Source organism: Chenopodium quinoa, unplaced genomic scaffold, assembly GCF_001683475.1.
Source record: "Chenopodium quinoa cultivar QQ74 unplaced genomic scaffold, ASM168347v1, whole genome shotgun sequence".
NCBI classification, from domain to species: Eukaryota; Viridiplantae; Streptophyta; class Magnoliopsida; order Caryophyllales; family Amaranthaceae; genus Chenopodium; species Chenopodium quinoa.
The window spans coordinates 3,561,130-3,633,218 of NW_018743122.1; the positions used below are offsets into that span (position 1 = coordinate 3,561,130).

The window sequence follows — 72,089 nt, forward strand, 5'->3', positions numbered from 1 at the left end:
TGTTAAATATTTAGACGTTGGAAATTCGAGCTTAGAGCGTCGAAACCGAGCGTCGGAAGTCGAGTCAAAAATAATAAAAAGATGAGACGACAAATTAGTAATAAATCAACAATGACCAAAATACCCCTAGCATCGGAATCCCAAATGCTAGAGGATTAGCCGAGCTAGCAGCCCGCACCATGTGCGAGACATGCTAGCAAGGCGTGGCTAGCAGCCCGCACCATGTGCGAGGCATGCTAGCACAGCACGGCCAGCAGCCCGTAAGCAGTGCGTGGCGTGCTGACGTGCGCTGCTGCTAGCAGCCCGCACATGTGCGTGGCTAGCTAGTAGCGCCCTCGGCATCAGCCGCCCGCACTGATGTGCGTGGGCTTGCTAGGCCGAGCTGGCAGCAGCTAGCAGCCCGCACGGTGTGAGGCTAGCTGGGCCGTGGGCCTAGGTCGGGTAGAAAGGGGAAGCTAGTAAGTATGCTTACTTTTTGGTGTGGACAAGTGTCACAAGGAGAGGAAGGAGTGGGGAGAAAGTATGGTCCCCTCCTCTCCAAGTGGTCCATACTCCTCTTTACATATGACTAGGACACTTGTTGATTTATTACTTGCTTATATATTTAATTTAATTTAGCTTTAAATTAATTTGTGGAGTTTCATGAATCCCACATTGATGGGATAGAAATTCCCACTCATACTTTCCTCTATAAATACCAACCTTGGGATTTGGAGTAAAGTATTTGAGTGGGAGTTAGAAAGAGCATTCCATATTTTGGAAAAACTCTTAACTCCATTAACACTAGGGTTTTGTTCGGACCTTGCTAACTCCAAGGTAGAGGACCTAAAAAGTCGTGTTCGTCCTTTGTGGGTGGATACCGTTGGAGGCACGGCATTTGCGGTGCTCAAGGCTTTCAAGTAAGAGCCCGTTTTGAGAGGGCGAAGCTCGCTTCAAGGGTATGATTCGTTCTTCCTTTTCTTGTGTTTATTTATTTATGCTTTATGGTTTTATTAATTACGAGTGGTTCCTTGGGTCGGCGTTGTTTCCGCGGTGAGTCGGACTCACCAAACCCCAACAATTTATCCATGCACTTGGGTATTTTTACCCTAAACACTTTCCATTCAACCTGATCAAACACTCATACACAATCACTACAAAAAAAATGAGAATAGACAACACTTAGTATTGCAACACTTACAGAAATGTTACTCTTAATAATCTAACGCAACAATATTTATTTGTTACCTTGAACTAAATTAATAGAAAAAAAAGTGTTATTCGAGACTATATTAGGCAACATTTACTTAAAGTGTTACCTTTTTCTTGTCTAAGACAACAAACATAATAATTGTTGCATGAAAATATAACAATAACAAAACTATTGTTTGAAAATGTAACATTAATATCTATGTTGCCATCTATGGAAACATTTATAATAAAAAAGACAACATAATTTAAGATGTTGCTTTTATGGCCATCTATGGCAACATAAATGTCACTCATCAATAACTACCCTAGATACATGACCCACTAAAAATGGTACACGTATTCCCTAAGTCAGTGCTCAAAAAGAGCAAACCAGGGCATGACACATGACATCCATCATTAGTGGGGAAATGAGGACTTTAGGCCCAAATCCCAAGAAGATGTAAAAACAGCACCATCTATTTATTAGGTTAAAATGACCTTATGGACACACATTCCTACACTTCTATAAATATTGTACATTTATGACAGTGGGATTAGGTTTCATTATTTATCAATTATTTCAACATTTATTGCTCCTATCTCATAAAGTGAGAAAACTACTTCCTACTTTTACTTTACTTCCTCATTCTGGTACTAACTTGAGCATTGGAGGTAGAACTCCGAACAACCAGAACTTATGTTTGTTTATGTAAGGGTATCCGATGCGTCAGTCTTGGTGTTGTAACTCTCTCGGAGGACATTGCAAATAAAAAATACCCCAAAACACAAATAACCCTTTAAATTAGATGATTTTCTTGAATTTTATTACTAAAAAAACTTAATACTACAAAGGAGCAACACAATGATTGTTTACACAAAGTACTATTTTTCTTTTACCATGCGAGCATCGAGAGCTCCGCCGCAGTAAGTGTCGGTGTGGTTAAAGAGATGTCGTTATTGTTGTAGTTTAGAGAGAGAAAATGAAATGAAGAGAGAGAAAGTGAAGGAACTACATTGTTAATGGTTATAGGCGTCGCTCGAAGTGCGCCTACGTTAAAGCATGTTGTGAATATGCTTGGCACTCATAGGAAGTGGGAATTGACATAATACGATTAGGGACAAGGAAAGTAGGGAGCCGCCAACAAGTTTTTAAGGAACTTGTAAACCGTTCACGGATCATAAAAGGCAGCCACGAATAAAGGGACAACGAAGGCAACAACGATTGACCCGTGAAGGTTACACCCCATTCATAATCCATGAGATTACTAACTCCATATGGTTCGGAACCACGACAGGAGGATCACAGATGATGGTACGAAGTGAGTCATGGAGTCACATTCGCCCGTATTGGCCTCTACTCGATTCTTATAGTGAAAAGTGATTCCTGCGATCTCAAAGGCATGCAAACAAAGATTCAATTTGCTCCATTTTATTATTAAGCTAATTTGGTTGAATATTAATGCAACACATAATTCTAGAATATTAGTGACCACTTGATTTATAACAAGATTAAAAAGGAACCTAAACCGGTCGTCCAAATTATCTTATTAAGCGTGATTTTCAATTACATATTCCCTTTAAACATGCAATATAGTGATCATAATAACAATAGAACAAACATTAATATTAGAAGCAATTTAACAATAATTCCAACAATATAAAATCTTTAGAAAAATAATAGAAATAAAAGGAACATAATTCTTACTTTGATTCTGTTTCCTTGCAACTACAAAATAATAAACGAGTTAGTAACTTCAAGGAAATAATAATAAAACAATAATTAAATGAAGTAGAGTTGATTTGGGGCCAAACCCTCAAACAATTCTACCTTTCACGCCTTGGCTTAAGGACAGAACCACGAGTAAAGTATGGACTCCTTGGAGCACTTGAAGAAGGAATTTTGAAAGAAAAAGGGTAGGCTAGTGTTTATGCTAGAGCATAGAGGAGAGAAAAATAGAGAATTAATTGATGCCCCGTACATTAGAAATGAGGGGGTATTTATAGAAAAAATGTGTTGAGGGAACACACGGAACCCTAAAATGATAAAAAACCCTAAAAAAGTAAACCGCGACACGACACTATGTACCGTGACACGGGAATTCCCAACGTCAGACGGGAAAAATTCCCGTGACGCGGTGAACAGTTGCGTGACGCGAGAAATATTTTAGGGTACGGGGAATAAAACGCGTGAAGGGTTTACGCGGAACAGACACGGAAACTCCCGTGTCACAACAAATTTCCCGTGTAACAAGAAATCCCACCGTCAGACGGGGCAGTTTCCCGTGACACGGTGGACTATTGCCGTGACGCGGGAATTTTTTGTCCGTTTTTCCGTCTAAATTCATTTTTTAACCCTAATTTCGTTCAGCATTTTAAGTGTCGATTGATAATTTCGGGTCATTTCTGATTTATTATTATTTGGGCTAAAATAAGAAAATAAGTAAATAAAAAAAATAAAAGGTTTGGGCCAAAATAAATAATAAAATAATAAAAGGTTTTGGGCTGAAATTAAAAAAACTATGCTTTGACCAAACATCAAGACTAATCCATGGACTATTCAAAATAATAAAAGGTTGTTGGTCTGATTAGATAAAATCGTCAATTTTAACCCGAATCTCACAATGAGCCTTAAACATAAGTAATCAGACTCAAACTGGTAGCAGTAAAACCTAATTAGAGAGTTTACAAATTATGTACATACAATCAGAAATTGGATGATTGATAGAGTAGGAAGCCGCCATTAATGCTGCCATTAAGCAGAGGAGTGAGAATTGTGAAGAAGAAAATTGTGAAGAAGAAGAAGAAGAAGAAGAAGAAGAAGAAGAAGAAGAAGAAGAAGAAGAAGAAGAAGAAGAAGAAGAAGAAGATTAATTGAGAGAAAAAGGAAGCCATTGTTAAAAGATCCGACCATCTTGATCATTCTTGAGAAGGTTCATTGAAACTGTCTCATCAATTATAGGGTGAGACTAATACTTTGTGACAAAAAATAAACACAATAACAATAAATACATTTTAGGGCAAGACTCGAGTCACAAATTAAACTAGTTATCATTCAAAATGACGTACAACATAAGAACAAAAATAAATGACAAAGTAGGTGTACCGCATACATTGCTCCTTAATCCTAGTATCAGTACATATAAGTTGTCGTATTTTATGATGTTATACATAGTAATTCTAAAAACACTTTAATCGATATTAATTGTTACGAGTATTTAGACGATTTATGAGATATCCCTACCTTATAAAAAGTAGAAAGTTGTTCTTATGAATAGTGCACGGACTTTTATACCCTTCAAAATGTTATTTTACCTTTGTACCCTTATTTACCCTTCAAAATGTATTTTACCTTTGTACCCTTATTTGTAATTTTATACTCCAACAGTCCAACTTCAAATTGTTCTTACCCGTCTACATTTCCTTACAGAGTTTAGTCTCTCCATTTTTTACAAAATATGTGATTACATGATGACTTGTTTAATTTATTTAATTAGTCTCATAAATAAGTACTTAAAAATTACTATGCAAATAGATATAATAAAATATATACTATGCAAATATGCATAAGGCATAAAGACTACCAATAATAATTCTCCTTAAAGGGCTCGCCACCTGCGCGCATCGCGCGCGTAAGGTTAGTGAGCTTATAAAAAGTAGAAAGTTGTTCTTATGAATAGTGCACGGACTTTTATACCCTTCAAAATGTTTTTTTTTTACAAGCAAAGACGAAATTATATTACAGGATGATTATGGGCATCCTTGAAAACCCAAAAACAAAACAACAAAAGAGGGAGGCAGGCTGCAGAAGAAAAATTAGCAAGCCCACAACCCAGTAGTATCTTAGAATCCGATAACCTAGCATAAAAAACTAGGACAAAGAGCAAGAAAGAAAACTGAAATAAAATTCAAGAAAATAACTTCCTTAAAGTGATCAGAGGGCCAAGGAGTAGCTCAAAGGCTGCTGAAAACGCATCAAGGGTCAGCAGTAATTGCCAAAGCATTGGAAAGTTCTTCCATGTAAATCTTGGACAGGTTAGGGGGAGAGAAAAATTGATAAGCAATGTCATCATCAGTCTTCATTCTTCCTATCTCAGCAAGACCGTGAGCAATCCTGTTAGCTTTGCGCTTAACGTGCAAAATGGTAACACTCCAATCCCTTTGCAGAAGCTTGACAACATCATTAATAATATTAGATAAGGCATGATCAATGTAATATATCGGGTTTTCAATCATATATTTCAGAGCTTGAGCATCAGTTTTGAGCTCAAGGAAACGGATTCCTCTAGCCTAGCAGGTAGTAAGATCCTCCTTTATGGCTAGGAGTTCAGCAGAGGTCGGGCCAAGAGTTTTGATGCTAGCAGCATAGCGAATCTGCCACTTCCCTTGGTGGCAACGAATAATACCACCAATACCCGCAACTCCCAAGCTAATCCAAGAGGCGTCAGTGTTGAGTTTGTAGTATCCTCTTTGAGGAGGAGACCACACTTTTGGAGAGGCAACAGAAGAGGAAGCATGATAATATGTCAAGGCCTGAGAGATAGACAAGGTAAACCCGTAATCAAGCTAAAATTTGTTAAAAGAAGTTAAGATGGAGTCCATTTTTTGCTCGAAAACCATTTTATTTCTCATAGACCATAAATGCCAAAGGGCAATACAAAAAAGAATTTTCCAAGAGTTGTCCAAACTAAGATTAAAAGAAATCCAAATTTCAAAAGAAGAGTTGTAGAAATCAGCATACTTGAAATCAGTTTTGGAAAAATATTCAAATGTGAGGGCCCAAAAGGATGAAGTGTTAGGACAATCTCGAAAAAAGTGGATGAAATCTTCATTAGGGGAGCTACACCGAGTACAAATGGGGTTAAAAGAAGGGATTTTCTTTGCAAGAACAGACCCTATAGGAAGGATCATTCTAATAATGTTCCAAAGAAGCATTCGATATTTAAAGGGGGTTTTGATTTTCCACATGGAAAACCAACTGAAGTTAGCTAGGAAGGGGGTAGGAAAAGAGGGAGGGGGAGGGAGGAGAAGTAGGCAGATTTGATAGTAAAGGTGCCTTTGGAGTGAAGAGACAATCTAAGTTTGTCATTGGGAGAGTGGAGAGAGGGGAGGGGGATGGCAAGGATATTGGTGAGGATGTCATTCGGGATAAGGTGAGCAATAGGTTGCAGAAACCACTTGTTATTCCTAATGATGTTCGAAACTCTCCAATGACCTTTGTTATTGGGGATATTGATGTTGTCATAAAGGTAAAGGGGTTTTTCTCCTATCCAATGGTGAAACCAAAGGGAGGTATCCTCTCCATTTCCAATAGTGATGGTTAAACCTTTTTTAAGAATTTCCCTTCCACGAATAATGTCTTTCCAAATGGAAGAGCTATTGTTGTTAACCGAGCAATCCATGAAATTAGAGTATTTTAAGTATCTTTTAGTAAGAATTTGAACCCATAATTTTTTAGGTTGGGTAAGGATTTTCCATCTTAGTTTAGCCATGAAACAAAGGTTCCAAATTTTAAGGTTCCTAATTCCTAATCCCCCCCCCCCCCCCATTACTAGGATCACAAACAATAGGCTAAGAGGTCCTAGGGATGTACCTAGTTTTATCAACACGATTCCAAAGAAACTTTTTAATACGTTTTTGAAGCTCATTAGTGATGGCTATAGGAAGAACATTAGTTTGCATGACATACATGGGAAAGGAGTTAAGGACCGATTTAATCATAGTGGTGCGGCCTGCCATATTAAGAAGCTTGGATTGCCAACTTTTTATCCTAGAGGAAGTTTTATCAAGGAGGTCATAAAAGTCACCTATTTTTAGCTTATTAGGGCTAATCATAATTCCCAAGTATTTGCCAAAAGAAGTAGAGCTTTTGATATACAAAAATCAAAAATGGATTTTCTTATATTAAAGTCCATCTTTTTAGGAAAAATGATAGAAGACTTTTGAATGTTAATAGACAAACCAGAGATGTTTTTTAAAATCATCTAAAACTCCCATCATTACTGAAATATTATCAAGATTTGCTTTTCCAAAAAGAAAAACGTCATCCGCATAAAAGAGATGGGAAATTTCAAGATCCTTAGCTATTTTCATGGGTTTCCAAGTTTTGTTAGTAACCCTCTCTTGTATCATACAAGACAAACGGTCAAGACAAAGGAAAAAAAAATATAGGGGGAAAGGGGGCATCCTTGCCTAATACCACGAGTAGGTTGAAAAGAACTAGTGACCTGGCCATTCCAAAGAACGGACATAGAGGGAGAACAAACACAGCTTAGGATAAGAGAGACAAAATTCTCAGGGAGGTTAATAGCCCTAAGGGTGTTCTGAATGAAGCTCCATTCAATGCTATCAAAAGCTTTAGCTAAATCAATTTTAAGGGCCATGATATTATCTTTTTCGAAGATTTATTAAAAAAGTGAGCGACTTCTTTTATAATAATGATATTTTCATCAATAGATATATTAGGAATAAAGCTAGATTGGAAAGGGCTAATGAGGTCATTCATTAAAGGTTTTAACCTAGAGGCAATACATTTGGTGATGAGTTTATAAATCGTATTACAAAGACCTATAGGTCTAAAATCAGCCATGGTAATAGGATTTTCCTTTTTAGGGATAAGACAAAGGTAAGAGTCATTTATAGCATTAGTAATACAACCATTGCGGAAACAAGATTGGATAAATTCACATATGCTAGAACCAACATCATAACAATTTTTTTGAAAGAAAATAGCTTGGATACCATCCGGCCCCAGGGAGTTGATAGCATTCATAGCTAAAAGGTTAGATTTAATTTCAACAGGAAGGGGGATATTACCTAAACTATGAGCAAGGACAGGCTCAATAGTTTTAGGGTAGGAGTATTTTGCCAAAAGCTGATGATCAATGTGAGAAAAGGAGGATGAAAAAATTTTAATAAAATAATTTCTTGCCATATCCTTTAAAACAGTTTGATCAAGAATCCAAGGATCATTATCATCATTAATATTTTTAAGACAAAGAATACAGCCTTTTGATTTTTTTATTTTAGCAGAAATATGAAAAAACTTGGTATTACAATCTGCATATTTGCGCCAATTCATACCGGCTTTTTGAGCCCAAGAGATACGTTCAGAGTTGTAAATTAAATTCAATTGGTGAATTAGGTCTTTTTCAAGTTGAAACAGGAAGGTGGAGAAGCGTTTAGACAGACTACGTTGAATACCATCAATCCTCTTAATTAGGTTTTGCTTAATTCTAGTAGTATTACCAAAAACATTAAGGTTCCAGTTTTTAATAGTGCGAAGAAACTCATCTCTCCCCTTAATAAAATCATTATTATTAGCAGACCAATTATTAGCAAAATAAGAATTGAAAGAGTCATGTTCAAGCCAAGCAGTTTTGCAATGAAAAGGATAACTACCAAGCAGATTATTATTGAACAAAGTAATAAGAAGCGGATTATGATCGAAAAAAGTCTTAGGTAAGTGTAGTACTTGAGTGTTAGGAAAGGTATTGAGCCAGCTCGGGTTTGCCATAGCTCAGTTTAACCTCTCCCTGATAATAGCAGCACCCTCTCTGGCATTGTGCCAAGTGAAGGGGTTTCCATTAAACCCAAGATCAACAAGACACGCAGCATCCGCAAGCAAGTTTAGGTCACGGCATTGAGACATTCTGAAACTCCTGCCTCCCATTTTTTCTGCCGAAGAGGTAACCTCATTGAGGTCACCAAAGAGAATCCACGGGGTATCATCAGGAGGGAGAGAATTTTTGAGCTCATTCCAAAGACGGTGTCTATCAGCAGTAATAGACGGAGCATGAATGGCAGTGAGGAGAACCTCATTGTTGTTCGGCTTAAATTTGAAAAGGGCATGGAAATAGTTCATGGTAAGAGCATTATATAGGATGAGCTCAACATTGGAGTTGAACATAAGCCAAATACCACCCCGAGTACCATTTGGTTCGATGAAACGAAGCCCATCAAAACCTAAAAGTTTACTGACTTCAAGAGCACACACACCATTACTCTTTGCTTCTAAAATAATAAAAATAGAGGGTTTATGAGTGGCAATAATATCCCAAGCATGTGGGATAAAGTCATTTCTTGTCGCTCCACGTACATTCTAAAGAACAACTTTCATGTTCAAATTTGGGAAAGAGGGGAGACAGAGGGAATCTGATTTGATTTAAGATGGAGGGATTGGCGGAAGTACAGTCTTCCAATCCTCCCAAAGATGAGCTTGTTCCGTCGGGTAGATGTCGATCATTGATTGGGGAAATAGGCTGACTTGAACCTCCCGAGTCATCAACGCTGTCTCCCAGAAATTGACTTCTAGTCTGAGACCCACCACAACCTTTTGGGTCTGGGTTAATATCATAAGGTTTTCCGGTAGTTCGACGTCTTTCTCTATGGGATCGAATGATAGAGGGAGAGTGGTTAGATTTCTTTAGTGAGGAGGAGGAATAAGAGGGTTGAGGTGGAGGAGGTGAGCACGATCGCTGGACCAACGTGGCTTGGGTGAGAACGGTGGGCGATTGAGAGTAGAATTGGGGCGAAATTGATTGAGTCTGAGAAGTGAGTTGTGCATCAGGGAGATTTTTTCCGGAGTTGGAGGGGTGTCGATCGACGCCCAAAGGAGAAGCTGCGACGGCCGGTAACTGTTCTGGGCAGGGGATGAGCGGATTATCTCCTGAATTTCCGCTATCGTTTTGGGTCGGATGAAGGTGGTGTTTGATGGGTGGCGCAGAGTCAGAGATGAGCGGAAAGGAGGCGGAAGGGGGGACGGTGGTGGTGGAATTGCAGTTGGAATTCCTTAAAGGGGTGGAGAGAGGGTAAGTTCTGTCGATGGAAGGTTGAGGTTTGGGATCGGAGCAGGAGAAGGTGGCGAAGAGGAAGGTGGAGGATGTTGACGGCGGTTTGCCAAGGATGGAGGGTTTCTCCGCCGCCGGAGACGCGGTGGCCGGGCAAGAACCCGCTTCGAACGGCGAGGAGGGGGGTTTCGTGAATTGCTTTCCATGGTTGGGTTTCTTTGAAGAATTTTCAGTGTTTGAGTAAATTAAAGGGGGGAATAAATCTGTGGTAGAATTTCATTCACTGTTGGGGTTTATATTGGGGAGATGAAGGGATTGTGAGTGGGTTTCCATGGCAATGGTTGGTTCCTCCACCTCCATTGCCAAGTGTCAAAAGGTTCTATGGGAGTTTCTACAATAAATGGGGATAGCACGCAAGCTTCTTCAGTTACCTGGAGTATAGAATTCTCTTTACAGAGAATTTCGGCTGATTTATTTTTAGCTTGTGATAGATTTTCTTGTAGAGCTCCATTATTGGCTAAAATGGAAAAGGAGTTTTCTTGGGAAGGAGAAGGAGTGTTAGACTTTTGGGATAAAGGAATTTTTGTAGTTAATTTATTCTTATTGCTAAGAGATTTTGGAAGCTGGCTATTTGTATTCTTGTTGTTTGGTTTTTTATTAACATTTCTTTAAATAGTGACAATTAACCAAGGACCATACTCATCTAATGGGTGGTGACTTGGATTATCAGTAATAATAGGCACATGGGTTGGGCTTGGCGTGGGAGATTGGGTAACAGCTGGAAGCCCACTATTAAGGTGAGTATGGGTGAGATCGGTGTTGGGCTTAGAAGTAGAAGGAGAAGTGACTTGTTTACCTTTGTCTAATAATTGACACTTATCTCTTGGATGACCAATGATGCCACAATTAAAACAAAGAGAGTGGATATTTTCATATTCAATTAATTGCCTTCTGTTACTAACCCAAACCGACGTTACAAGAGGTATAGTAAGATCAATGTCGATACAAACTCTAGCATAGCGAGCTCTAGTAAGATGATCAGTAGCATAATCAACTCTAATGGGATTCCCGGCAAGTTTAGCAATTTCAAAAAGAGATTCCTCATCATAATATTCGACTGGTAATTCAGGAAAACGTATCCAAACTGTCATTCTATTGAAGGGGTTTGTAGAAGGGCGAAAGTTTGGTTTCCATTTAGTGATCATAAGGTAGTGATCGAGGATAAACCATGAACCTCCAAGGAGGGCACGTTCATAATCATCAGGGATGGAAAAGCGAAACAAATAGACGTCTTTACCCAGATCTATGACTTCCAGTGTCCCTTTAGGTCTCCACATAGCTCTAACTCTTTGCGTGATGAAAGAAGGACAAACAGAAATACCTAAAAATTTACCCATAAGGGTAAGTTTCCAGGGATGACGAAGTTTTTCAAGAGTTTCTTTAGGAAAAGAGACAGTGTGGTTGGACTCAGGAGCGATAATATCCTAATCCTCCCATTGGAGAGAAGAGACCGCTATCGTCCTAGCTTCTAAGAACCATTGGGATGAGCCTTTAATAGCTTCTCTAAAGGACATGGTAGAGGGTTGGTTAAGAAGGGGGGGGGGGGAGGGGGTTAAAAGTAGGAGATAGTTCACTACAAGGGGAGATTTCACCTAGGAGGGGATTGATAAGATGATCACTATTGTGATCGGAGGAGTGGGTTTCTTCCATGGTGGTGTCCACAGTAGGAGATCCTTCCATGGGGAAAAAAGAAGAAGAAAAGGAGAGAAGTTAGAACAAGACTTGACAAACTTGAGCGAGCTTTAATACTGATATGTCCATTTTATATAGTAATTTACCCCCGTCCCTTGGTCATAATTAGTAGTGTTTTTGGCTCTTTCGAGCCACTTTTATTACTAATTTGTGTTTTCTAGTGTTTTCGTAGTCTTTGTTGAGTTTTGTAGGAAATTGCGCCTTTGGAGCATTTTCTCAGGATTTTCATGAAGCGACTACGGGAATTAAAAGTGCACGACCATCTTTGAATCTCAAGGCCGGTTAGAGTCATCAAGATGGTGATTAAGGGCTTGGTAATTGGGATTCCGAGGTATTTGGACCGAGTATTCAAGACCCGAAGAGGAAATACGGATTGGGCCGAGAAATCAAGCCCAATCGAAGTCCGAGCCTCAAAGTGGAGCAAGGGCCTGATCGGGCAAGGAGTGGCACGATCGGGCGCGGCGTTGCTTGGTGTTGTGCGTGGCCTATAGCGCGCCCGATCGTGCGAGCGTCTAGCACGATTGGGCGATGCTGCTGAGAAGGAAAGCGAAGAAAAAGGCGGGCCCGATCGGCGGCCCTTCGCCCGATCGGGCGCGTGTTTTTATGGAGCCTGATTGGTTTAGTTTTAATTTTTGTTTTAGGAAATGTTTAAGTACTAGATTTGTACGGAATTTTGATTACCTTCTTTCTTAGACTTTCTCTCTCTACTTAGAATATTTCTCTCTCTTAAATTCTCTCTCAACTTTTGTTCTTAATTATTTCCATTAATCCAGATTTCTTTTTGGTAACAATTTCTTCTCTTTTAATTTCAACTATTTTACTTACCTCTTTGATTATGCTTTTATTTATTTATTTGATTAGTTTAGTTATGATGATGCGTGAGTAGTTTTATTTCTAGGGTTTATGGGGATCTAATAAATGATATGAAGGGGTAATTTTGTGATTGTCAATTATCAATGCTTGGTTGATTTCCTATTGATTGATTTAATGCTATGCAATTAGGTTTGGCCAGATTTAATTGTATGAGTTTAGAAATATTAATTCGAGATTCGACAGATGAGAATTGATGTTTAGGCTTAGTTTCAATAGGCGAATTAATTTATAAATGGTTAAGTCGAGATTCGACAGATGAGATTTAATACCGGTAAATTAACTCTGTGATTATAATACGTAGCGAAAGCCCTTTATAATCTGATTAACCAATGCTTGATGATTGCTTATTATGATTTGCCCTGGAATATTGGTTATTAGTGAACCTATGCCCTAGGACTTTTAATATTTGATTTTCCCCCTACTTTATTTCTTTCAACCTTATTCTCCGTAGTTTAGATTTTATTCACAAAAATATTGGTTACTTAGATAATTTAGACTATAATAATTAATTAGGAATAGAAAGACTTGTTTCCCTGTGGAATTCGACCCTACTTCCCTATCTACTTTAGTTAGAGGACTTAGGTAATATTTTTTATTAGGGGATACGACTTTACCCTGTCAAAATTTGGCGTTGTTGCCGGGGAAACGGTTTTATTTTTGTTTTCTGATTATATTTTTGTAGTCTAGATTATCCCCTTTTGCCTCAGAGAACGTTAGTTCTTTGAGGCAATTCTCATATTTGTCTTTTAGTTCTTTGTTTATGCCCAGGTGTTCCAGATCAGGTTACATCCCATTCGACCCTGAGATCGAGCGCTCTTTTCATAGGCAAAGGAAACTCTATAGACAAATTTTGGCGGGTTCTGAGGAGGACAACAGTCGAAGAGATCCTCCCTCTGATTCTAGTGACATAGATATTCCTTCAGATTCAGAATCAGAGATGACGGCCCAGAAGAAACTCAGTGACTACTCGCAACCGAAGCTCACAGATTTCCTGCACCTTACTCCCACTCCGGCTCTAGATGGAGTTCAATTTGAGATCAAGCCCCAATTTATCACTATGATAGAGAGGAAGCAATTCAGTGGAGCTAAGGGTGAAGATCCTAATCTTCATATCGCAGATTTCTGCCAATATTGTAACACCATTAGACAAGCCGGGGTCATGCAAGACCAAATCAGGGAGATTCTTTTTCCTTTTTCATTATGTGGGAAAGCTAAATTATGGTTTAATGGTTTGAATAGAACTGCACTTGGTATTACTGATTGGGAAACTCTTGCTTTGAATTTCTATAATAAATATTATCCTGCAGAGAGAACAGCGATGCTAAGGAGTGTTATTCAGAACTTCGCTCAAGAGGCCGATGAAACGTTATATGAGGCTTGGGAGAGGTTCAAGGATCTACAGAGAGAATGCCCTCACCACAATCTAGCACAATGGCAATTGATCCAAGCATTCTATAATGGACTTGGAAATTCTTCTAGATCAGTGCTAGATTCGGCAGCTAGTGGGAGGTTCATGAATTTAAATGTGGACGATGCAGGACAGGTTATCGAAGATATGGCAATACACAATTCCCAATATGGGAATCCGAGAGGGTTTGCAAATAAAGGAAAACATAATGTCGATTTTGTATCCTTTTTGCAAGCTCAATTAACGTCTATTTGTCAAAAACTAGATAATCTTATTGCTGCTCCTAACTCTGTAGCTAATGTTTCTGCTGTTTCTAACAATGAAGCTTTTTGTGAAAATTGCGGAATTGTAGGTCATTGGGAGCAAGATTGTAGGAGCTCTATGGAACAAGTTAATGCCTTTCAAACCTATAGGCAGAATAACCCATATTCCAATTCCTACAATGCCGGGTATAAGAACCATCCATATCTTTCGTACCGGAGCACAAATGTTAAAAATCCTCCACCTCCGCAACAACCACAATAGCAAACCCCACCACAACAAAAATAATATCATCCTAATTCCGGCCAGAAAAGCCAAGCATCACCCTCATCATCTTCCGACCCTGCCAGACAGAAATTAGAGCAATACTTGCCAATATGCAAAAGCACATGGAGAGTAGGGACGCGCAAATTGATTCTATCCTAGCCCATAATAAAATCATGGACAATCAAATTGCACAACTTTCATCTACCCTACAATCCCGTTAGCAGGGAGCTCTACCATCACAACCTATCCATCCTACAGATCATGCCAATGCAATCACTATAAGGAGTGGTTCACATTATGATGGACCTCCTATGCCAAAGGAAGATAGACCAGTTCCTGATCTGGATTCCTCTATACCAAACGCTAATCCTGCTAGCCCTGCAGGGCTACAAATAGATACTAACTCTACTAATGTTTCTGTGCAGGGTAAATCGCAAGATAAGGGAGGAGATGTGCAGAGCCCGGTTATCATACTTCCATTCCCTAACAGACAACTGAAGAGTAAGTTTGATAAACAATTCGGTAAGTTTTTAGAGGTTCTGAAAAACCTGCAGGTAACAGTTCCTTTTATTGACGTAATCGCTCAAGTTCCTGCTTATGCTAAATTTATGAAAGACATTCTGACTAGGAAAAGGGCCTTTAATGAAGTAGAAATTGTAGCTTTCATAGAGGAGTGTAGCGCTTTATTGCAAAACAAATCCCCTCCTAAATTAAAGGATCCCAGTAGTTTTTCTATCCCTTGTCATATTGGGAATGTTTTTATTGATAAAGCTTTGTGTGATTTGGGTGCTAGTGTCAGTGTCATGCCATCGTCTGTCTGCGCTAAACTTAATATGGGAGAATTAAAAGTTACTAATATAACTTTGCAAATGGCAGATCGTTCGGTAAAATACCCCTTAGGTATTTTAGAAGACGTACCTGTCAGAGTTGGTAAATTTTTTATTCCTGTTGATTTTGTTGTTTTAGACATGGAAGAGGACACACAAATACCCATTATATTAGGTAGGCCTTTTCTCCATACTGCAGGAGCAATCATTGATGTTAAAAATGGTAAACTAACCCTTTCTGTAGGTGACGATAATGTTACTTTTAATTTAGGGAAGGTTTTGAAAGGACCTATGTTAGAGGAAAATTGTTGCTACATTGATATAATTGATATAATGGATGATATTTGTGATGATAGCTTGCCACAGGTTCTTGCGAAAGATCCCCCAGAGGAAGTTCTCTGCGGGAATTTATCTAGAGACAATGCAAGCGTTTGGGGTAATGAGGTACAAGATATTGAAAAGGCTCTTTCCTTAAAAGAGTTAAGCCCCAAGGAAACAATGAAGGTAGTAAATTTAGTTCACATCCTTTCAACGTTGTATGAGGAGCATTTTTTCTGATTTCATAGATTCTATTATGGAGGTCTTTATGGATGATTTTAGCGTATATGGCTCTTCATTTGATTCATGCTTAACTAATCTCGCTAAAATTCTGAAAAGATGTGAAGAGTGCAACTTAGTTCTTAATTGGGAAAAATGTCACTTTATGGTGACAGAGGGAGTAGTCCTAGGTCATATTGTATCTGATAAGGGCATACAAGTAGACAAAGCTAAAATATCAGTGATTAAGCAATTACCTCCCCCAGTTAATGTTAAGGGAGTTAGAAGTTTCTTGGGTCATGCGGGGTTTTATCGCCGCTTTATCAAAGATTTTTCTAAAATTGCTAAACCACTGACGCAACTTTTGCTCAAGGATGCCCCTTTTATTTTTACTGACGAGTGTCTTGAGGCTTTCAACAGGATTAAGCAGGCTTTGATATCGACACCCATCATATGTGCTCCCGATTGGAACCTTCCTTTTGAGATCATGTGTGATGCAAGTGACTTTGCGCTAGGAGCCGTGCTCGGACAGAGGAAGAACAAGGTTTTGCATGCTATTTATTATGCTATCAAAACTTTGGATGAAGCTCAAGTCAACTATGCCAATACGGAAAAGGAGTTTCTTGCTGTTATTTATGCTTTAGAAAAATTTAGATCATATCTTGTTGGTTCTAAAGTTATTATTTTTACTGATCATGCAGCATTGAAGTATTTGATAGCTAAGGCGGAATCAAAGCCAAGGATACTCCGATGGGTTCTTTTGCTCCAAGATTTCAACATAGAAATAAAAGATAAAAAGGGAGCAGAGAACGTAGTGGCAGACCACTTGTCACGTATCAGGTATGATGAGGGTAAGGATTCTCTACCTATAGATGATTCTTTCCCTGATGACAACCTTTATGCAGTTGTAGAGCAACATCCATGGTATGCGGATTTTGCTAATTATTTAGTGGGTGGTACTCTACCTCTTGACTTGTCCTACCAACAAAAAAAGAAATTCCTTTCTGAAGTTAAACATTATTTTTGGGATGATCCTTTTTTGTTTCGTGAGTGTGCAGATGGATTATTTCGTAGGTGTGTTCCCGAATGGGAAGTCCACAGTGTGCTTACTAGTTGCCACACCTTACCATATGGAGGACATCATGGCCCCACTAAAACGGTGGCCAAGATTAATGAGTCAGGTTTTTATTGGCCTACGATGTTTAAGGATGCTAACATTTTTGTGCAGGCTTGCGACTCTTGCCAGAGGACTGACAACATCTTGCGGAGGCATGAGATGCCCCAAACAGGAATTTTAGAAGTTGAAATTTTTTACGTTTGGGGTGTTGATTACATGGGACCGTTCCCTTCTTCAAAAGGGAACCGTTATATTCTTATTGCCGTAGATTATGTATCCAAGTGGGTTGAGGCCATCGCCACTCCTACCAATGACGCAAAGGTCGTCCACAAGCTTTTCAAGAAGACCATCTTTCCAAGATTTGGTGTACCCAGAGCTATAAAAAGTGACGGAGAATCTCACTTTCATGAACGGAAGTTGGACACCCTCCTCAAAAAGTATGGTGTCTACCATAGGACAGGTTTAGCCTACCACCCCCAAACTAGTGGCCAAGTTGAGGTTTCCAACCGTGAGATCAAGGACATTCTAGAGAAGGTGGTGGCAAATTCAAGGAAAGATTGGAGCGACAAGTTGGACGACACTCTTTGGGCATACAAAACTGCATTTAAGACCCCTATAGGTACTACTCCGTACAGACTCGTGTAGGGAAAAGCATGTCATCTCCCGGTCGAATTGGAATATAAGGCATATTGGGCTATTAAGGAGCTCAATCTAGATGCAAAACTAGCGGGAGAAAAGAGGTTACTCAACTTAATCAACTCGATGAGTTTAGGTTGACGGCCTATGATAGTGCTCGAGTCTACAAAGAGAAGACGAAGAAGTGGCACGACAAGATAATCCTTCCAAGAGAATTCAAGGAGGGTGATAAAGTGTTACTATTCAACTCACGACTTAAACTTTTCCCAAGAAAGTTAAGGTCAAGGTGGTCAGGTCCTTTTATCGTAAAAAAGGCCAACAAATTCGGTTCTGTGGAGGTTTTCGACGAACATGGTAACGAGTTCAAGGTTAATGGCCAAAGACTCAAGCTATATCATGAGGGGGCTACAATTGGTGCAGTTGATATACTTCACCTAAGTGGTTCCGATTCACTCTGAGTTTCACTGTGGTAAGAGGGTCGTGCATGACCTAGATAAACTAGCGATTTGCGGGAGGCAACCCATATTTCTTGCTTTCTAGACTAGTTTTTCTTTTTCTCTATTTTTATTTTTTATTTTAGAGAGGCGAGGAGAGTAAAATTTTACCGTTTATAAGTGTTTTTGTACAGGTATAGGTTTAAGAGGTCAAAAGACTTAGAAAAATTTGAAGACGAAGAAAAAGCTAAGGACATCTAACTGGGCACGGGCCCGATCGGGCGCGCAAGCAGGGAAAATTTCAGCTTTAATTTCGCCCGATCGGGCGTGGTTGCCCGATCGGGCGCACAAGTAGAGTTGAAAATCGAAGCTAAATTAGCCCGATGGGGCGAAGTTGCCCGATCGGGCGCGCAAGAGCAGTTAGAATCTCAAGCTTATTTCGCCCGATCGGGCGAGGTTGCCCGATCGAGCGCAAATTGAGTGAAGGAAAAGAAATGTCGGGCGAAGCTCGCCTGACCGGGCGAGTAAAAGGGCGAAATTTTCGTTCGTATTCGCGCCCGATCGGGCAGAGCTCACCCAATCGGGCGCGCAACTAAGGTTCTGGATCTCAGCATTATCCGCCTGATCGGGCGCGCCTTATTTGGCCGTCCTCTATATCCTTTCCCCTTCTTTCTTTCCTCACTTTCTTCTTCTTTCATCTTCTTCACCGTTACTTTCTCTCTCTAAAACCTCCATTTTTACACCCCCAAACTCACTTATTTTCAAGATCTTCTCCAATCCTTCCATCAAAACTCAAAAAAATTTGCATATTTTTAATCCTTTCATCTTTCTCTATAATCTACACCTAATTTCTACCACTTTCTCTCAGTTTTCTCAAACCCTAAGAGAGAGAAATTCCTCAATTCCTATCTTTTCTAATCACAAATGGCTCTCAAGAGATCAAGAACTGTAAGGGGGGAAAGCTCAAGGCAACAAGAAGCCAGAATTGACCCAGATTTGCAAGTTCCGGGATGGGAGAGGGTGGTCATCACCACCCAAGAGCAAAAACAAAGGATGATCAACCTCACTTCGAGGCAGGTAATTCCCACTCGTTTTGTTCATCACCCCACCCTTATTAGATTAGGAATTGATAAGCATGTAGAAAAGTTGTTCAAGGGATTTGGCATGAGTGGTTTCTTTAACATGCATTAAGATACTTATGATTACTTAACCTTAGAATTCGTTTATAGTTTTAATGTCATAAAATCTAATGCTTTAATTTCTCATGTTCAATTTAGATTACTTAATAATGATGTTAGATTGACATTGAAAGAATTTAGCAATTTGAGTTAAAATCGGATAGGCCAATTGAACCTCCCCAAGACAACATTGTCGTTGTCTATCAATCCTTTACGGGGGATCCTAATTTGAACCTCCAACATGCCAAGGGCACTTGGATACAACATCCCGTGCCTAAGCTTTAGCAACGGTTTGTTGGCCTTACCATTTTTGGAAGGCATGAACCCGCCAATGTTAGGCGGGATGAGCTTGAATTTCTAGGGTCATACATGATCCCTAGGAGTGAAAAGCTCAACATAGTCCACAAAATGGCCAACCATTTCCAACGGGTGGCCAATGCGGCCGAGGCGGGTAGGTCTAAGGTACCCATTTATTTTGGTGGCCTAGTAACACACATAGCGGTCAAACACCTTAACTTTGTCCCTAACGATGACGGTAAGGTAGCCGGCCCAACTATTATGGACCTACCCTATTTAGGTGGCCTTAATTGGATTAATGTCATGGGAGGTGAGACTTGGTGGGTGATCCAACGGGAATCGGGTAGGAGGGATAATGCTTTCACTTTACCCGACCCCACCTTGACCAAATTTGAGAAGGGGAAGCCTTCTTACACTTTCGAGATTAACGGTCAAGGTGAGGTTCAACCACCTCACCCTTCACCTCAACCCCACCAATCTCCCATAGACCACTCACCTCATCACCATTCACCACACTACCCACTACCTCCACCCTTTACATATGATATTCCCACTTCCTCAACCAACTACAACATTGACCCCAACGCCCCTTATGACTTCTCGGCTTTTAGGAGCCAATTAGATAGGATTGAGATGGGGCAAGGGGAGTTGAGGGTATGGTTAGGGACTTGGACACTAGAGTAGGGTCTCTAGATAGAAGGGTGGGGTATGTGGAAAGGAACCTAGGGAAGGGTTTATACCTGTAGGGAATAGTTTCAAGCCTTTAAAATCCCACTAGCTTGAACCCCACTGTGATCATACACTAAAGTACGGTGGCGTCCAAAAGGGAAGAAGATAGAACAAAAGAGTCGCCAACAAGTTTTTAAGGAACTTGTAAACCGTTCACGAGGTGAAGGTTACACCCCTTAACGATCCAAGAGATCGTCAACTCCATAAGGTCATGAACCAAATAAGGGTTCGGGGATGATGGTACAAATCCAACCTAAAAGAGATTGAACCTGCCCTAATAATAGGCCTCTACTTTATTCTGCTCGTATTCATGTGCGCTTTTTAATTAACATACAATCAATAGGTTTAACCCTAAACCTGTTTAATCTATGTTGGTTGAATTTAATGCACATATAAACTATTATTGGCGATCACTTGAATTATAATCACAATTAACCTAACAAGATGATTAATTATCTTATTAAGCGTGGTTGCAAATACCAATTCCCTTTAACCTGTAATAAAAGGTGATCAAGCAATAACAATATATAATAATATGCATATCAAGCAACATAATAAATAATCATAATAAATCATAATCATAAACATTAGAAAGAACACAGGAAGCATCATACTTGATATAAGTTATCCTAGACATGATACTAGGAATCAAAATAATGATCTAAGCATGATATCTACATCATAATATCAATTAAACCATTAAAGCACTTACTTGGATGCCTCGTACCTCTTTCTAATTACAAAATACACACATTAGTAACTTCAAGGAAAAATAGTAATCAAAACAATTAAATTAAATAATTGAGATAGAGATTTGGGACCAAACCCTCAGAAATTAAAACCTTTCACGTCTAGGGCGAAGGCAACTTCGAATATGGCTAGGTGTAGCAAGATCTTGTGAATGCGGAATTTTGTATTAAAGAGAAAAGTTCAGAAAGAATGCTAAAAGATCAATGTTTCACAAAGTAATTGTTGATGATTGACGATTGTAGATGATGAATGAAAACGGAGTTTATTAAAACTAAAGAATAAAAAGAATTGGTGAATGATAGACGTAGATGATTGTTGAAAACGGAGTTTTTGATACGATATTTATAGAGAAAAACATCCAAAAAAGATAATTTATCAAAATAGAGTCTGAAGATCGACAAACTAACTTGGCGCCAGCCCTGGCTCATTGGCGCCAGGACCAGTGGCTAGCGCCAGGCGCCAATGGCTGACGTCTGGCGCCAATCCTGATTCCAGGCGCCAAGGCCTGGGGTTGGACGCCAAACCGGATTTTAACACGTTTTCGAAAATCTGATAATTTTACTGTACTGGAAGATAAAATAATATAATTTCAGTCGAAAATGCTATTTGATCTTGATTAAAACTCTGAAGAATCCTAATTGAATTAAGAATGATAAAACCTTCTAGAATGTTCTAGAAGACCAAAACCATTCCTAATTACATTAGGAATGATAAATCATATTAGGCCCTCCCCTAGATCATTGGGCCGTACTTAAAACTCAAACCAGGCCCAGTTTAGTAAATTGGCCATAAATTCCTCAATATTCATCGGAATTGGGCTTATAATATATCGTTGGAAAGGTCTTTGCAAGCCCCATCCAACTACACCACTATTGGACCCATATCATGGACCAACGAAACTGGATTGGATATTTTCTTAAAATAAAGTTTTCAAAATCAGGGAGAAGAGAAAAGAAAAGATTTAAAACTTTCCGCAACACTAGACCTTTCCACACTTTCGTTTCATTTGATTATGATTCAACGTGAAAGGTACTCATCACTGAGTTTGGTTTTGGGGAGACACAAATGGGTGTCTACAATACCCCATGTATGATGATTATGCCTGTCGAGGGGCTATTCCCCCCGATTCACTTGTCCCCGATTGGTTCCAATATCCGCAAGGTGGATATACGAACCCAAGTGCCTACGGTACCTATGTCGACTACTCATCGGTCCATGGTTATGGGACCGATGTACCTTTTGGTGGGCTTGGGGGGAATGTGGACCCTAACTACTTTGCAGGGGGTTCGGGTTATGGAGGTGGTGGCTCTAGCCATGGAGGAGCCGGTTCTAGCCATGAAGGGGGCTATTCGAGGATGGATGAGGATGAGGAGTAGGCTACACTCCCAAGTCAATGAGGGCATTGCTTGATTTGGCTTGGGGGGGGGTGTTCTTTCGCTTGGTAATTCTCTTCCTTTTCTCTTTTTATTTGCTTTCTAGTATAGTTTTTATTGCTTTCCTAGTGTAGTTTTTATTGCTTTCTTATATATGAAAAATACAAAAAAAAATTAAAAAATAAAAAAAATTCAAAAACACGTTCCAATGAATTGTAAATCATGCTTCCCTGTGCCCCTTACTTGAGAAAATTTATTTTGATTCTTGGTTATTGATAATGAGCATTGTGGATTTGTTGGTCATGATTTGAAGTTTAATTGCTTGGAATCCTAAACATGAGTCAATTTTTCCAACTATTTGTGAATATAGTGCTTAACTAGTTGATTTGGTTAGGAAATGTGTGATAGTTCCATAATTCCTGGTATGTCAATGAATTTGAGTATTGATTTGCAACTATTAGTGTTTCATGACTTATTATTATGCACATGAGGAGGACGAAGGCGTTCATTCTTTTAGGTAGCCTTCAGACTATTAGATACATTTATTCCCTTCTTGTTACCCATGTTGTTGCTTGTGCCCTTTTATTGTTTATTTAGCCACATTACAAGCCTATATGAGACCCATTGGTTACTAGTCCCAAGCTTGGCTTGGGGGAGCTATTAGTTGGTGAGGTGAGGGAGTTGTGGTGTGCACATTATTTGCACAATGTGGGAATAAAAGAAGAGTTATTGTTCTTTGATTTTTGATTGGAAAATATTGATACTGTGTTTCAAAGTTGAAATTTCCAATATGAGTTAAAAAGAAAAAAAAAAAGAGAAAAAGAAAAAAGTTTAATGCTCAAATGTTCTATTTGAAGGTTGTTCAAAGGAAAAAAAAAAAGAAAAAATTCAAGTTGAAAAAGAAAAAAAAGAATGAGTTCAAAGTTTGTTTTTCACTCAAAGTTCTACATTATCATTTTTTTATGAGTGATTTTTGTAAGTGTTGGATTGTTTATGATGATTAGAGTTGTATTTGGTGGTTTTTGTTGGAGTTAGTTATGTTGATGGAGATGTATGATCATCACTTATTTTGATCATGAGTTTATTAGGATTTGGCTCCCTTAATGCATAGCTTTTCTCTCACATAATCCCAAATTTATCCTACCCTTTATCCTAGCCTTACATTACAAGCTTTAAAGACCTTCCAACCTTGTGCATAGAAGTTATGTAAATGTGAAAGTGTTGTTTATCAATGCAAGTTATGACTTGGCATATTTCGAGTCGACTAGTAGGTTGAGCGTTCATTGTTCTTATACACACGAGAGTGTGAGTTGGGAGGGCATTGTTCACATTAAAGGGGTTGGTTGGAGAGCGATCGAGTACATCTTTTACTCGCCACATAAATGAGAGTGAGTGTGTGAGCAATAGTCTTGAATTCTATATGCTCTTGTGGTTTGCTTTACTTGACAATTGTTGGGGAGGAAGGGTGATTAGATGAATAAGATTGATTGATGTTGAAGCATGTTCATTAGATTTGCCTTGAATCGTTGGTACTTGATTTGATTATTGGGGTGAAGTATGTTTTATATGTTCATTGATGAGCTCTTTGCTTAGGGACAAGCAAAGGTTTGGCTTGGGGGAGTTTGATATGTCCATTTTATATAGTAATTTACCCCCGTCCCTTGGTCATAATTAGTAGTGTTTTTGGCTCTTTCGAGCCACTTTTATTACTAATTTGTGTTTTCTAGTGTTTTCGTAGTCTTTGTTGAGTTTTGTAGGAAATTGTGCCTTTGGAGCATTTTATCGGGTTTTTCATGAAGCGACTACGGGAATTAGAAGTGCACGACCATCTTTGAAGCCCAAGGCCGGTTAGAGTCATCAAGCCGGTGATTAAGGGCTTGGTGATTGGGATTTCGAGGTATTTGGACCAAGTATTCAAGACCCGAAGAGGAAATCCGGATTGGACCGAGAAATCAAGTCCAATCGAAGTCCGAGCCTCAAATTGGAGCAAGGGCTCGATCGGGCAAGGAGGGGCGCGGCGTTGCTTGGTGCTGTGCGTGGCCTATAGCGCGCCCGATCGTGCGAGCGTCTAGCACGATCGGGCGATGCTGCTGAGAAGGAACGCGAAGAAAAAGGCGGGCCCGATCGGGCGGCCCTTCGCCCGATCGGGCGCGTGTTTTTATGGAGCCTGATTGGTTTAGTTTTAATTTTTGTTTTAGGAAATGTTTAAGTACTAGATTTGTACGGAATTTTGATTACCTTCTTTCTTAGACTTTCTCTCTCTACTTAGAATATTTCTCTCTCTTAAATTCTCTCTCAACTTTTGTTCTTAATTATTTCCATTAATCCAGATTTCTTTTTGGTAACAATTTCTTCTCTTTTAATTTCAACTATTTTACTTACCTCTTTGATTATGCTTTTATTTATTTATTTGATTAGTTTAGTTATGATGATGCGTGAGTAGTTTTATTTCTAGGGTTTATGGGGATCTAATAAATGATATGAAGGGGTAATTTTGTGATTGTCAATTATCAATGCTTGGTTGATTTCCTATTGATTGATTTAATGCTATACAATTAGGTTTGGCCAGATTTAATTGTATGAGTTTAGCAATATTAATTCGAGATTCGACAGATGAGAATTGATGTTTAGGCTTAGTTTCAATAGGCGAATTAATTTATAAATGGTTAAGTCGAGATTCGACAGATGATATTTAATACCGGTAAATTAACTTTGTGATTATAATACGTAGCGAAAGCCCTTTATAATCTGATTAACCAATGCTTGATGATTTCTTATTATGATTTGCCCTGGAATATTGTTTATTAGTGAACCTATGCCCTAGGACTTTTAATATTTGATTTTCCCCCTACTTTATTTCTTTCAACCTTATTCTCCGTAGTTTAGATTTTATTCACAAAAATATTGGTTACTTAGATAATTTAGACTATAATAATTAATTAGGAATAGAAAGACTTGTTTTCCTGTGGAGTTCGACCCTACTTCCCTATCTACTTTAGTTAGAGGACTTAGATAATATTTTTGATTAGGGGATACGACTTTACCCTGTCAAATACCTACAAAAAACAAAAGCATACAAAAAGGGAAAACCAATTTGAGAAGAAAGAGCTTTAACTCAAACACAAGGAGACTCTCAGAGCCCCCTCGCCCAAGCGAGAAGGAAAATCCCTGATGATCACCCTAGTGGAGAGAAAAAACTAGAGAGAGAAAGAGTAGACATTTTTTTCCCACTGTTTGTTATTACAAATACCCTTCAAAATGTTATTTTACCTTTATACCCTTATTTACCCTTCAAAATGTATTTTACCTTTGTACCCTTATTTGTAATTTTGTACTCCAACAGTCCAACTTCAATTTGTTCTTACCCGTCTACATTTCCTTACACATTTGAGCTTTCTCTCCTCCTCTCCATGGCTCCATCTCTTTAAAGCTTTTAACATTCTCTCTCCACATTATCATTGCCATTTTCAAGTACTAAATTCCACATCTTTGTTCACCACCTTCCCAAAATTCCCAAATCAAATTGTGGCCACAAAAAAAAATGATAATACCAATATATAGTGGTTGTTTAATATTGTTAGCCTATGTGGTGGATTAGGAATTGGTCGTTTCGGTTTCATCATTGGTGATTCTTTCTCTATTTCGTATTGTACCACCACAATTAAGTAATGCTAATATCAACACTGCGAAAATAAACAAACAACAATTCTAACATTTATTCCTTTTCTGCATTATCATTGAAAAATCTAAGAATTATATTCTACAGTGACTCTACATAGTATTTCAACTAAAAGAATCACCATATACAAATAGTAAAATAAATATTTTTTTCAATATACGAGATATTTCACACATAACATTCAACTTAGCACGACTACAAACAAACAATGCCTAAGCAATAAAAATACTACCTCCGGTTCAATGTACTCGCAACAAAGGGGTATTATTGAGACATAAAATATTCTTTTGTTGCGAGTAAACTGGACCAGAGGTAGTATATTCCTTTGCCGATCGTTTATTCCTCCATGTAAAGTGTAGACACAAGACAAGTAAAATTAAGTTGCAAAGGCTAGCCATTCCGCGCGCAACGCGCGCATTGGCTGCCCTAGTTAAATTCAAAATTGAGATTTTTGTTGAAAATCATTCTAATCGCAAACATTGACCCTATTAAGTTAACCCTAAAAATTGAGAATAATCGGTGAAACTAGGGGTGAAAGTTCGGTTTTCGGTTTGGTTTATAGGCCAAACCGAAACCGAACCACCCTAATTCGGTTTTTGGTTTTCGGAAACCAAACCGCACCACTTTACTTTTGAAACCAACCCAAACCAAACCATATAAATTTCGGTTTCAAAAGAAAAAACCGAACCAAACCGAATTTTTTTGGGCCTTGTTTATTTGGGCTTTAATCTGCAATTTTTGTGGGCTTAAATCATATAAATATTATATTCATCAACATATGTAGTAGCATAAATGCTTAATGAGATTTAAACAACATTAACAAGTTCTAAAACTTCAAAGTTATAATTCAAAGTTTTAAAAGTTCAACACTTCATCCAAAAAAAAATAAAATTGTTCAACATTACAACTTTAACAATTGTTTAACAGCAGTAGCAACAAGCAGCATAGACCAAGTTCTAAAAGGCAGTAAAAAAAATTGTTTAACAGCAGTAGCAACAAGCAGCAGGGCAGCAGCAGCATCATAACAGCAGGTCAGCAACAAAAGCAGGTCAGCACTCAGCAGCATAGACTAAGGCAGTAGCAGTGATAGAGCAAGGCAGTAGCAAGTCTGGCAAGTGGCAACAACAAGTCAGCAATGAGCAAAGAGCCACATCAGTCTATTATTTCAAGCACTTCATCAATATCAGCATCACCAACTGCCATATTCTTCAAGTCTATCATAATTCATAACAAAAATAACCAAGTTAAAATATATACACATAATGAAATAAGTAACTTATGATTAGATGTTCTTATATATTACCCTCTTCAAGAAGCTCAGCTTCCTCTAAACATTCTTCAATACTTGGAAATGGTGAAGCACGTAACCAATTTTGAGCACAAACAAGACCTTCTACAACTCGAGGAGTTAATGAGCTCCTAAACTGATCTAGAACCCTGCCCCCAGTGCTGAATGCACTCTCAGGAGCTACTGTCGAAACAGGGACAACAAGAACATCACGGGCAATTCTCCCCACAGTAGGAAACCTTGAACAATTGAACTTCCACCAGCTCAAAATGTCAAATTCATCAATATCCTCCGCTGTATCCTCCTCCAAATATTTGTCTAACTCTATTTTTGCATCTCTATCTCTCTCACACTTGTGTTTCTTATACTTACTCTTTAAGACTTCAATCTTTTTATGTTTGGGACTCAATGGAGTTTTGCCATCCTTACTTGAAGACACTTCCTCCCTATTCACATCATTACCAGAAGAAACACGATACTCCTCATACAAAGCATTCAAAGCTACCTTCACATTATCAACTAACTTTGATGCAACAATAGGGTCATAAATTTCAGTTATCATCCACTCAACATAATCAAGCTTATAACGAGGGACAACGACAATAAAAATCAGGAGGTTTACTTTTTTCTGGATCACCCCAATACTTTTCATATTTTTCTTTCATTCTACAAGCCATAAGACACATATCCACATCATCACTTGAAACCAAATCTTTCATAAGTACAGCAACACTCACCAATTCATGAAAAAACAAATTCAAACTGACATATAAAGAGCCAGAGACATGCAAGGTCAGATCATAAAAGGCTTGTAGAAATTCAGAAAGTCTTCTTACATTATTCCAATCATCAGAATCTGGGCTACCCTTACCATCCCTCTCATTCAAATCAACTACATAGTGAGGGTCTTCCCCAGAATACCTCTCAAAAGCATCTTGAAGCTCAATAGCAACATTCAACATCAAATAGGTGGAGTTCCACCTAGTAGGCACATCAAGGCACAATCCCTTTTTTGTGTTGATTTTTTCATCTAAGACACATTTTTTAAACCTTTGCAACCTAGCAGGAGATTGTTTGATAAACCTAACAGCATGCCTAACACGTTGAACCGACTCATTAACAGTTTTCAACCCATCAGAAACAACCAAATTGACAATGTGTGCAACACAACGCATGTGAAGGAAACGACCCTTAAGAACCCCAGTTTTCCACCCATTTATTTTCCTTCTCATATACCCAATTGCAGTATCATTTGAGCTAGCATTATCAACTGTTATGCACATGACATTTTCAAGCCCCCAATCAAGCAAACACTTTTCAATTTCTTTGCCAATATCATCACCCTTATGACTAGAAATAGGACAAAAATTCAGAATTCTTTTGTGTAATTTCCAATTATTATCAATAAAGTGGACAGTCAAGCACATGTAATTGATTTGTTGTATAGAGGTCCATGTATCAGTGGTTAAAGAAACTCTTGAATTACACCTTTTTAACACATTTTTTAGCTTTCGTTTTTCAGTTAAATATGTTTCAAAACAATCTTTGGCTACTGTAATTCGAGAAGGAACATTAAATCTAGGCTCTATTACACCACAAAAATGACTAAAACCTATACCTTCAACAAACTTAAATGGAAGTTCATCAACAATCACCATAAATGACAAAGCTTTTCTAATACTACCAGCATCAAATTTGGGGTATGTCAACCCACTAGTACCACCACTTGGTTCTTTAGCACTTTTAAATGAAAGCAAACTTTGTTTTGAATCTTTAGGGGTGTTAAAGGGATACTTACGACATCGCGAAATATGAGCCCATAACACACTAGTGCCGTTTTTCTTTGCCCCACACTTGTAGCTCATCCCACAATACTTGCAAATTGCCTGCATTCCAGAAGGTAAGTCTTCTTTATCAAAGTGCTCCCAAACTTCAGAGCGTTCTTTCATCCTCTTCCTTTTTGCTCCCTGTTCTTTTTTCTGATTTTGAGAGACTTGGCCAGTCTCATGTTCGGATTGAGGCTGGTCAGGAACACCACCCACGTTGGTTGTCATTCAATAATTCGTGGTTGAATAACAATCTGTAAGAATACATGCAAACTCATAAATTAAGAATATTGGATCTTTTAAAGGGAATAATAGGTTGGGGCCGTTGTGCATTAGTCATGCAAACTGTTTTCTTGTTTATGAGGCTTGGTGCAAAACTTATTATGATATTATATTAACAATTGTTGTTAGATGAAATTAAGTTAATATTGAGTTTTGTTAGTTTTGTTACATATTTTTGAATTGTAGTTAATTTATTTTAGTAAGAATTACAATGAATTTATAGTCCTATAAAAAAAAAAAGAGACTTACAGTACCAATAATAATAATTATACCCCTAATAAACAAAATCAGTAGTAACTGGCTAACTGCACCAAAGACAATAACAATTTAGCAATAATAATTAGCCCCCTAAGATTCCACCCCACCACCCAAAAACAATCAAATTAAGCACTAACTGACTAACTGTACCCAAAACAAGTAAAATCAAAATTAACAATAATAACAAAGATCAACAATCTAATAAACACTTATCAAGACAATGATAATGCTATTAATCATGCGAACCCTTGAATTAATAACTAACTAATTATCTGAAACAATCTTCAACAGAGTCCAATCGAATAGAGCTTCAAAATACCAGAAAATTCAGAATGTTTTACTAGACCAAAACCCTAATCAGAATGTTTTACTAGACCAAAACCCAAAATACCCTTGAATAGACCAAAACCCCGAAGCATCAAAATACCAGAAAATTCAGAATGTTTTACTAATTTGTACAGAATAGAAAATTCAGAAACAACATCGCAATATGAACATCAAGCATAGATTAAAACCCTAATCAGAATGTTTAACAAATTTGTACATGTAATTTGCAGATTTTCGTAATTAACATTTAACACTAATCATAATTAAAACCCTAAAAAAATATGAACATCAAGCATAATCAAAACTTAAAAGCATACCTTTGGACGGTGGACGGTGTCACAGTGAACGCCTGAACGAGTGCCGGTGAACGATGGAGAGTGAGAATTCTGAGAAACACAAAAGAGATGATTGAGAAACTGAGAAAGTGAGGGTGAGAGACTGAGAAATTCGCAATGAGGGTAGGGTAAGAGGCGAGGAACTGAGGAAGTCAGGAGAGAGAATCAGAGAATGAGGGTTAGGGTTTTTTTTTTTTTTTCCTTATATACTTAGGATAAATCTGGGCCTAAATTTCGGTTTTCGGTTTTTTTCGGTTTTCCATTTCCTCAAACCGAAAACCGAAATATTTTTTTTTAAAAACCGAACCGAACCACTTCAAAAAAAAAAACCGAACCATATTTCTTATTCGGTTCGGTTTTCGGTTCGGTTCGGTTTTAACCCGAATTTGTTTCACCCCTACGTGAAACCCCCTTTCGCAAGTTTCCTTCAATTCTCTCTCATTTCTTTTATAAAAACTTCAGCTCATTCGACTACGTAACTCACCTTCTCTCCTTTCGTATCTTCCGTCTTTTCTTCCTTCTTTCTCCTCCTCGCTCATTTCTGCTCGCAAGCTTCTTCAATGGCGGATTCAGGCAACAATGGCGCCCAAACACTACGAGGTTTTGTGATTTTCTCTTCTCTATTCTCTCTTGCTTCCTACTTTCGAGATTATTGTTGGATTGCTGTTTTCAGTTTGATTTAGGAAGAGTAATCTGCAAGCTTAGGTTTCTTGATATTATCGAATTGTTTCAGCTTGAATAGTTTGTTAACACTATTTGTCAGGGTGTTGCACCAAGAATGAATTGAAAATTTGAGTTTCATTGAATTTTTGGGAAATTGTGTTTTTCGATCGATGCCCAATAACCCTAAAATTTGTATTAATTGTAATTTAAAGGTGACAATTGAAGCAGAGTAAACAACTTTGGAATTTTGAATTAAAAATTTAAATGCCTGGGTCTTAATTGTTTACCAGTTATCTTGTTTTCGTTATTCTCTTATGTTTGATGTAGTATTAAAACTATGAATTGTAAATATGATTTTTGTTCTGGCAATATTTACACATTTAGGATTGTTTTATTTAGCCATTTTAGGATATTTATTGTTTTTATGGTTTAATCCTTTTATTCATTCCAATTTGATTTTGCAGTGAGTGTGAAATGGGGAAAAAAGGTGTTTCCAGAGGTGGAAATTGACACTAGTCAACCCCCTTATGTTTTCAAGGTTCAGTTGTATGATCTAACTGGAGTGCCACCTGAAAGGCAGAAAATTATGGCGAAAGGTGGTTTATTGAAGGTAATGAGATGATGGGGCCACTTCTCACCATGTTTTGCGCTTGATTCAATGTTATGAGATTCCTGTGTTTTGATTGATGATACTATGTTAAAATTCGGTGAAAGCATTGGATGTTCCAAGTCTTTTTTGTTTGTGAGAATAGTCAGCTAACTTGTTTGGCCTGAAATTAGGATGATGCTGAATGGGCAAATGTTGGAGTAAAAGAGGTTGGTCATCTTTCTTTTGTTGCAAACATTTTTTTTAGATTTTTTTTGGATTATCTTGTTGGAATTATTGCTCAATTTCCTTCTCAATTTTTTAGGGTCAAAGATTAATGATGATGGGAACTGCAGATGAGATAGTAAAAGCTCCTGAGAAAGGACCAATTTTTGTAGAGGATTTGCCTGAGGAAGAACAAGTGGCCGCTGTGGTATGTTTTCTTAATTTAATTCTTGAATATGAAACTTGAATTTGAGGTTCTGTATATGGGGCTAATTTGTTGAATGGCTAATAATTGTTGGATGGATTTTATGCCCTTTTTTTTTTTGGATAGTAGTCTCGTACTCTTAAGTAATTTGTTGGATGCCACTCCCAGGCCCACACCCACACCATCCAAATTATGAGCATCTACATTTACCTTTATATATTGTGAAGGGGGAGGATACCACCTTGCTGCCAAATGCTCAGGAATAGAGTGACTGCACCCCAACCTTCTTATTGTGAAAAATGTAGTCCTCATTCAGCTTTGCAAAAGCCACTGCAATTCCTACTGCATCAAGCCCATCAGCATTCTCAAAAAAGGCTTTAATCCGGCAGTACCATGCTGCCAGGCTAATGACGCAAAGAGACGCAGCTGCTCCCTTTCCATCTTTCCAGCCACCTACATGAACAAATCAGTAAAAGCAGTGTATGGCACATCTCTCAATAAGTCGATAAAAGCACTGTGCTGCCATATAGGTTGTGCATATTTGCATTCAAAAATAATATGCAAAATTGATTCACATTCTGCATTAAAATTGAGCTCACTCAATTATCACATATATGACATTGTTAGAAGACATCCATCACTCCTAAGCGTACCTTATATGCTATCCATACAAAATGGCGCAATTTTGGAGGACCACCTAAATTCCGGACAACATTTCAAAGCTCACTTTCTCTGTCACCAAAGTAAAATTCTCAAGCCCATAAATGTCCTAACTTCCCTAGCCAATATCCCGTGCGCACATAATATATACCATTGGAGGTAGGCCACCAATACCTAATATCACAAGCCTAAGCGGTCGACAAAGGGATATTAAGCACATGCCTACTCTCATCTCCAATGAAAATGGATGTGATGATACCGCGACTCCAAATTACTGAACGGAGATGGTGTTAGCAGGAAGTGCGTACCCTCTCCAAGAGTCCACTTATCCTCCCACGCCTTAATGGAAGTACCTTCATTTAAGCCCATCAAGCTACAATGATTTAGTGTACCAAATGCCCAACCAACTATAGCTAGGATCAAAACCCCTATGAGCATTAATAAAATCAGATTGTTTGAAGTAATAGTGAGCTTCCTCATTGCTAGTCTCCACGCATTTGAGGTCTCTAAAGTCTAAACCCATTCCTCCCATTGATTAGGAAGACAAAGGGAAGACCAACTATGTGAATGAATTTTCCTCTCCGAGCCATTCGACCCCTAACAAAAGCGCGCAAAAATCGAATGTATTTCATCATTGAGTTCGTCTTGGATTTTAAAGATGCTCTTCATGTAAGTAGGAATGGCTTGAGCAGCAGCCTTGATAAACACCTCCTTTTCCGCCATCGATATTAATTTTTTCTTTCATCCTTGGAGCTTTTTTCAAATATGTTCTTTCAAGCAAGAGAAAATAGCTTTTTTCGATTTCCCAATAATTGTCGGTCACCTAAAGTACTTTATGTGCTTGTCAACTTCTTTGACCCCTAAAGTTTCCACAATGATCTTCCTCACGGAATTAACACATTTGCTAAGTTTGACCGGATGCTATTGCGTATGTTTAGATTATATCAGCGACCTTAGAACATTCTCGCAATGTTGCTGGTATATGAAAGGTTATTCTTCACAAAATTTTGGGATTATAAAAAGCCCATGAACATGTTGAACTGAAAAGTGGTGTTGTAAGGTTGATTAACATATACCTTGAAATTGAGGTAGAGAATTATAATAAAAAAAGGGAAATGTACTAGTCTGTTGGACAAAGTGGGTTTGTGTAGGGATGATGTATTGTAGAAGCTATCCATCTTATGAACCAAATGACTAGGGGAAAAAAGAAGCATATACTAGTCTTTATTTATTTAGAGAAGGCGTTTGGCTAGGTACCAAAAGAGGTGCTTTGCTATACTACTTAAAGATATATTCTAGTTAAAGGATATGTTTCAAGATTTGAAAACAAGAATTTGGATAAGATTATTTTTATTTTGATTGAATCATATGTTTTTAGTCCTTTTTTCTTTATTGGATAAAGTTTCAAGGTCTATCCAAGATGAGACATCGATGCTTGTTGTTTACAAATGATATTTTGTTAGTTAATGATTATAGAGTTGGATTAGTGCTTTGTTGGATTGGTGGAAACAAAAGTTATACTAAATTAGAATCTTAAAGGTTTAATGTAGGTTAGGTAGGTACGAGTAAACAGAGTACATGGATAGTCATTTAGATATTAGGCGGAACACAAAAGGATGTTTTGAGTTTATGTGGTACAGAGTTTTATGTTAATGAATGTTTTAAGTATTTAAGGTCAATTTTACAAAGAAATAGGGACATCGATCAAGATATAACTTATAGAATTAAATTTGGGTGGCTCAAATTGTGCAATTGGGTGGCTCAAATTGTGCAATCAAAGTGTGGCTATTTGCTAGAAAGGAAAATTCTTTAAAATGACAGATATCAGCATAACTTATTGCCGTAGTTTTAAAAAGGGCGTTGTTGAGGTGCAGGCTAAAATGCCATGGCCTTCCTAGGCAAGGCGCGCACATCCGCCTCCACCAAGGCATAAGGCACGTGCCTCAGGCCGCCTCCACCAAGGCGTAAGGCGCGCCTTTTGTTTAGAAGCGTGAGGGAAGGGGATTTGGATTAATTTTTGTAAAAAAACACATTTTTTTTTTCCAAATTGAAGCTTACATAGTCTTTAGAGTGATGATTCGTTAATTGAATGAAATCCCTTCAATTTGACCCCCAATTTAAAAATTCTAATATTTGAAAAACCCAAATTTATGGGTTGCTTTGCAATTGAAAAATTGGTGGGTTATGCTACGACAGACATTGTCGGAGATTAATTCCCGGTGGTTTCTTGAAGCAGATTACCGGTAGCCGGCACTGGTTAGAAAGGTTTTTTTTTTTTTTTTTTTTTTTTTTTTTTTTTTTTTTCCTATTCTCTCTCTTCGATCTTTGCTCTTCTCTATTCTTTCTTTTTCTGGTACTTTGTAATCTCTCTCCTCTGCGGTCTACAATAACGTAAAGTTTTTATTTTTTATTATTATTTTTTTTAGTAATTGGTACCTGCTCCTTCTTTTGACTTGTTAATCACGTGATTAGTCTGACAAACTTCTCTCTCTCTCTCTCTTTTAATAATTACCAAAAAAAGAAGTAAAATATAAATAAATTAAAGGAAAAATTGACATTTGCTACCACGAAAGTAACTCGTGTTACATTTGCTACCCGTTTAATTTTTTATTTTATTTTACTACCACCCAAATCTCTAAAATATTTATTTCACTACCAACTGACTTATGCCGTTACTATTTTCGTTAGATTGGGTTTAGCCACCTCTCTGCCACCCCCTCCACAACCCCACCCCTCCCCTCAAACCCCTCCCCTGCCGGCGTCGGCTCGAACCCACCTCCCTTTCCCCCACCCCTATGCAGCCCCCCTTTCTCCTTTCCTCGTTCTCGAACTAAAACCCCCCACTGGAATCCCCGCCGCCAGCCCGTACCCCCAACTGAAATCGACCCCCCTCCCCCTTCCCCTACCGTTTTCGGCCTTCCCTAACCCTAAACCACCACGACACCTCCCCAAAACCAACTTAAACGAATTTAGCGTTTTGCTTATGGTGGTTTAGGGTTAGGGAAGGCCAAAAACGGGTAGGGGAAGGGGGAGGGGGGCCGATTTCGGCGGGGGGTACGGGTTGGGGGCGGATTCCGGTGGGGGGTTTTGGTTCGGGGTGGGGGTCGGGGCAGCGAGAACGGGGAAAGGAGAAAGGGGGCTGCGTAGGGGTGGGGGAAAAGGAGGGGGGTGGGTTCGCGCCGGCGCCTGCCGCAGGCTGGGGGGAGGGAAGGGGGTGGCATGGCAGAGGTTATTTTTAAATTATTTATTTATTTATTTATTTTTAATAAACTTAACGGAACCTTAACGGATTCTGATAAGTGGTAGTGAAATTTTAATTATTTGATTTTAGGTGGTAGCAAAATAAAATAAAAAATTAAACGGGAGGCAAATGTAACACGAAGTACTTTCGCTGGTAGTAAATGTCAATTTTTCCTAAATTAAAATTAAAAATTTTTGCGCCTCATATCCTAGAGGCGTGCGCTTTCGCTTTGCGCCTAGGTTCCCTGCTCTCAGTACCCTTTGCGTCTCGATGCGCCTCACGCTTTTTAAGTCTAAGCTTATTGCATTCCTTTGTTGTTGAATCCCCTCCCTACATAGCAAGAGTAGGAAACAAGTTATCACACTCTCACTTTTCACATCAATCTATGATCTTATGGATTTCATACTATTTCTTTTGATATCCTAGTCTCATTGCCTTTTTTTGTTTTTTTTTGTACAAACAAATTGAACTTCTCAAATTTTATTGTATTGTGAATCTGTTTCCATGTGGACTGTAACACGCGGAGTTGGGGACACCATTTGCCACTGTTTTGTGGTTTTATAATTTGTTTATGGATTTGGCATGGATGTGATGTTCAATCAAAAGTATGTTCAATCAAAAGTATCTTAGTCTTGGAATAGTTTGAAACTTTGAAAACTTCTCTATCAAAGCGTTGTAGGTGATAAGTTCTTGAGATGTTATCAATTAACATTAAATCAGATAGTGGATGTGATAGGAGATAATGGGGTGTTACTTTATTTGAAAACGTAGATTTGGAAAAAGATAGTGGGTTATCTATTTATTTATATTTTTAAATATAATTTGTTTTTTTGGTTGAATGTGAGAGATAGTGGACCCGTGACTTTTTTGGTAGTGAAGAGAGAGCTGTATTAAAATAATCGAGGGGTTAGTAGGTCAAATTGAACTGGGAGGGGCGAAAAAAGAAAATTTACGGACGATTATAGGACAAAGGGAGTTTGCTTTTGGGGGCCTTGTAAGGCCATCAACTCTCTGTTTATCGGTTTGTGTAGGACTTTGAGGTTATTTGATAAGTGACAACCAAGGGAGTTAATTATAACGTCAAATGCTGATTTATGCTCTGTATTCGAAATACTGATTTTAAACTATATCATCACCAGTAACCTCCTCGTAATCTCCTCATAACCTGCTCATAGTATGTTTGAGTGGTTTGTTTACTACTTAAGCTAAAATATGGAAGGCCCATAGTCCATAGTTAATATAGTAGCATACTCATATTAGGTTCTAAGCTGTACTTGGTCAATAAATTGCTCTATGGTAGTTTTGACGGCATGTTTTCTCGTATTTACAGTTTTATATTTTTATATTTTTTTACCTTTTGCCCTCTATTGTACATGTGTAACACTACCCATGATGTCTGTTAATTTTCTCATTATTACTTGTTCTAATATATATAAAAAAAAAAAAGTAAACCAATGTTTTAAAAGGAAACTGAATATATTCAGATAACCCATATTAGAGGTCTTATATAAGATCATTGTCCTCTCTAATAATCCCATAATTTATTGCCTGTATTTAATTGATTGTCTTAGAATGATATTGAGTTTAGTCATCATCATTCCGGAAATTGGTTTCTGTGTAACACTATCCTGTTCTCCGAAATAATCTTCCTTTGTTTTTCTCACGTAGGAAGAGTGAAAGGAGGATGTGATGTAAGTAGTTGCGCCTTTCACTTATTTTGCTCCTAATTTTTCCAAGTAGGGATCATATTTTGAATTAGAGCTACTAATATGGAATTATTATGAGATAACTCAAACATTGTATTATTCTTGTAATTTATCCTTTTTTTTAATACAAAATCTCACGTGCATTAGAAAATGTTATTTTATATATGCTGGTATGAACAGCTAGGAATAGTTTCACCTAAAGAATAATCTTGTGAGATTAAGCTTATTGCACTTTTGGGACTTAAGAATTAATGTTTTAATTAAAGGGAAGCATGTGTTGTTGCCACTCCCCCCTCCCCCTTCCCATTCTTCCTATTTTCGTTTGGCCCTGGAACAGTGATATGCAAATACAACTAGCATTCACTCCATATCTTGAAACACTGACCTTATTAGCGAAACCAAACTTTGTGATATTAGGAGTTGTTTATTGGTGTATTTAAGAGGTTTTCTGATGGTCCATTAACAGATAGAATTTTTTTTCCCCCTTATATCCTTAAGTTTTTGCTCATGACATACAACCATAACTTGCCCTAAGTTTTCAATTGGCAATAAAGTTCTCGAGTTCCTTATATACTTGAGCATTCTATGAGTGGGTAGCTTCTCCTATGCAATGTTTATTAAATCAATCTTCATCATGTATTTTGAAATTGCCTTTATTTATCCTTGTACTTCAGATTTGAGGAATTTTAATCTGTCCAGAAATTTGTACTTCCATTTGCTATCACAAAAATAATACTTCCTCCACTCCATTTACTTGCAACATGATGTTGGCACTATTGATACTCTATCTTATTACCATATTATGTCATATTGTGATATATAAAAATATAGTCATGTGGGATCTTTGTTGGATTCGTCTCAATTCAATTTTTTAACAAAACACAACCACAGATATTAACAGTTCTAATTGTACATTGACAAGCGTGATACTCTTAATGTTGCAAGTAAAATGGAGTGGAGGAAGTACTTCATAAATGATTAATGAAGGACATAAATATCTGTACTCTATAATATAAATAATAGTTGACCTTTTCGTTTGATATCTTATGTTTGCAGGGGCATTCTGCTGGTCTTTTTAACTTAGGAAATACATGTTACATGAACTCCACAATTCAATGCCTGCATTCAGTTCCTGAGCTGAAGTCTGCACTATTGGAGTGAGGATTCCTTCTCAAGTGATAATTTTACTTGGGATTTATTTTAAATTATGTGTGATTCTTGTTTCCATCACCAATACATTTGCTTACACTTGTTGAGCAGGTATTCACAGTCTGGCCGGACTAATGAACTAGATCAAACTTCACATCTTTTGACTGTTGCAACCAAAGATTTATTCAACGAGCTTGATAAAAATGTCAAGCCAGTGGCACCTATGCAATTCTGGATGGTGTGCACACATCACTTTGTATCATAAAATAATTCTATACATATTATGTTCTTTATTGATATCATGAATTCTTTGAGAGTGATAATTTATATCATTCCTTAATATTGAGGATCTTGAAATCTTCTGGTACCTGATCTACCAGATGTAGGATGTTGATTTCTTTTTACTGGAGTCATCTCTTGCATTGTTCAGGGCTTTCTGTAGAAAAAGTTGTAGCTTAATATTTGTCCAATTAAAAGACTGATATACTTTTATCTGTTTCTCCTACAACCCAATTTTGGAAACAAAATGTTCTAGATATGTGGGATCTATCTGACTGTAGGCTAAGGTAACTGAGAAAAAGTAGGATAATGAAGTACTATTAATGTTTCCAGTGTACATCTGAAGTGTGGAAATTAGACAAAGGTTAACTACATACAGTGTTTTGTGCTGATGTCCTTGTGACATGACAGCTAGAATCTTTGATGCATGCAGGTATTGCGTAAAAAGTTCCCTCAGTTTGGCCAGCTGCACAATGGTTCTTTTATGCAACAGGTTAAATCCTAGCTGCTGTCTATCTTTATATGGTACATTCTTACAGCTCTAATGTGCTTCTACTTACATTCTACAATGATGAAATCTCAGGATGCAGAGGAATGCTGGACACAGCTTTTGTACACACTCTCTCAGTCTCTTACGTCATCTGGTAATAGGTAGCTGATTTCTTCTTCTTAAACAACAGCTGTTACATTCACTGTGCTAGATTTGTCCTCTTTGCATTGCCTCATTGGTTAATCCTGTTCTTGGCTGCCAGTTGTGGCGAACCTGGCTTAGTGGGAAAGGCAATATGGCGAATTCATTAATAATTCTGTTACGAAAGCTTGGAGAATGAGTAAAGAATAAATTAGTGGGTGGGGTGGGGGGTGGGGATAGAAGCAAACTCTTAGATATATGAGACCATTTAGGAATTTTTTTGGAGTTTTTTTTAGAGATGCTTAGTTTTGGAGTGTCTAATTTACAAGGTCTGGATTGCTATACCCAAATTGATGATTTAACTGCATATTTATATCAATTTTCTCCGGGCTCCCTAATATTTTTTTGGGAAATTCTACATGTTGGCCTCCAGGTTTCAATTTTTCTACATGGCGGACAAACGTTTTTCCAACTCTCTTTAGTGGCACCCAAGATTTGAAAAATTAACCATAGTGCCCTTTTTTAAGTTTTATGGCTAACCTTTATGATCAAAATGATTAACCTTTGATTTGTTTTTAATTAAAAAGTTATTATATAAACAATAAATTTATTAAAAAAAACAACCAACTCAGCCACCACCACACCAAGTCATTGGAACCCTTACCCGACAATCCAGCTGCCGCCCAGACCTCTCCCACACCCTCCCCTTGCGTCGGCCGGCCGATCAACCGCCACTCCTTTTCCGTTCCCAAATTTGACCACCCTAATCTGAACTATCCCCCTCCCCTTCTTCCCCGGCAACCCCAAACCCAAAATCTCTAACCCAAATCCGAAACCCCATGGGCTAAACCACCCCCAATTCGTTAGGGTTTGAGTTTCAACTTTGGGTTGGGGGTTTTGGGAGTTCGTTCTCGATTTCGGTGAGGGAGGTTGGTGGGAGTTGGTTCGCCATTTGCGGTGTTTGTGGTTGGCTGGTTCTAGGCTGGACTGGTCGGCACTGCTTGGTTGCGCTAGGTTGGCGGTAGTGTTTGGGTGGGCTGGGTTGGTCGGCAATGGGGTTTGGCTGGTCAAAAAACAGCAGGTGGTTTGGAAGTGGGATGGGTTGGTTGTCAATGGGGTTAGGGTTCCGGCGTGGTGGTGGTGGTGGCAGTGGGGATTGGCAGCTGGTTTTTTTGTTTTTAATTTCTTTAATTTTTTGTAAAAAGTTAATTATGGTTAACCAAAAACTGAAAAAGTTAGCCATAAATTTTAAAATGGGCACTATGGATAATTTTTCAAGACTTGGGTGCCACTAAAGAGAGTTGGAAAAAGGTTCGTCTTCCACGTAGAAAAATTGAAACCTTGAGGCCACCATGTAGAATTTCCCTTTTTTTTTTGTTGCCTTTTTTTATTTTTAATCTGGTCCTATCTATTACACCAGTGTCATAATTTCAGTATGTTTCTCCATTCCTTTTATTGGATTTTTGTCGGTACTAAATGTGTATTAGTGCTTTAATACCCTCTCTACTGTTTGCTGCCGAATTGAGACATAAACTGTTATTAATGGGTGATGTGGCTGATTTAATTCATAAATTGTCTCTTTGAGCTAAAAATATGTTTGATACTCCTTCCATTCCTTATTAAAGAACCTATTTCTTCAGGTATTTTTTTTTATAAGAGGGATTATTGTGAGGTATTGTTTATTAATGTTAGATAAAAATAGAAGGTGACGGGAATAGTGTTATGTTTATAGGGGAAGTGAAAGAAATTATAGTACGGCTAGAGGGGTTTTGTTAAAAGTGAATAAAAATAGAATTTAGTGGATGATTGATCTAAGCCTTGTTTGGCAATTAGTTGTTGTTTGGTTCATTTGGCTTGTGTGATCAGTCTGAAGTGTTAATTGTTGGTATTGGCTGTTTGTATCAGCGAGTAGTATTATTTGCTTATAACATTGTTTAGTAAATTAGTTGTTGGTTGTGATCTATTTATATGTAAAGTAACGAACTTTTAGGCAAAACTGTCAAAACCTGTGAAGCTCGGACTCGACCAACCCCGTCGGACTGGTGTCAACACGACGCGATCCGGGTGCGGACGCTTGGGAGAAAAAGTGGACTCGTCGTTGATAAACCCTAGATCTAAAAAAGAAGAAAGGAATTTAGGAATCACAAAAAAAGTCTAAACCTTGGGGATTTTGTTCGAAAGTGAAAGGCGGGTAGCCCGATACTTTTTTTTTTTTTTTTAACAAATAACAAGGGGTGGGGTTGGTAGGGAATATACTCAGTATTTATGTGGGTGGGGGTAGGTGGAGGACCTCACGTGACTCCTTTACTTGTGTTTTCTTTCTTTTATTTTTTATTTTTTTATTCGCCTTTTCTTTTAAATCTTTATTTAAATCTGAATATAACATGAAATACTTTTTATTTTTTTCCTCAAAAAAATAAAAAAAAACTTTTTATTTCTACATTAACTTTTCCTACTTTTTTTACTTTGTTTATTTTATTTTATTTATTTTATTTTATATTTTATTTTTTTTTATATTTCCGTGTACCCGAGTCCAAAATTTGAATTAGGACTCTTTTAAAACGTGTCCACGGATCCTTAATTTTATAATTTTGCGAGTCTGACACTTGGACCCATATCCGAGTTTGACACCCGTACCTGAGTCCGAGCATCCTAGGTCAAAACTCAAAAGCCAATGAGCAGCCTTTCATTTGACTGCTTGAGCGCATAAAAATGTTTCAAAGCCAAGTGTCGATCAAAGCTGACTATTCAATTAAGAATGTGAATTTCAAGCAAATTCTCCCTTGTTGCTATTATTGTTGTTATTGTTGTAGTTTTTATTTATTTTAAATCAAGGAGGCATTGGGATAGCCTCTTTGCATTTGCTCTTTTTCTTTGGAGTGATACAGTCCCCAAGGACACAACTGTATAAATTTCTGCTTGGTTTATTTGCCTTGCAATTACAATCAATGTACTTATAATTTCTAGCTTTAATCTTCACATCAACATTCAGAATTTAGTTTAGTTTAGTTTAGTCATTCTTATGGTCTTTATTTCATATGTAGTGAGAATGTCAGTGCTGTGAAGCGTCTATTCGGCATTGAGCTTGCTAGCAGGTAAAATATTTGCTATTTATAGCTTTATGTCTCTTTTCAATCATTTATGCTGTGCAGTTGTCTCCTTTCTGTTTTTTTTCAAAAGGCCCCTACTCCCAAGAGTCTTGCTAGTACTAAGACTTTTGTTTTGCGTTATACTCGTACTATTTCTTCTGCTATCTTAAGTTTTCTGTTGGCAATTACTGTACCTCTGGGGTGTTCATGACCAAGAGTTGAACATTGAAGGAATGACCGTAAATTTGTCATTTGAAATATGTTAGAGATGGATTTTTCATCAGTCAACTAGTTGACATCTATGATGAAGTGAGAGTGCAATGTGATCTGCTCTAGGTTATAATATAAATATCCAGATAATTTATTACTTTTTAAAGTGTTTCCTGCTCAATATAAATGCATGTTTATTGCACAATGAATAAGAAAGATGTCTCTATCATAGTCTGGTTGGCTGGTTAACTCCCTACTTCACTGGGTAGACAAATTCATTGGCTATTGCTAATTTGCCATTATATCAACTGGTTTCTGTTTGAGTCTTAAGCGTACTGGAAATTATTGTTATCATTAATCTCGGGGTGGCATTTTACATGAGAGTTCCTTTATGATGATCTAGGTTCTCTGGTGAAAATTTATGATGTAGTAGCTTGTGCCCCTGTGGTTTATGGACATATTACTGTATGTGAAGGTACTAACTGTGTTGTCTATGTTTCTTTAATGGTGATGTTAGGGTGTATTGTCAAGAAAGTGGTGAAGAAAGTACAGAAACAGAAACAACTTTTGCTCTAAAATGTCACATATCCCATGAAGTGAACCATTTGCATGAGGGGCTAAAGCATGTAAGTTTGAAGTCTTTCCCTTATTTAGTTTTCTCCACTGTCTTCTTTATTCTTTGTTGTTGACACATTTTAACTTTTGTCACTATTCACAAATTCTATTATGGCTACCATTATGCATTGAAAAATGTGATGAATGAAACTTTCAAGTGTCAACTACTACCTATGTCTTTTACTTGCAACATTTTAAATGGACACACTTACCAATGTACAATTTTGACCGTTAATAATTTTAATTTATATTAGTAAAAATTTTAAATCTTGATTTTGAAAAATATACATTGAGATAGACTCAACAATATCTTGCATACTAACATTTGCTTTAATACATTAGCATAAAAGGATGTTGAAGTGAGGTGTAATTGGGACAGGGGGCTATAAGGAAGGAACTATGTCAAATTGTCAATATGAATGATTCACATAAAAGAAAATGTTTAAAATTTGATGAATGATATTTGAAGGTTGAAAAATTATGGCTGTGTTTCGCAAAGCTTTTAGCTGTTCTAGGAGAGTTTCTAGCATCCATAAGCTTAAACTGGATCAAATTCCAAACACTACCAAACATGGAAGTAACTTTTAGTTTCTAGGTAGTAAGAAGCTCAGGTGATATATGAGGGGCCTAGAAATCAAAGCTACATGTTAGAGCAACTCAAACTGTTTATCCTGGTGCTGCCTGCCCACATACAACCCATAAAACTTGCTTGCCCACATAAATTAACGTTATGACCACCATCTCCTCAATTCTGTAAATTATTGCAAAATTGATGTAAACTTAGTTCACTGCAAGCAAATAATAGAAGATTAATAAGCAATACTTAAGCAGAAGAAGGATTAACTTTGAACATGAGGGAAAAGTGCGACAATAATAACCACAAGTCTTGAGCATTCGAGAGGCTCAAATCTCTCAAAGTATCAAATAACTACTTTCTGAATGATTCTACATTTCTACTCCCTTCTCCCCCTTTTTATTCACCTTACCACAGCATTCCCACGCATTCTACCCATACCAAACTCATTCCTTGCAAACTCATTCCTTTTAACTGATTACTAAACTAAATTACCCTTATTTCTACATCTTGCATGCATCAGCCTAACCATGGCCTTGGGTAGGCTCATTACAAGATATGAAAGATCGCAGACTAACAATTTAGACCTTATATGGCTCTCTATATTATATGGAAATCCGGCCTACTGATAGCTATTTCCATCACCTGCCAGGAATTTTTTTTTTTAAAAGATTATTTTTTTGGTGTAGAAATTTTCTTTTTAGTGTGCCCAATTTTTTTCCCCCCTTTTAAATACCATCAAGAATTGTTCTATTTTTGTCCAGAGCCTTTTCTTCAATTTTTCGAATGAGGTGATCTTGGTATAATTAATTGATTAAAACTTGGTATTTTTTTATGGAGCAAAAGTTGGCTGGTGGGTCCCCCCTCCCCAGCTGGGAGGAAAGAGCAACAATAAAATATTACAAGAGTAAGAGAAAAAGAATGTATTTCCTATATTTCATCTATGGTTAACATGGGGGCAGTAAAAAAAAATTAGTAAAATGGGTAAAGGTGTGAGTATCCACAAAAACCATGTAAATTACTTACAAGACCCATGTGAATAAGGCTCTTAGACAGTGTGAATGAGATGTTGGATTTCCTTTAAAAGAAACAATGCAATATTTGTTAAATTTACTTTAAAAGTAAATGCTGCAATGTTAAAGAACGGAGGGAATATTAAAATAGTGGTGGTTTCATGGCAGATGACTTTGACTGTGGGGTAAACCTAGATTTAGTGCTGTTGAAGTTAAGAAAAATATTTTATAGTGTGTGTAATTGACTAATTGTATATATATAATTAATAAAGTTGTAAGAATTCAATGGAACAAACAGTATCAATGTATCATATAGTATCCATTTTCAATAACACTCAGGTCAACCCCTCATAATATGTTTAGTAACAGATTCTAGGAAATTTTGTTTCGGTAGTAGAATAATTTCTATCTGAAATACTTACCTCTACTTTCATTTACTTTTATAACCTCTATTTGAAAAACTGACCTTTACTTCACCAAACCCCAGAAGTTGTGGTGACTGGTGTTTAAGTTTGTGCCTGCTGCTTTAATACGTCCTAGTAGTTGATCAGTGTTTCCACCTATTGTGACACTATTGCTCCCCACTCCTTCATTTTTCCATTTGAAGTAAGAGCCATAGTATTTTGAAACTTTGACAGTGAGCTTCAGTTCATGTTGTAGCTCCCTGTTATTGTGAACCTCCTATGGTTGCTGTTTTCACTAGTGTTATTGATATTTTCTGTCATTGCTAATCTAACTTTACATATATTACTAAATCAATCTTTTTATTTTTTTCTATGTTAGTGCATCACATTGTCTACTATTTGTGTTATCCTTGAATGCAAGAACAGACATTGTACTCTCTGTTTATACAAATTCTATTTGCATGAAATTACCGACTAGTGGTGCCTTTTTTCTTTCTATAGAAAGAAAGAAAGAAAGAAAGCCTCTTTCTCTCTCTCTCTCTTTCTTTCTTCATGTTATCGAGTAATAAACAGTTGGATTTTGGTCCCTAAATTTAGCAGAAATTCCTGGTTGTCATTCTTACAGGGTTTGAAATCTGAACTCGAGAAAAACTCGCCTGCATTGGGCCGTAGTGCACTCTACTTGAAGGAGTCACGTATCAGTGGTCTACCCAGGTAACTTTGTTATTTTCTCACCTAAAATGGAATATTGAAATAATCCTGGTTAGTAGTTATTATAAATTGTACTTTATTATGAATTCAAAATCTGGAGTGTTTATTTACGACTGGACCATTTCTCTCTTTTCTTTGGGTAAGGGATGCTTCTTGTGTATGATTCTTGATTTATGCGGGTGGAGGCACTCTCAGTCCTCTGGCAGCATTAGATTGTGATGTCTGTTCTGTTGTGTTTCTGGATGTAGGTACTTGACCATTCAGTTTGTCCGTTTCTTCTGGAAGAGAGAGTCCAATCAGAAGGCAAAGATTTTGAGGGTAATTTTTAATCTCTATTTCTATTTTGCTTATACTTTATTTTGGGTGGTTTTGAACGTCAAGGTGGAATCTAGAGGCTTGAGACTAAATATTTTATTTGTGTTTGGATGACTTTGTAACTTAATTCATCCTTTATGATATGCAGAAAGTTGATTATCCTTTAGAGCTGGATATTTTCGATTTGTGCTCAGATGAACTCAAAAAGAAGCTAGAAGTTCCTCGTCAGGTATGTATGACCTATACATTTCTGATTTGTTTATTGTTGTTTTTTTTTTATTTCACCAGTTTCACATTTTTTCTAATTTTAACAATGTCCTGCTATCAGGTTCTTAGAGATGACGAGGGTAAAAAATTAGGTCTGAAACCTAAAGAAAAAAGCTCTAGTTCCAAGGACAGTGATGTGAAGATGGTTGATGCAGAGGTAAATGTTATTTTAACTATTCGTTGACTTATAATTTCAACTTTTCAAGTGATTCTTGGCAACTCCAGATTTTCTAAAATCATGTGTCTTTTGGGTTCACTAACAGGATTCGTCAAATGGGAGTGGCGAATCTTCTACAGGAACCTCTGAAGAAGGTGTGAGTTGTGTAACAATTAGAATGATGAAATTAACCATTAAATAAATTTCCTGTTGTCTTGAGTTCAGTCCTCCTATATCTTCTGGTTATTTAAAAAAGGGTATTGAAGGGAGGGTCTAACAGAGAACAAAGTACTAGTATCCTCGTAAAGAGATGACATGTTCAAGATTTAGGATGAAGTTTGATGTGGTGCTCTAAAACAGATCATTTTTTAATTTGCTGTTGTGTAAGCAGTAACCGAGATTAGGTAGAGATATATAGTTCAATGATCAGTGTGTGGACAGTTTAGAGAAGTGATTGTTGACAAATGATCAGTGTGTGGACAGTTTAGAGAAGTGATCATTTTTTTGTGGACAGTAACATGCTTATCATGGTAGAGTACTTGTGAAGTGACAATGAAAGTTCGATAATCCTAAGGATTCTAGGAAGTGCGATCACTGCTTCAAAGTGTGGTTCCTTGGCAATTTTAAAGGGGAAAATTATGCTCTGCCATTTATGGAAATAACTAGAAGGCAGACAAGCAGCTGTTGGGCCACAATGCCCCCCCCCCCCAAAAAAAAATGAGCTGTATTGAGAAAAAAATTGTCTAATTAGTGACGCTGAGGGGTAATTCCCTTGCCTGTAGTCAAAAGTGTGCCATTATTTAAGCAGTGCAGATTATAAGATGTGTATGTACTTTGTATAATCACTCTGTTTCTCTATGTAGAGGTTTTTTCACGATTTAGTTGCCTCTAAAGGTTGGTATCGTACCATGCTTAATGTATGTTAATCTATCTTTGCAGCTATTCCATCTGAGAAGGAGATGCACTTGACTGGAGTTTATGATTTAGTTGCTGTGTTAACTCACAAGGGTAGAAGTGCTGATTCAGGGCACTATGTTGGTTGGGTGAAGCAAGATAATGGTTAGTGGTTGAAAAACATATGTTTAAGCTATCTCTGATACGAAGTACTCCCTCCGTTTCAAGTTACTCGCAACAAAAGAGGGGATTGCGGACTCCTAGACAAAAGATCTTAAGCTTGATTATTGAAAAATTAGGGGTACACTTAAGTAATAATCCAACCCAAAACCAATACCTATCACAACCACCAACAGTCCACCTACCACCAACAGCTAGCACCACCACCACCAACACCTACCACCACCAGTCCACCACCGAGCACACCCGAAACCACCCAACACCACCATTTAGCACCACGAAACCACCCACCACCACGAAACCAGCAAACACCGAACCCACTACAATCCACCACCACCCATAACCCTAAACTCAACCCACGAATCCGCCACCACCCACAAATCCATCGAACATCGAACCCACTACAACCCACCACCACCCATTACAACCGACGAACCCTAGCTAAACTCATAATCCAAAATCCGCCACCACGAATCCACAACCCATCATCTTCACGAATCCACAACCCATCACGACCCACGAATCCGCCACCAACAACGAATCCATAACCCATCACCACCCATGAACCCAAATTTCGAACCCCTCCCACGAATTTAAATTTCGAACCCACCACCACCCCACGTACCCAGATTTCGAAACCAAAACCCACAAGCGAGGGACAACCGACAACGGCGTGATTTCCGGCGAGGTGTTGCGGTCGAATTGAGGGTAGATCGGTGAAGAAAGAGAGAGAAATTCTGGGTATGGTGGTGGTGGTGGTGATGGTGATGGTGGTAGTAGTGGTGATGGTAGTGGTGGTGGTTGGCAATTGAAAGTGATGATGAATTTAGTTGGAAGGGGAATGATTTTGGTGGAAATGATTAAATATAGAGTTTAAGTTAATGAGATAAGAACAATAGTTTAATTAAGGTGTTTAAAAACAAAAGTAAGGGTAATTTTGTAAAATCACCCTTAAAAACTTATTAAAAAAGGAAAAAAAATAACTTGTTGCTCGTAATGTGAACCCATATTTAGTAATTGTTGCGAGTAATATGAAACGGAGGGAGTATTATTCTAGATTTTTCAATGCTTATAGATTTTGTTACTTCCAGGAAAGTGGATTGAGTATGATGACGACAATCCAATTCCCCAACGAGAAGATGACATTGTGAAACTCTCTGGGGGAGGTAAGCTAAATGTCTACTGACCTGCTTTCTTATGAAGTTTACTCCTAAGCGCGCTCTTTCCCTTTTCTCAAACCCCCACCATCCCCGCCTTTTTTTTGGTGGTGGTTGACTTGTTTGGGTGATACGAGTAGTATTCATCAGTTTATGTAGTTGATGTTGCCACTGTCAATCTAATATAACATCATTCTATTTCAGGTGATTGGCATATGGCATACATATGCATGTACAAGGCTAGAGCTACGCCAATTTAATTTAAGTTTCATGAGTGATATATTTTTAATTGTATACAAATTATAGATATTCTCTTTGCGTTTATAGATGTGGTTCTATAGACTCTCGAAGGAAATTTTTTTTTGTCCACTTTTACACAATTATTATGCTTGGTGAGCTCTGTTATTTCACCTAAATTTGTTGTTTCTTTGTATGTCTAGTCCCATTGTCTCCATGAATATTTATATTTTCTAGTTGTGTTTTAATTTTCAGTGTAGCTAATTCTGGTGCATTTTTGATGCTCAAGTTTATGCTTTAATTATTCTGAAAAATTTTCCCATGAAGGACCAGCAAGCTTTCAAACATTAGTTGGAATATATTTTTTTTTTCCCATGAAGGACCAGCAAGCTTTAAAACATTAGCAGGCAAATTATTTGCAACCAATGCCTGTCAAGGGAAAAAAAGAGCCTTCCCTTTAGGTAGAATCTTGATCACGGGCCACGTGAATATACTTTCTGTTTAGTTGACATTTTCTGATTTTGACAATATATTCACATAAATTAATTTGATATCTTTCACATACATAAATTTGACATCTCTTTGTAATTTATACTTTTGAGGAAGCAGTTATATATGGTCTTGTTATATTTGCCGTTAAGCATATTCTTTATTACATTTGTATTATAAAGTTATTTTTGCTAATTAATGGTAATTTTACCATGAAATTATTTTTACTAGACTCATTATCTTTACATTTTTTTTAACTAGTCTATGTTCATTTTTATGAACTCAAAATTTCATATATGGTTGTCCTCATTGTGTGACAAGCCATATTTTTTTTTAATTTTTTTTATTTTTGAAGAATGGTTGGGGTTACTTGGGGTTATTCACTCAATCAAGGGTTAATAAATTGGTTAGGGGTTATTCGGTTAGTCAGAGGTTAATCATTCAAAGGTTACTTGGTCGATTAGAGGTTAAATTAGCCTTAACAATCTTGACCCAGACGCGATGATCTGACCTCAATGACTCGACCCATGACCCAGAAATATCGACACGAAAATGACCCAAAACCTGAAATAGACTCGACTTGGCCTACACCTGACTCGAAAATGGAGTTAACCTGACCCGATTTTTGAACTGACTCGACCCTAAGTTGACCCGACTCAAAATTGACCTGAATTATTTAACTCGAACAAACCCGATACCCGAAATTGACCCGTATAGACTCGATATCCGAAATCGAATTGAAATTACTTTATTTTGTTAAATGAAGTGGCAAGCTCATGTGTTCATATATTTAAATAGTGATGTGACTTTGTGACATGACATATATACTTTAAAGAGTGTTACATGACACCGTCATCTTGAAAGAAACGCCTTTTAATAGTATAAATAAATGGATAGATAATAGATGTCACTACAAAATTACCAACAGGTTCCTTTGTTAATGAAATTAAGGAAAACATTTATTTAAAGAGTCCTAGTTGTGGTCGATCTTTAATAAATCCTTGTTCGGCCCTAGTTTAAAATGTTCGTTAGTGGCAAACTATTATAGATAAATCCCTTTTTTGTAGGGAAGATAAATCCCATTGCATATTGTTTCTAATTTTATTTTTTTTTCTTTTTTATATGGTATTCTCCATTTCATAATGATCTTCCCATTTAGAATTTTGTCACTATTCATATAAGATGAGAGCATCTTCAAAATTGCTTTTAATACATAATGCCTAACATTGTTAAGGTTGGTCTAATTAAATTCATCTCAATGAGCCTTTTATTAATATTTTATTATATTGTTATATATTTTTACAGTTTTAGTTATATGTAATTAAAGATCTTTCTAGAAATGTCTTGTAATATGGAGCAAATCTGTTTACAATATACAAAATACTTCGTATCACTTTAGCAATTTATCCTTTTCATACACCATCTATCTTTTCATATTTCTTTGCTCATTTTAAAACTAGTTATTCAAACAATGACAATTTAAACATTTTTTTTTCTCTAAATTATGCCCTTCAAGTAATCAAGTTTCTAAGGTGTGTCCATGCCTTTTCAAAAGACTTTTTTTGAGAAGGAGACAACTTTTGAGATCATTTTTGAGTTGCAGAATATGTTCCAAGAGCAGGCCCTAATTGAGATGTTTGAAAGACACAGACATATCCTTGAGAGCAAACTCAAGAAAGGAGAGTCAGTCAGCCCACATGTACTCAAAATGATAGGATTATTTGAGAACATGGGAAGGCTTGATGCAGGGTATTCAACTGATATGGCAATCGACATCATTCTCCACTCGATGCACAAAGGCTATGATCAGTTCAATATGAACTATAATATGCACAACATGGAGAAAACCCTCACTGAGCTTCATGGTATGTTGAAGCAAGCCGAGCAAACGCTCAAGGATGAGGGAAATCATGATATGCTTATGGTATAAAAGGGCAAGCCGTTCAAATTCTCAGGCAGGAAGAAGAAAGGCTTTAAGGGGAAGGGTAAGAAGAAGACCTTTCCGCCTAAATCTAAAGCTACCAAAGACAACAAGGAGAAGAAGGTAGCGTCTTCTAAATCTGATTCCGAATGTTTCTACTGTAATAAGAAGGGACATTGGAAGAGAGATTGCCTCAAGTTCAAGGAAGATAAGAAGAACGAAACCGTTGCTTCTAAATCAGGTATATTCGTTATAGACTTAAACTTCACTAGTTCAACATCATGGGTATTAGATACCGGACGTGGCTCAAACCTTTGTTCCAATTCTCAGGGTCTAAGGAACGTTAGGAAGCTAGCGAAGGGAGAGGTTGAACTCCGGGTCGGCAATGGATCCAGAATTGCAGCCGTATCCGTAGGAACTCTCAGTTTGTCATTGCCCTCTAGGCTTGTTTTGGAACTTGAAAGTTGTTAATATGTTCCCAACATACCAAAAACATCATTTCAATTTCGGTGTTGGACGCCAAAGGTTTTGAATTTCGAGTAAAGGACAATGAATGTTCGTTTATCTCGATAATGTTTTATATGGTACTGCACATTCTTAAAATGGTCTTTATGTGCTTTCTATAGACAAACAAGTTTATAATGAGAATAATACTACCAAAAGAGCTAAGACCATGGAGTCAAATCAGACTTACTTGTGGCATTGTCGTCTTGGCCACATTAACATCAAACACATCAAGAAACTTCTACACGAAGGTGTTATTGATTCTTTCAATTTAGAATCGTTTGAGAATTGCGAAGGATGTTTACTAGGCAAGATGATCAAACAACCATTCTCCAAGTTTGGAGAAAGGGCAGGAGACATATTAGGTCTAATGCACACCAATGTATATGAACCAATGAGCTCCGCCACAAGAAATGAATATCGATATTTATCACCTTCACAGACGACTATAGTAGATATGGCTATGTCTACCTCATGTCGCATAAATCTGAATCGTTTGAAAAGTTATAAGAATTTCAGAGTGAAGTTGAAAATCAGCTTGGCAAAAAAATCAAATCCCTTCGATCGGATCGAGGTGGTGAATACTTGAGCCAAAAATTCGATGACAATCTGAAAGAAAAGGGTATACTTTCAGAATTGACACCTCTAGGAACTCCACAATGGAACGGAGTATCCGAAAGGAGAAATCAAACTTTGTTAGACATGGTACAATAAGCAATGGGTCTTAGTGATCTTCCTATCTCTTTCTAGGGACACGCACTTCTAACTGCATCACTAACACAGAACCGTGCTCCATCAAAAGCTATAGAAAAGACTCTATATGAGTTATGGATGAAGAAACCTCCTAGGTTGTCTTTTCTAAAGATATGGGGATGCAAAGCATATGTTAAAAAAATTGAATTCTGACAAACTTCATCCCAAACCTAATAAGGTTTACTTTGTGGGCTACCCAAAAGAAACCAAAGGGTATTACTTCTACAACAAGTCGGAGAAAAAAAAAATGTTTGTTGCTCGCGATGGTATCTTTTTGGAGAAGGAGCACCTTTCCAAAATGGCAAGTGGGAGGAAAATCGAACTTGACGAAGTTCGTGAGGATGAGAAACAAAATCAGAATGACAGTCAAAGTGCTCAAATAGCATCTGTTGACCAAGGTAAAAAATGATCAAAATGTGCAAAGTCAAACCGACAATGCAAATGCTCAGTCCATTACCCTACGCAAGTCTTAGAGGCCGAGATCTTAACCTGATAGATATCTTGGTTTAGTATTAACCGAGAATCAGGACATCTTGATCATCAATGGAGATGAACCAGCAATCTACAAGCAAGCGATGATAAGCATCGACTCTGCTAAATGGTAAGAGGCCATGAGATCTGAAATGGATTCCATGTTTGAAAATCAAGTCTGAGACTTGGTTGGCTTACCTAAAGGTTACACACCTATCAGATGTAAGTGGATTTTCAAGTTGAAAACCGTCAAAGATGGAAATGTATTCATTTAAAAAGCTAGATTGGTAGCAAAAGGTTATAGGAAAGTTCATGGTATTGATTACGATGAAACCTTTTCTCCAGTCGCAATGCTTAAATCTGTTCGGATGCTAGTGATTGCTGCATATTACAATTATGAAATATGGCAGATGGACGTCAAAACCGCCTTCCTCAATGGTATTTTGGAAGAAACTGTGTATATGACACAACCTGAAGGTTTTGTCGACCAGAATAATGCTGGGAAGGTTTGTAAGCTTAAAAAGTCCATTTATGGACTAAAGCAAGCAAGCAGGAGTTGGAATGTGCGATTCGATGAAGCCATCATTATGTTTGGTTTTATCAAGAATCCAGATGAATCTTGTGTTTACAAGAAGGTCAGTGGGAGTGACATCGCCTTCCTAGTCTTATATGTCGATGACATATTGCTCATTGAAAACAGCATTCCGTTGTTACAGTCTGTAAAGCCTGGCTCGGAAAGTGCTTCTCAATGAAAGACTTGGGAGAGGCTTAGTACATACTAGGCATCAAGTTCTACAGGGATAGATTGAAAAAGATGATTGGATTGAGTCAAAGTACTTATATTGATAAAATACTTGCTTGATTTGGCATGAAGGAGGCCAAGAGAGGTCAACTGCCAATGTCACATTGCGTAACCCTAAGCAAGAAGCAGTGTCCACAGACACCTGATAAGCGGGTAAGAATGTATCAGATTCCATATGCTTCGCTTATTGGATCGATCATGTATGCCATGATATGTAATCGGACAAATGTATTGTATGCTTTGAGTGTTACGAGCCGTTACCAAACAGATCCAGGAGAGGCCCATTGGATTGCGGCCAAGAATATCCTAAAGTATTTGAAAAGGAATAAGGATAAATTCCTGGTGTATGGTGGTTCATAGGAATTAGTTGTATATGGTTATACCGATGCGAGCTTTTAGACAGACAGACGATTTTAAATCGCAATCTGGATATGTGTTATGTCTAAATGGAGGAGCGTTTAGTTGGAAGAGTGCCAAGCAGAGTACAACTGCAGATTCTACAACTGAAGCCGAATACTTAGTGTAGACACCCAAATGTGTCTTCCCAAAACTAAACCTTGTGATGAATACCTTTCATGTCATTTATTATCGAACAAAGCGAAAGTGTGAAAAGTCTAGTTATGAGGATGTTTTTATTAAAATATCTCTTCTTTCTGTTTTTGAAAATATTTCTTTTCTTACCCTATTTTTGAAAAACATGCATTCTAGTTTAGTTTGGTCCATGATATGGGTCCAATAATGGTGTATTTGGATGGGTCTTGAAAAGACTTTCCAACGATATATTATAAGCCCAATTCCAATGAATAATGAGGAAGTTATGGCCAAAATACTAAACGAGGCCTAAACCAGATTTACCTACGGCCCAATGATCATGTGGAGGGTCCAAAGGTCTAATACTATTCCTAAACTAATTAGGATTAATTAGAAGCTTCTATAAGTTTCTAAAAGATCTTAATTATCCTTTTTGAAAAGATAAGATTAAAGAATTTGAGTTAAATAAAAACTTTCTTTTTTTTAATCCTAATTCTATTCGAATTTAAAGATATTCAAAGACAGTTAGATATTAATTTCGCGCCTTATAATATTACTTTCCAATGATATATTATAATATTAATTCCAAACTATAACGAAAAAGATATGAATGAGATATGGAATTCTAACCAAAACTGACAGCGTTCCACTATTTCGGCCATATATTTTTATCTACAAAATATTTAAATCTGATTCTAATTGGGTTAGACATTAGACTTCAAGAGCTTTCCAACGACATATTATATGACTTATTTGAACTTCTGGATCAAAAGATATGATAAAAACAAAATCCGCAAAAACTGTTGTCCATCGAGTTTTATTTCAGTTTGATTTCGGATTCTTTTCTTATTCTTCGACCCTCTTTTTTCTCTATAAATAGAGGTCATGTCTCCCCGTTCATATCATCAACTCTAACCAACTCTCATCAAGAATTCTCTAATTCTCTCTCTCTCTAAGCTAAAGCTTATTCTCTCTCTTCCTCTTTCTAAGCCTAGCTTTTTACAAACACAATTCCTCATACATTAGCACTAGACACACCTAGCCAAGTTCTAAGTTGCCTTCACCCAAGACGTGAAAGGTTTGATATTTTTGAGGGTTTGGTCCCAAGTCTAGTCTAAGCTTTCTTTAATTCTTTCTTTCAATTATTTAATTTAATTGTTTGGTTTTATATTTTCCTTGAAGTTACTAACGTGTGTATTTTGTTATTAGAAAGAAATACGAGGCATCCACGTAAGTTCTTTAATTGTTTCATTGATCTTATGATATATAAATCATATTTAGGTTGTTATTTTGATTCCTAGTATCATGTTAGGATGCTTTTCTTAGTATGATGTTTAGGGTAATAACTAAAAATTCCTAATATCAAGTATGAATTCTGTGATGCTTCCTATTTTCTTTCCTAATATCATGTTAGTATCATGTTAGGGCTAAAGCTTTGATCATTGATGTTTAGTGACATGCTAGGGTTTGTTATTAATCTTGTTAGTATCATGCCTAGGATCTTACTATTATTGTGCTTTTACATGATTATTTTAATTATGAATATAATAATTATTATTTTTATGATTTTTATTATTTTGATGATTATTATTAAGTTGCTTGATTATATTTATTGTTATTGCTTGATCACACCTTTTATGCATGTTTAAAGGTAATTGGTACTTGTAATCATGCTTAATAAGATAATTAATAATCTTGTTTAGGGTTAATTTGATTATAATTCAAGTGATCACCAATAATAGACTTGTTTGTGCATGAATATTCAACCAACATAGATTAAACAGGTTTAGGGTAAACCTATTGATTGCATGTTAGTCAAAAAATGCACATGAATACGAGAAGAATAAAGTAGAGGCCTATTACTAGGGCAGGTTCTTTCTCTTTTAGATTGGATGTGTACCTTCATCCCCGAACTTCCAATCATGGTTCCAGACCTATTGGAGTTAACGATCCCCTGGATCGTTAAGGGGTGTAACCTTCACCCTGTGAACGGTTTACAAGTTCCTAAAACTTGTTGGAGACTCTTTTGCTCTAGCTTCCTTCCCTTTGGACGCCACCATGCTTAAGTGTATGATCACATTGGGGTTCAACTTTGGGGTAATTCTTGAAATATTCCCTACAGTTTTTTGCGACTTCACTGGGGAGGATTTCTATTTCAATTCCTGAAATTTATTTTGGAAATTATTTAGAATGAGTGGATGAGACTCGAAAAGTTCTAAGTATTTCATGTGCGTAATTTTGATTAACATTATTGTCATATGCATAAAAAAGATCTCATTGGAAAGACCATCCGTAATGAGTTAAAAACATAGGATTTTTACACGTAGGAAATTTGAGGAGTATCTTTCACAACTAGAATCGAAATATTTCTGCGAAAAACTGGAAAATTTTATCGAACACAAAAAGCTGCTGAGGCATGTAAGAACTGGCGTCTAGAAAACAGAGTGTCGCCGATGATATGACTTTGTCGCCAGGCGAAAGGGCTCTTATCCCGGCGATAGTCTCTGTTGGCTGGCGCTACGTTTTTCCAATACTGAGCCAGAAATATGCGTTCTTATTTCAACCAGTTCTAGCACTGTTGGCTAGATTCTACTTCCTGATTGTGTTTTTCTCACTTTTCTGAAACCCATATGTGTTCTACATATGGACATAACCCTCTGGTAATTCATGCTCCATCTACCCGATTGAACGCTCTGAGTAACAAAGGGTACATCCGAGAATGTTGAATTCATCAAACCATGGAAGCGAGTTTAACTCGCGGGGTCCAGTCCACACACACCAACCCTTCCAAAGGTAAGGCTTCCGCGCGGTGCATTCGGACTCATAACCATGGAACCTCTTTGAATAACCCATATCTCGAACTTTAGAGAACTAGAGCCATGGTTAGGTTGCAAACTCATTGCATCATGTTGTGACTATTTGACTACTTGTGCATTATTTGTTTGTGCATATTTACATGTGATTAAACTAACCGTCTGATTTGACTTGTAATTATGAATATGTTTAAATAAACTAACCAATGACTAAAGGGCTTTGCTTAGTTAATTAATTAGAGCTAAAAAATATGTCTAAAATCGAGTCATAGTTCCTTTAAGTCAACCCGGATTTTTATTCCCGTATACTGCACAAGCGTCAAATTGTTTTTGTCATAGCCGAAGTTCTAGAAAGAGTTACGAGTCATACAACCTATGGATCTGTATCCCCGAGTTTCATCTTTATTTTGGCGTTGGTTTCATCCCAATCAGAGTCACAGATCAAACATTATGACTAAAATACCACAGCCTGTCCAGTTTAATGCGTATACATGAAGTGTTAACTTAGTTTTTGCTTGATTCTAGTCATATAGTCTAGCCACATGGTCATGAAACAAGTCTTAACATGTCACCTACACTCACTAGTCGTAGCACACACTTTGTACACACTCTTTTCACACCATGACCATGTCTTAGGTTCATGCATGAGTCGGTTTTTCCCGTCATTTGAGTTGGGGGTGCATTCTATTCCTAATTTTTTCATATCTCTCCATCTACATCATCTTTCAATTCTCTACATACTTTCCTCTTATCAAAACCTTCATTATTCCTACCTTCTTCCATCCATGCATGTTGAATCGAGTTTGAGTCATGTGATTGAAATAAGGGTAATGATGAAACAAATGCACAAGGCAAGCTTCTCACCAAGATTTCATGCTTTCTTCTTCTTTTTTTTCAAACCCTTTCCCCAATAAGTATAGAATAGGCACCCTTCATCCTCCTAGAATTTATTTCTTAGAGTTTGACTCTTACCCTTCACTTTTTAAATAAAATGAGCATTTATTTCCTTACATATGATCATTGCATTGCAAAAAAAAAAAAAAAAAAAAAAAAAAGCCATGTCAAACTAAGCACAAGGTATACCAATGATTTGAGGCACCCCTTTTAGCCACATCATATCTCCTTTCACCTTTCAAATATACAATCCTTTTTTGATAAACCACTTTGAGCCTCGTCTAACGATAGACCTTTCATTTTTCAACCCATATCAACCTAACCTTAGGATGGGATAGTGTGCAACTTATGCAATTTTCAATTTCACAAAAAGCTTGAGTGACTTCAAAAGATTAAAATAGCAAAAAATAAGCAAAAAAAATAAATAAAAGTGTGCAAAAGGGCAAGTGTTCCAATGTTTTTGACATGAACATGTCTTTGATATGAACACGTCTCAGATTGCGTCTCTTATCGAGTGCTCGGTACCGTGCCTGAGAAACATGAATGCCAAGTGAGTGATAGATCGCATGATCGGGATTGCCCACACTTATAAAAATAAAATAAATTCTAAAGCAAAAGAGAGAGCTAAAAAAGAGTTAAAAGTCTCAAGCATAAAAATATAAGGATTTAAAAGCAAGGTTGCACAACTTGGGGGCTTATCTAAGGTCTTAAGCTTTTATCCCTTTCTTATTCAACATTTAGCCTAACCACGTTACATCCCTGAGAAAGGCCTTTTGAACGTATACACACACTTGTGCGAGGTTCGGCTAGAGCTACGTTCGACCTGATTTCTAATGGATACGTAGGCAACCTCACATTGGGGTGCGACCGTAATAAAATGCATTCATATTCACATTCACACATTCACAACATGATCATATCAAGGGATCTCCAATGCTCATCCATATCCATTTAGAGCTAGACTTGGGGGCTTGATCCCTACATTGTTAACTTACCCAGCCTAAGAGTCACCATTATTTGACTCTTCTCAAAATAATATTTTTCCATACACTTAGTCTTTGCAGCTTAACCTTAGTGTCACTTTCACACACTGCTGTAGGGAATATTTCAAGAGTTAATCCCCTAGATTGAACCCCACTGTGATCATACACTAAAGTACGGTGGCGTCCAAAGGGAAGGAAGCTAGAGCAAAAGAGTCGCCAACAAGTTTTAGGAACTTGTAAACCGTTCACAGGGTGAAGGTTACACCCTTAACGATCCAGGAGATCGTCAACTCCAATAGGTCTGGAACCATGACTGGTAGTTCGGGGATGAAGGTACAAATTCAACCTAAAAGAGATTGAACCTGCCCTAATAATAGGCCTCTACTTTATTGTGATCGTATTCATGTGCGCATTCTGACTAACACGCAATCAATAGGTTTACGCTAAACCTGCTTATCTATGTTGATTGAACATTAATGCACAAATAAACTACTATTGGCGATCACTTGAATTATAATCATAATTAACCCTAAACAAGATTATTAATTTATCTTATTAAGAGTGATTATAAGTACAAATTCCCTTAAAGCATACATAAAAGACGTGATAAAGCATTAACAATAAATAAGCAACATAATAACAATCAAAATAATAATGATAATCATAACAATAATAATCATCATCATATTCATGTTAATATTAAAGCATAGCAAGATCCTAGGCATGATACTAACAAGATTAATAACAAATCCTAGCATGTCACTAAACATTAAAAATCAAAGCTTTAACCCTTACATGATACTAACAATCATAAATATTAGGAAGAGCATAAAAGGCATCATACTTTTAATCATACTTGATATTAAAATTACCCTAGACATGATACTAGGAATCAAAATAACAATCTAAACATGATTTCTATATTATAATATCAATTAAACCATTAAAGTACTTACTTGGATGCCTCGTACCTCTTTCTAATAACAAAATACACGCGTTAGTAACTTCAAGGAAAATAATAAACAAAACAATTAAATTAAATAATTGAAAGAGAGATTTGGGAACAAACCCTCATAAACTAAACCTTTCACGTCTAGGGAGAAGGCAACTTCGAACTTGGCTAGGTGTTTCAAAATCTAATGAATGCGGAATTTTGTATTTGAGAGAAAGCTAGTTTAGAAAAGAGAGAGAGAGAGAGAGTAATCAAGAAAATCTTGATGAGAGTTAGTGAATGAAAATGGAGTTTTTAGGAAGCTATTTATAGAGAAAATCAGACAAAAAGATAAAAAAAACCAAAACATAGTTCTGACGCGCAAAACCAGGTTAGCGCCAAACCATTCCTAATTGCATTAGGAATGATAAATCAATATTAGGAATGATAAATCAATATTAGGCCCTCCTCTAGATCATTGGGCCGCATATAAGGCTCAAACCAGGCCCTGTTTAGTAATTTGGCCATAACTTCCTCAATATTCATCGGAATTGGGCTTATAATATATCGTTGGAAAGCTCTTTTCAAACCCCATACAACTACACCATTATTGGACCCTTATCATGGACCAAACTAAAATAGGATGCACGTTTTTCAAAAATAAGGTAAGAAAAGAAATATTTTCAAAAACAAAAAGAAGAGATATTTTAATAAAAATATCCTCATCACTAGACTTTTCACACTTTCTCTTTGTTCGATAATCAAATGACGTGAAAGGTATTCATCACTGGGTTTGGTTTTGGGGAGACACAAATGGGTGTCTACAACTTCACAGATACATGATCAAATATACTTCCCTTAGGAACACTTTGTCATGAAATCTTAACACAACGCTGAAGCATGCCTTGTCATATCAAGATCAATCATCATTACATCACAAAGTATGAAGTACTTAGCCTCCGTGCCTAAGTTACCCAAATACTTTTAATATCAAGTCAACTAGGATAGTTTAAGATGTTACAATACTTGTACTGTGAGAGACAACGTTAACAGATAAAGCTCATTCAACATGCACCTTTAAAATTTTCGCTTCTTTCTTTTTCGCGTCTTTCTTTTTTGGGAGAAAGTCAGTATCCTCCACAAAAATGACGGAAATTTTTGTTTTTTTGCATTTCGAGTCATGAACATATCGAGATTCATGAGTCAACACTATGCACACACGAGTCACACGAAATGAGTCATTTAAGTGAAGTTTATACCTTGAGTCATGTCAAGTCAATGAGTCAAGTAAACTAAGTCTTAGGTCAACCCAAATTACATGAGCAAAGTCCTATAGTTCAAAATGTAAATACAGGTACACTAAGTCTCGGACGGGTAACCTTTACAAAGGTTTGAATCAAAAGGATGCAAACAACTTAGCAAATTAACTAGAGTCAGCTTGATTGCAATCATATTTGATTGTTGATCGGCTTGACGACGGTCACATTAATTGATTGGGCTCCTTGGTACACTAGTTAGCCTCTATAAGCAAATTGACATGATTAGTAGTCGGCTCGATTACAATCGCAGTAAGTGATTGACCTGACAACGATCGTCTCACTTAGCTTAAGAGCCTAAGCTTTGGCTCATTACAAGCACCAAGGCATCGGTTTAAAGCATGCACTTATACGACAATTTTTCCAAGATTGGATTGTCATCCCCAATTGAATTTCCAAAAGTGGATTGTACCACATTCTTCGTAAACGACAATTTTTTCCAAGATTGGATTGTCATCTTTGGCAAAGTTTCCAAGCGTGGATTGTCATGCTCCTTCTTTGTTTGGCAAATTTTTCCAAAATTTGGATTGTCATCGCTGGCAAGTTTTTCGAGATTGGATTGTTATACACCTAGTTCCTTATGGCAAAAATTTCCCAAAGGATTGTCGTTGGTCTCTACTCATCATAAATTTCGGCAAAGGTTCCTCAACGTGGATTGTCATTCATTTCAGTAAGTGGCAAATTTTCCCGAAGTGGATTGTCGGCCAACTCTTTTTTGCAAATGTTCCAAGACGCGGATTGTCAATAGTGGCAATATTTTCCTAAAAGGATTGTCGCATAGCATTGGCAAATTTCCAAGGTGGATTGCTTTCAAGAGTTATATTCTAAGATGTGGATTGTCGATCGTAGCAAAGTTATTATGACAGAATGTTACGAAGCATTGGCAACTTTTCCCAAAATTGGATTTTGGCAAATTTTCCGAGATACGGATTGTCGCTTCATCGTAGCAACATTTCCAAGGATGGATTGTTACGAAGCATTGACAACTTTCCCTAAATCGGATTGTCATACATCATACAAGAGTTGTGTTGGCAACTATTCCCAAAGAAAATAACATTGTCATCACCCAAAGCATTAATAGCAAAATTCAAGCAGCATTAAGGATCGACAGGTGTTGATCTTCGGTAATTTTCTTCGAAATATTATCGTAACAATTGAGGATGGCTTCAGGCGGAGCAACCTTCGATCATGTTCCCTGATTTACGGAAGATGATCACAAGGCGGTAGAAGCGTTTCAGGCGAAGAAATCTTCGATAGTATTCTCTGGCTTGTAGAAGACTATCACAGCAGAAATTGAAGGCAGTTACAGGCGTAGTAGTCTTCAGGCGGTATCCCCTAGCTTGAGGATGATCATCAAACAAAAAAGAAGCTCTTTGCTCAGAGATGCGTGGGCATATCATTAAAAAGCTCTTTGTTCAGAGACACGTGAACATATAAAAAAAAGCTCCATTGTTCAGAGACGAGTGAACATCAAAACAGCAAGATGGCGTTCCCTAGCTTGTGGAAGGTTGTCACAACAACAATGCAACAAATCGGTTACCAACGGAGACATTTGCTCGACGTTGCAAGATACACGTTTTTTAACTCTTTTATCTGTTTTAACTAACAATAGTTTGCAGGTATCGGCGTTACGAGAATAATTTAGGATCGCAGAACGTTCTGAATCATTCTCCGTCCCTATCGATACTTTGACTTTTGTTTTCGAAACTTATGTTTCTCCAAACTCAGTCAAAGTAGGGGCTTCTGTAGACACCCAAATGTGTCCCCCTAAAATAAAACCCAGTGATGAATACCTTTCATGTCATTTATTATCAAACAAAGCGAAAGTGTGAAAAGTCTAGTGATGAGGATGTTTTTATTAAAATATCTCTTCTTTCTGCTTTTGAAAATATTTCTTTTCTTACCCAATTTTTGAAAAACGTGCATTCCAGTTTAGTTTGGTCCATGTTATGGGTCCAATAATGGTGTAGTTGGATGGGGCTTGCAAAGATCTTTCCAACGATATATTATAAGCCCAATTCCGATAAATAATGAGGAAGTCATGGCCAAAATACTAAACTGGGCCCAAACCGGAATTACCTACGGCCTAGAGATCATGTGGAGGGTCCAAAGGTCTAATCTGATCGCGGGTGGAAGTAGGTCGTTGGGACTACTAACCCTAACCAAATTAGAAATTTATAATACCTAAACTTACACTAAACTAGTTAGTGGCAAGTAAAGGGTCGAACCCAAAAGGACTAAGTGTATCAATTTGTGCTAACTAGACTAGTAGGAAAGCTTGTGAGATAGAGAGAGGTTCAACTAAACACAACTAAGAACAAATAACTAAAACTAGGGAAAGTGGAATCCAATCACATCAATACATTCAATAACATCATACAATTAGATGAAAATGACCTTGATTAGGAACAATCAACACATTTAACTCACTCTCGCACAATTAAGCATGTTAATTATCCTACTAAACTAATTCACTCTCGTGCAACTAGCCTAGCAAAGGTATGGAAGAAATTAAGGCTCTCAACCAACTCACTCTCGCACAATCGATTGAAAGCACAATTAAGAACATAGAATCAATTAGCTAGAAAGATTCTAATCCATAAAAGCATCATCCATACACAATAATCAAGAATCAATTCCATACTAATCACAATCAATCATTCAATTTATTAACATAACCTTCATCCATTTCCCTAGAACAAAATCTAAGCTAACATAATGACGAAAGACATGGAAAACAAGGTAAAATAAGAATAAAAACAAGATTAAACAAATAAACTAATTAATCTACTCAAATCAATAAACAAAAAGCAAAAACTAAGAATTAAGAAAGAAATAAAGATGAGAGAAAGTTAGAAAATGCTCATTGAATAGATGAGAAGAAGTTCCACAAAGTTGCTTCTTCAACCTCTCAAAAACTCCATGGATTTCCAAGCTTTCTCTCTCTACACTACTCCTAAACTAACTCTAAGAGAGAGAAAATATAGGCTAAAGTAATCTAATCTATCTTAAATAAAATGTTGATTGAAAGTTATGAGAAAATAACCCCAAAGGGGTATTTATAATACAAGTTAAATAAAAAATAAAATAAAAGAAAGAAACTAAAAAGAAATAAAACTAAATAAAACAAATAAATTAACTAAACTTAAAACCAATAAAAAAAAACTACAATCAAATAAAATAAAAGAAAATGAAAAGAAAAAAGAAAACCCCAAAATCCCCAGAATTCCCACCCAAACCCACGAAAACATCAGACCCCCTCTTCTTCTCCCTTTCGAATTGGCTGCTTTCAATTCAAACACCATTCACGCATCATCATCACCGTTCATACTCCATCATCATCACATCGCAGCTGTCCGATTTTCATTAAAAATCACGTGAAAAGCTCGTGATTAACCCACAATTGCGCGCCCGCACAGAAGTCGCACAGCAAGTCGCACAAAGCTATTGCCTCGACTATGATTTTGGATTCCAATTGCGCGCTTTCTGACAGGGCTGTGCGGCCGCGGTGGTCTGGGTTGCTACAGATGCTAATTTGGGCGAATTCGGAGGTTTGATTGAAGCGGCTTCTCTGATTGGTGGGTGGTGTTTGCGTGGGTTTGGTTGGAGGTGGTGAATGGAGATAAATTTGAAGTGAGTTGGAGGTGAGGTGGTGAATTGGTTGCTAATTGTTGTTGTTGCGAGTGGAAACAGGGGAATGGCGTTGTGGGGAATAAATTTCAAGCGTTAATCCGCTATCTTGAACCCCAATGTGATCATACACTAAAGTACGGTGACGTCCAAAAGGGAAGAAGATAGAGCAAAAGAGTCGCCAACAAGTTTTAGGAACTTGTAAACCATTCACAGGGTGAAGGTTACACCCCTTAACGATCCAAGAGATCGTCAACTCCATAAGGTCTAGAACCAAATAAGGGTTCGGGGATGAAGGTACAAATCCAACCTAAAAGAGATTGAACCTGCCCTAATAATAGGCCTCTACTTTATTCTGATCGTATTCATGTGCGCTTTTTAATTAACATGCAATCAATAGGATTACCCTAAACCTGTTAAATCTATGTTGGTTGAATATCAATGCACAAATAAATCTATTATTGACGATCACTTAAATTATAATCACAATTAACCTAACAGGATTACGAATTATCTTATTAAGCTTGATTACATGTACCAAAATTCCCTTTAACATGCATAAAAAGGTGTGATCAAGCAATAACAATAAACATCAAGCAACATAATAAATAACAAATTATGAATAATAATAACAATAATATCATCATAAATAAAATAATCATCATCAAAATAATAATAATAATAATAATCATAAATAATAACAATCATAATCATAATCATGTTCATGTTAATATTAAAGCAAAAAAATAGCAAGATCCTAGGCATGATACTAACAAGATTAATAACAAACCCTAGCATGTCACTAAGCAATAAAAATCAAATCTTTAACCCTAACATGATACTTGCAATCATAAATATTAGGAAGAACATAGGAAGCATCGCAGGAATCATAATAAGCATATTTGATATTATAACCTTTTTCCTAAACATGATACTAGGAATATAATAATAACAATTTAAACATGATTTCTACATCATATATCAATTAAAACCATTAAAGCACTTACTTTGATGTCTCGTACCTCTTTCTAATAACAAAATACACACGTTAGTAACTTCAAGGAAAATAATAATCAAACAATTAAATTAAATAATTGAAATAGAGATTTGGGACCAAACCCTCAGAAATTAAACCTTTCACGTCTAGGACGAAGGCAACTTCGAATATGGCTAGGTGTTTCTAGATCTTGCGAATGCGGAATTTTGTATGTAAAAAGCAATTTTAGAAAAGAGAGAGAGAAAGAATTGATGAAATAATCAGTAAAACTTGATGAGAATTGATGAATGATTAAGAGAGAATTAAAGATTTAATGATTGTGAATGAAAACTGATTGTAGGTGAATATTCGTGAGAATTGGTGAATGAAAACGGAGTTTTTAATACATTATTTATAGAGAAAATAAGCCAAAAAGATAAAATAAACAAAACAGAGTCTGGCGCACGAAAAACAGAGCTGGCGCCAACCCTGGCTAATTGGCGCTAGGCGCCAATGGCTAGCACCAGGCGCCAATGGCTGGCGCCAGGCCTAGTTCCAGGCGCCAATGCCTGAAGTCAGGCGCCAAGCCTATTTTTAACGCGTTTTCGAAAATCAGATAAGTTTGCCGTACTGGAGGATAAAATTATATATTTTCCTCGACAATGCTATTTGATTTTAATTAAAACTCTGAAAAGTCAACAAAAGTCAATTTATCAATGCTAATTGTATTAGGAATGAAAAGAACCTTCCAGAAGAATCTAGAAGACTAAAACCATTCCTAATTGCATTAGGAATGATAAATCATATTAGGCCTCCCCTAGATCATTGGGCCGCATATAAAGCTCAAACCGGGCCAAGTTTAGTAAATTGGCCATAGCTTCCTCAATATTCATCAGAATTGGGCTTATAATATATCGTTGGAAAGCTCTTGTCAAGCCCTACCAACTACACTACTATTGGACCCATATCATGGACCAACCAAACTGGATTGGCTGTTTTCTTTAAATAAGTTTTCAAAAACAAAGAGAAGAGAAAAGAAATTAAAACTTCCCGCAACACTAAACTTTCCACACTTTCGCATCATTCGATTATGATTCGACGTGAAAGGTACTCATCACTGGGCTTGGTTTTGGGGAGACACAAATGGGTGTCTACAGAAGCCCCCACTTTGACTGAGTTTGGAGAAACGCAAGTTTCAAAAACAAAAGCCAAAGTATCGATAGGGACGGAGAATGATTCAGAACGTTCTGCGATCCTAAATCACTCTTGTAACGCCGATACCTGCAAACTAGAGTTAGTTAAAATAGATAAAAGAGTTAAGAAACGCGTATCTTGCACCGTCGAGCACACGTCTCTGAAAGTAACCGATTCGTTTTGATGACCTCCTGCAAGCTAGAGAACGCCATCCCGCTTGAAAACCGCTACGCCTGTAACTGCTTCCAATTTTGAAGACTGCTTCGCCTGAAACGATCCTCCTCCACAATGATAATATTCCACAAGCCAGGGAACACTATCGAAGATTGCTTCTCTTGAAACAATCCTCATCCGCATTGATAATATTCCACGTCCAAGGGAATACTATCGAAGATTATTTCTCTTGAAACAATCTCCAATTGTTTGTGACAACTCTCCACAAGCTAGGGAATGTTGCTGAAGATTTCCTCGCCCGAAGCTATCCTCATTTGATGCGATAATTTTCCAAAGGAAATTACCGAAGACCTCCATTGGTCGATCCTTAAAAGTTCGCCTGAACTTTGCTTCTGCTATGCCTGTACGTCGGCGCTTCCGTTGCTTCGAACCTGTACGTCGGTGCCTTTGCTGCTTTCGAACCAGTATGTCGGTGCTTTTTCTGCTTTTGAACCTGTATGTCGGTGCTTTTTGTTAATGAGCCAATGCTTAGGCGCTTTAAACTATGTGAGTCGATCTTTCATCAGGTCGATCTCTTTATCAAGCCGATTACTAAAAATCATGTCAAATTGCTTAGAGAGGCTAACTGGCATACCAAGGAACCCAAAATATATTGCAAAAAAGGTAGAACAACCTCACTAAGTGGCTTGGCGTTCTGGCGCCGCTGAAAAGCCATCAGCGCCACATAATAAGCCTTAGCGCCAAGCGCTGGGATTAGGGCCAGGCGCCAAGCCTAATTTTTGACGCCAATGCCTAGGGCTTGGCGCCAGCACGGGGATTTCCTTAAATACCCCTTTCTTCTTCATTTGCTGCTTTGCTCGTCGCGTAGGCTGCTCGAAAAACCGCAGAACTTCAATTGCTCGGTTCTTGCTCGTTTCTCAACCGAATTCACTCAAATTTGTTGCAAATTAAAGCTCTTTTCATCTACTTTCCCGATCTATGTAAGTTTTCTTCAAACTCACATCAGTTTTTATGAATTTTTGACATGTTTATTCACGAATTTCATGTAAATTCAAAATTAGAAATGTTCAATTCACTTTGTTTATCAAGTTTTATGCCATGAAATTGCTTGATTATGTTTATATATTGCCTTGGGAGTAATTTGAGACTTGTTTGACTCAATTTGGTGAAGAAATGAGTAATTTGCCATTGTTGGACCTCCTAAGGTCGTGAAGAACAATGTGACTTTGTTCTTGATGTTTTTGCTAGCAATTCTTGTCCAATTTGTCACAATAATTACTATAGGATTGCAAGAAATTGTGTGAATGCTTGAAAAATTCCACTATGCTCAGTTTGAATTTGTGCTCTGTTTTAGTACTACGTACTCTGTTTTTTGCGAACATAGTATCATGCGGCTAAGCGAACCTTAGATACTATAGAACCTTAATTCATGATGATTTTTTACAATGTAGTATGGCTAGACAGCGAGGTTCGGGTTCACGGTCCCGAAACACCCGACGGGAGCATGAGCCCGTGGAAGACGACGTCACACCATCTACTTCGCTTGGTCGGCTCCCCGAGTGGGATGAGCGGACCCTGTTCTTTGCCCCTGTCCAACACATTTCTAAGAGGGTGAGACGGGGCATCACGGTCGGGAGGACGCGCTATCACAGTTCCGGCTGTGATGGTTTGGGCGATTTGTACAAGATGTACATCGCCGAGGATCTTGAGACGAGACTCCTATGGGAGTCTTGCGGACTGGTGACAAGGGTTAACTTGGTCGCTACAGTCTAACTCTCAATCAAACAATACTTATACGAACACCCTATAACCAAGTACAATGGCAAATAAAGGTTCGGTCCACGAGGAACGAGAGTAATTGCAAATCAATCTTAAACCTAAGCTAGTTCGAAATCAATGGAAAATGGTGTTCTAAAATAATACTAATAAGATGGAATAAATCAATAAACTAAGACACTAGGGAGAACGGGAATTCGCCTAACCATTGGTAACTAAGCAACAAGGAATCACAGAGACAAACGGGATATGCAAAGACTATAAGTCTGATCAATATCATGTGATAGGAAGACAACGGGCAATACTAAGCTTGGATTTCTCATGCACTTAACAGTACTCGATACATAATCAAACCACATTCAATAATGAAATACTCAATTCACAATCTCTTGTTCAAATCAAGAATATCATGCAATCAAATTCAAGATTCTAGGTTAGCTACTCCTATTATAATGAATTAACATGCAATCGCATATAATCAATTTAATCACAATCCGTTTATCAAAATCAATCCTCAATTACATAGATTACCTAGGCCGGGTTTCATCCCGAAACCCTAGCTAGGAGACTACTCACACATATTCATAATCAAAGCAATAATGAATTCCAAAAGCATAATAGATATAAACATGAATTCTGATTAAGGAATAATAAAGCTTGATTAATAAACAAGAATGAATAATACCAATTGTATTGATGCGAATCAATGGAAAAGTTCAGAACTTTGATATCCGTCGTCAATGAATAATACAAAGAATCTTCGCAAATCTTGCTTCAAATCAATCCAAGAAAACTAAAATCTCTAGAAATATCTCTAAGAAAACTAATGAATCTCTAATACTAAGAACGTTCTCCAATAACTCTCTACAAAGGCTCTCAAAACTATCTCTAAAACTGTCCCTGGAATCCTCTTAAAGTTGGGCCTTATATACGTCTTCTAATTCGGAGAAGTCAAGCGCGCAGTTAACCCTGGATCAGCACGGCCGTGCTGAATTTGGCACGGCCGTGCTAGCTTGTCAGTAAGTAAACCGGATTTCTTCTTCAAATTGGCACGACCGTGCTATATATGGCACGGCCGTGCAGCTTCCTGGCACGGCCGTGCTAAAAATGGCACGGCCGTGCTGAATATGCTCTAGCACGGGGCTCATACTGAAGCTGACACGGGCACGGGCAACATCTGGCACGGCCGTGCTAATGGCCTGCACGGCCGTGCGGGTGCGTGGATATTGACACGGCCGTGCTATTGGCTTGCACGGCCGTGCTGCCTTGCCTGGGGTTGCTTGCTTATAGGCCAGCACGGGTGTGCCTATGGTAACACGACCGTGCTGCCTGTGCTATGTAATCAATGCACGACACTTGAACTTCCTTAACTCCTCGAACTCCGGTCAAGGCTAGCTCGGTTACGCATCAAGGGCTCGGGATCCGATTAAACTCGGTTGATATTACCTGAAAACACATCAAAAACAAACCGAAAACCCGTGAAGCACGTAATATGGGGAACGTAAGCATAACAAGGTAATAATCGGCCAAAGCGGCCCCAAATACATCCAAAATCATCCTAAAATATGCTCTAAAGCACGCCCTAAAGTGCGCTTGTCAAAACCCCCCAAGCTACACTTTTGCTAGTCCTCGAGCAAAAACCAAGGGAAACACACACAAGATCAAATAAACTATGCCATTGCGAACAAATCAAATTAAGCACGGAATGAAATCAATGGATCCTACTTAGAACAACCATGCACGGAAGGAAAACTCACTCAAACAAGCAACGAGACACACAATCCAAGATATCGTTGATCAAATGCGAACAAGACCTAAACCAAGCATAGAGAACAAAGAAATCATGCTTCCCTCTAAACCCGACCAAACTGGCCACGTCCTCCCCTTTTGCTTCAAATCACCACCCTAATTGGCCCCTCGTGATTCCTCGAAGGAACCGGAAGAAGTGATGTTTTGAGGAAATAACAAAGGTATCCCGACATCTCGATTACGCATAATCTTTCCATAGGGTTAAAAGGTATCTCCCTCCACCGTTTGAGAACCGAACACCTCTAAAGTATAAGGGCCTTAAAAGGGTTGTAATGTATTGGAAATGGGTAAGGTAGGTGAAAACAATTTAAAAAAGTGGGGTTAATTCCTAAATGAAGCGCAAGAATCACAATTCTCAAAAACAATAGTTCAAAAGATGTAATTCACTTTCCACAATCTCATTGATTCACATTCTTACACATCCCAAATTATCCATATAATACACACTCAAATGACCTCTTTCAAACTTCAAAACTTTATTTATGTGTCCTTGCCTTTTTCACAATTCGGACGGCTTTTCTCTTCTTCTTTTTTTTTCTTTTTTTTTATTGATGGCAAAATGAC

The 72,089-nt window shown here is 37.5% G+C and overlaps 1 protein-coding gene across 2 annotated transcripts; it reads left to right on the top strand.

The window, feature by feature from the left end:
* Positions 1-30,835: 30,835 nt before the first annotated feature.
* Positions 30,836-49,832, top strand: LOC110731989 (ubiquitin carboxyl-terminal hydrolase 6-like). 2 transcript variants are annotated; one of them, XM_021911906.1, is made up of 18 exons: positions 30,836-30,990; positions 31,518-31,663; positions 31,834-31,869; positions 31,965-32,072; positions 38,733-38,833; positions 38,937-39,063; positions 39,538-39,597; positions 39,688-39,755; positions 42,780-42,830; positions 43,552-43,660; positions 46,266-46,354; positions 46,600-46,669; positions 46,815-46,895; positions 46,995-47,090; positions 47,197-47,245; positions 48,030-48,149; positions 49,256-49,330; positions 49,526-49,832. In XM_021911906.1, exons 1-18 carry the CDS (start codon positions 30,951-30,953, stop codon positions 49,579-49,581), a joined length of 1,482 nt encoding a protein of 493 aa, XP_021767598.1. In that variant the 5' UTR covers positions 30,836-30,950; the 3' UTR covers positions 49,582-49,832. The 2 variants fall into 2 exon arrangements, 1 of the variants encoding a protein (XP_021767598.1); XR_002513408.1 differs by lacking the exon at positions 47,197-47,245 and having other exon boundaries at positions 49,526-49,588.
* The last annotated feature ends 22,257 nt before the right edge of the window (positions 49,833-72,089 follow it).

What these genes read in the sequence shown, in the direction of transcription:
- LOC110731989 (XM_021911906.1), top strand. Translation starts at nt 30,951, where the DNA reads ATGGCGGATTCAGGCAACAATGGCGCCCAAACACTACGAG. An exon ending in CACCTATGCAATTCTGGATG is followed by an intron (nt 39,064 to 39,537) that starts GTGTGCACACAT and finishes TGATGCATGCAG; the next exon opens with GTATTGCGTAAAAAGTTCCC. An exon ending in CGTATCAGTGGTCTACCCAG is followed by an intron (nt 46,355 to 46,599) that starts GTAACTTTGTTA and finishes TTCTGGATGTAG; the next exon opens with GTACTTGACCATTCAGTTTG.